The sequence below is a fragment of the Triticum dicoccoides genome, chromosome 5B (genome assembly GCF_002162155.2).
Source record: "Triticum dicoccoides isolate Atlit2015 ecotype Zavitan chromosome 5B, WEW_v2.0, whole genome shotgun sequence".
Lineage (NCBI taxonomy): Eukaryota > Viridiplantae > Streptophyta > Magnoliopsida > Poales > Poaceae > Triticum > Triticum dicoccoides.
Genome location: NC_041389.1, coordinates 701023864 through 701077350, shown reverse-complemented (window position 1 = coordinate 701077350; position 53487 = coordinate 701023864). Strand labels below are relative to the sequence as shown.

Below are 53487 nucleotides of genomic sequence, written 5' to 3'. Positions count from 1 at the left end.
GGTATAAGGGCAAACTCAGCTTAAACTTTGATAATCTTCAAGATTTTAGCTTAACTAATGGTATTTCACATAATTTCTCTAGGGTATGGGGGCCATAGCCCCCCTTGGCTAACAAATTAGTTTGTTCTTTTTTTATCCCGACTAGTATTAGGAGTCTAGGTCACTAGCAGGGGTTAGATTATGAATCGGTGAAGAACGTGACGGTGTGTGTTGATGACACCAGAAACAGGGTTAATTAAGATCAAAATATGGGCTAATTCCAAGCTGGGCACGGTAAAGCAAGTCACATTCATGCATTACAACATGTCAAGCGTGCAGAATCCCTTCCTAATTGACCAACACTACTGCACCCACAACATTGACCGCCCCGGCGAGGTAATGGGAACACAATGTGCATCCAATGGCGATGTATATAAACGTCATGCTGATTGCAGTGTTTCTATAAACGGCATGACTTATTGTGAGAATGTGCAAAGCACAACAACTGGTTTGATCGAGCCGTGGAGCTGATGACTTATTGTGAGAATGTGCAAAGCACAACAACTGGTTTGATCGAGCCGCGGAGCTGACGGCTTATTGTGAGAATGTGTAAAGCACAACAACTGGTTTGATAGAGCCGCGGAGCTGCTTCTGAGACCTCTACAACTGCCTACATCACAAGATATGCCTTTTGGTTAAGCCAAATAGTCAAGTGTTAATGTAGCCACATCATAAAAACTATAGAGCTGATGGCAGGTTGAGACGTGTCGGTCTTACATCTGTGCCATCTTGGAAAGCATGTTCAAACGGAACTGAACATGTTCTACGAAGCATCCTGGAGTACCTTAATACTACAATCGGAGTTGTGTTGTTGTGAACCTGAGAAAACCTCTCAAAACAGGCATTTGCCCTGCTTTATAGATAAAGCACAAACCAAAGTATGCAGCTGAACAGTACAAGATAGTGAGGAATCCCTCTTACAAAGCAGGCATGGGATAACGGGACAATATAAGCTCACACGGCTATCCTTCCGCTCCTCACAATTTGCTCACTCTGCAACCGAGAGGCTTACGAAAGGGAACTATGTTCTATGGCGCGCCACCGTCCCCTCTCCCATCAAGGGGGAGGGGGGGCGCAGATGGCTCGACTTCACGTGTGGTACAGGGAAGATCAACATGTGTTCTCCTACCTGCTGACCACGCAGCCGCGCGAGATGGCTATCCAAGTGGCGTCTTGCCACACAGCTGTGGAACATGGTGCAAGGGATGTTTACCTCCCACACCCGTGCAAGGACTGTCAACGTCAGGGTTGCGCTGGCGAATCCGCAGAAGGGAAACATCAGCATCACTAAATATGTTGGTAAGATCAAGACTTTATGTGATGAACTAATTGCTTCAGGGAAGAAGGTTAATGAAGAGGATGTTGTCTCTCACATCCTTGCCGGGCTCGATGAGGAGTTCAACCCGGTCGTTTCTACCATGTGCTCCCGGGTAGAGCTGGTCACTTTTCCCGGAGTTGTACTCGCAGCTCCTAAGCTTCAAGATCCGCATGAGTCTTCATGGAGGATCCTCTCATCTACCAATGCCCCTGCTCATGAGCGCTTCACCAAGCAGAACGACAACAACTGCTGCGGTGGTGACCGCGAACGCAACTTCTGATGTAGGGCGGAACCCTATGTGGACGTTCTTTCACGTTTGGAGTGGATCCTACGGGGAATCATGAATGACACGCGGAAGCACAAAGGGGGAAACACGGGGAAAACTATAGAGAGAATCACGAAACCGACATAGAATCAATCACACGAGTGCAAGATAACCGAACACAAAGAGATACACGAGATCCAAAGTCAACAAAGGTAAGGATACAAAGGAACCGTTCTTCTCCGTACGGAGGTCTTGATGATCTTCCCTAGAAAGGGGTCTTGAATCCACTTGGGGGATCTTCTCCGAAGAGGCCGTGAACTCCGAGGAGAAGTATCCAAGTGGATGAGCAAGGCTCTCACACAAATATGAGCTAAAACCAATGCTAAACCTAGATAGGAGGTGGGAGAGGACTATTTATAGTCTTAGTGCAAAAGGGGACGAAGTGAAGGGGTACATGGGCTTCGGCCCGAAACTGTGCGCAGACAGGTACCGGACGTCCGCTGGGGACCGGTCGTCCGGTGGCTCATGGGGGTCCGGACGTCCGGTGTCGTCAGACGTCCGCTAGATGCGTTCTATGAAGGAGGCGTCGGCCGTCCGGTATCTTCATACTTCCGTTAATATCCATTCTGTTGGGGGGGTGCCGGACGTCCGGTGACTTCGGTCATCCGCTCGCTGGAGAGTGTGGCCGGTCGTCCGGTCCGGGCCGGACGTCCGCTCGCTGGGGCCTGCGTTGGCAGCTGGGCTTCAGGCGCCAGACGTCCGGTCCCGACCGGTCGTCCGGTGGCTGGAGTTTTCTCTGGTAGATCTTCTTCTTGACCTTCGCGGTTGGTAGCCTTGCCTTCTTGTCCGATGGATGTAGATGTACCATGGCTTTCCTCCAGGTACCTGATCATACACAGAGTGTCCATATGAGGTAGTAGCCAAGTCTTGTGAGTAGAGAGAGGAAGTTCGGAGAGGAGCGAGTTCACCTTATCTTCGATAGCCTTTGCTCTAGCTCTTGTCATGGGTCCAAGTGGTGTTGAGGGAGATGTAGACGCGTCCATGGGGATGAGCGAGGGATGCTCCGCATCATCTCCCCCCCCCTTGGGAAAGGTCCGACCTCGGATCAAAATCTTCATCACCATGGAAAGGCGAGAGGTCTTGGATGTTGAAGATGTCGCTCACGTTGTACTTGTCTCGTGGGAGGTCAATCTTGTAGGCATTGTCGTTGTAGCGTGCTAGCACCTTGAAGGGTCCATCGGCTCGAGGGAGAAGTTTGGACTTGCGTTCGTTGGTGAAGCGGTCCTTGCGAAGGTGTAGCCACACGAGATCACCTATTGAAGATCATGGGTTGCTTGTTGACGTTGAGCTTGGTCGCTAGTCGATGTACTTGGCACTCGATGATGTTCCTTGTATCTTCATGCATCTTCTTGATGTAGCTTGCTCGTGCACTCGCATCCATGTTGGTGCGCTCTTGTAGAGGAAGAGGTAGAATGTCCAATGGGGACAACGGGTTGAAGCCGTAGACGACCTCGAAGGGGGACTTGCCGGTAGTCGAATGTCTTGCACGGTTGTAGGCGTACTCGGTGATGGGTAGACACGCCTCCCACTCCTTGATGTTCTTCTTGATCAACACGCGAAGTAGAGTGGATAGTGTCCGGTTCGTCACCTCCATTTGGCTGTCGGTTTGAGGATGGTATGCGGATGAGAACAAGAGCTTGATTCCAAGCTTGGCGCATAGGGTCTTCCAAAAGTAACTCAAGAACTTGACATCGCGGTCGGAGACGATTGTCTTTGGTACTCCATGGAGATGCAAGATTTCCCTACAAAAGAGATTTGCAACATGTGAAGCATCGTCTATCTTGTTGCAAGGGATGAAATGTGCCATCTTAGAAAATCGGTCCACAACAACAAACACAGAATCCTTTCCATTTTGAGTTCTAGGCAAACCAAGTACAAAGTCCATGCTAATGTCTTCCCAAGGTTGATAAGGAATAGGAAGAGGCATGTAAAGACCATGAGATTGAGCTTTAGACTTAGCTTTGCGACATGTAGAGCATCGAGTGGTGAAACGTGAGACGTCACGGAACATCTTGGGCCAATAATAGTTCTTGGAGAGCGTAGCGAACGTCTTGTCGCGTCCAAAGTGTCCCATGAGTCCGCCTCCATGAGACTCTTGCAAAAGGAGCAAACGAAGAGAAGACTCGGGAATGCATAGTTTGTTAGCTCTCATAAGATATGCATCCTTGATATAATATTGTTCCCAAGAAGTATGCGTCAAACACTTAGCATAAGGAATAGCAAAAGCTGGATCATTAGCATACAAGTCTTTGATGTGCTCAAAACCAATAACATTCAACTCAAGTTTAGTGACAAGCGTGCATATGCGTGAAAGCGCATCCGCAACTACATTTTCCTTACCCTTAATGTACTTGATCACATAGGGGAAAGATTTAATAAATTCACTCCATTTGGCATGACGCTTGTTCAACTTAGTTTGACCTTTTAAGTACTTAAGCATTTCATGATCGATATGTATGATAAACTCATGAGGTCTAAGATAATGTTCCCAAACATGTAGCACACGTACTAAAGCATATAATTCTTTGTCATAGATGGGATAGTTAAGTTGAGCACCGGAGAGTTTTTCACTAAAATAAGCAATGGCTCGTTTTTCTTGCATCAAAACTCCGCCAATTCTGGTACCACTTGCATCACAATGAACCTCAAAAGTTTTCTCAAAGTTGTGCAAAGAAAGAATCGGAGCATGAGTAAGCAAAGACTTGAGCTCATCAAAAGCGGTGGATTTCAAAGATCCCCAAACAAAAGGAGCATTCTTCTTACTTAAAGCATGTAAAGGAGCGGCAATTGTGCTAAAGTTTTTCACAAAGCGGCGATAAAATCCTGCAAGACCAAGAAAATTACGCACTTGTTGCAAATTGGTAGGTTGGGGCCAAGTTTTAATTGCCTTAATCTTAGTTTCATCAACATGGACACCCTTGGAAGAGACAACAAAACCCAAGAAAACCACTTTGTCAACGCCAAAAGTGCATTTTTTCAAGTTCGCATAAAGGCTTTCCTTGCGGAGGGTTTGCAACACAGATTTAACATGATTAATGTGCTCTTTCATGGTTTTGCTAAACACAAGGATATCATCAAAGTAGACCACAACGAAGACTCCAATGTAAGGTCTAAGCACATGATGCATAAGACGCACGAAAGTTCCGGGTGCTTCCGACAAACCCATAGGCATCACTAACCACTCATATAAGTCAAATTTGGTTTTGAAAGCAGTTTTCCATTCATCACCTTCTTGAATGCGGATTTGATAATAGCCACTTTTAAGATCAATTTTTGAGAAAAAGTTGGCTCCACTAAGTTCATCAAGCATGTCATCTAAGCGAGGAATGGGATGCCTATAGCGAACGGTAATAGCATTTATAGGTCTACAATCGGAACATAAGCGGAAACTTCCATCGGGCTTAGGCACAAGTATAACGGGAACGGCACAAGGGCTTAGGCTTTCACGTACATGACCGTTGTCGATTAGTTGTTGTACTTGCCGTTGAATCTCTTTGGTTTCTTCAGGATTGACACGGTATGGAGCTTTGTTTGGAAGTGGTGCTCCGGGGATGAGGTCGATTCGATGCTCAATGCCTCGTAGAGGAGGTAGACCCGGAGGTAGCTCATCGGGGAAAACGTCTTGGAATTCCTGCAAAAGAGATTGAAACACTAAAGGTAGCTCGTGAGAGGTGTTAGTTGTTGGCTCTCCATCCTTGCACACAAGGACAAAGTGCATCACACTCGATGGATTCTCACACACTTCTCTTATCTCACTTTTGGTGGCAAATAGGATGAGATTTTTCTCTCTAGGCGAAGAGGCGCTCAAGTTTGGCTTGTGGCTCTCACTCACTTTTGGGTGGGTCACTTTCTCACTCTTCTCTCCATGGTGGGTGGTTTGCTTGTCGGCTATCACTTGACTAGGGAACATAGGTCGCAGCACATATTCCTTCCCTTTCATTTTGAAGCTATAGTGATTGGTGTGCCCATTGTGGATGACACCACGGTCGAATTGCCATGGTCGACCAAGAAGGAGGTGGCAAACGGTCATTGGGACCACATCACACTCCAAAGTGTCCTCATATGCACCGATTTTGAAGGAGACTTGGACCGTATGCTCGACTCGTATAGTGCCGGAGTCACTTAGCCATTGAACCTTGTAGGGGTGCGGGTGCTTCCTCTTGACCAATTGAAGCTTGGAACATAGTTCTTCACTTGCCAAGTTGTGACAACTACCTCCATCAATGATGACCTTGACGGACCTTCCATTGATGCCGGCCTTTGTGTGGAAGATGTGGCATCGTTGGTCTTCTTCTTGTTGATGTTGAAGAGTCAAGACCTTGGAGACAAAGAGAGCAGGACTCGTATCTTCATCACAAAAGACTTGATCATCTTCATCCTCGTTCACGCGCCGGTGCATGGCCACTTGCTCAAGAGCTTCCATCTCCTCATCACTCATGGAGTCATATGTGCCATCATCGTTGAGGATCATGGTGCGCTTGTTTGTGCATTCATAGGACTTGTGGCCTCGGCCGCCGCAAGTGAAACACTTGAAGGAGCTTGCCTTGATGGTCTCACCGGTTGGAGTAGGTGATGAAGCACACGGCTTGAAGTTGCTTGTATTAGTAGGAAGACGACTTGAACTTGACGAAGGTTTCTTGTAACTTGACTTGTTGTCATTGCTTGTAGAAGGCTTGGTTGATGTAGATGTTGGAGAAGTTGTTGAAGCTTGGATGTTGGAGAAGCCGTAGGTCTTGGATGAGTACTTGGCGTACTTGAAGTCATCTTGCACTTGACGTTCCGCCTTGGTCGCTTGATGCACGAGCTCAATGAGGTTGGAGTAGGGTTGGAAGTCGGCGATCTTCTTGATGGGTGATTGAGTCCATTCAAGAATTGTGCCATTGTTTGCTCATCATCTTCCGTGACATTGGCTCGAATCATGGCTATCTCCATTTCCTTGTAGTATTCTTCAACACTCTTTGTTCCTTGCTTGAGGAGTTGTAGCTTCTTGAAGAGATCGCGGTTGTAGTAGGTTGGCACAAAACGTGCTCGCATGACTTCCTTCATTTGAGCCCAAGTGGTGATAGGTGGTTCACCTCTTGCTTCACGGCGCTCAAGGACTTGTTCCCACCATATGAGCACATAGTCTTGGAACTCAAGTGATGCCATAGCGATCTTCTTCTCTTACTCATAGTTGTGCAAGCGAAAAAATTTGTCGACCTTCAATGCCCATGAGAGGTACTCTTCCGGATCATTGCTTCCATTGAACTTGGGCATTGTGAACTTGAGCTTACCATAGCGTTGCTCTTCATTGTGTTGTTGGCGATGGTGATGATGACGCTCTTGACGTGGAGGGTAGTCATCCTCATGTTGCTCTTGGCGCGGAGGAAGTCCATAGTCAACTTGTTCTTGTTGAGCTTGAAGTTGAGGTAGAGCTTGACGAGCTTGTGGAGGAGCTTGTGGAGCTTGACGTGCTTGTGGAGAAGCTTGTGGAGCTTGACGTTGCACGCGCGGTTGTTAGTTCCTCTCTTGGATTTCTTCTCGAAGAGCTTCCTCTTGATTGTGCCGTTCGCGATTGCGGTTGGCGATGGCTCGACTTGATTCTTGAAGGGCACGTTGCGCCTCAAGAGCTTGCGCTTCTCGTTGTTGTTGTTGAAGACGTTGAGCCTTGGCGTCCTGTTCCTCTTGGTGTAGACGCGCTCGTTCTTCCTCTTGGCGCCGTAGTCATTGCCGTTCTTGAGCTTGAGCAAAAGTGACTTGGTTTGATTGAGGACGAGGGACTTGCTCATCGACTTGCTCTTATGAATGCTTGTCATGTAGCGGGTTCCGAGATGCATGCCGGTCTTGACGCGCGGCTCGGCAAAGAGTGTTTGATGACGGTGTACTTGAGTCGGAGAAGTTGTCATCGGAGTGTCGACTCGAGCGGCTCCGTCTTGAGGATGAAGAAGTGGAAGGATGCCGGTTCCTCATCAAGGCGCGGATCTCGTCCATTCTTGCATCATTCTCTTGCTTGTGAGAGTCAAACTTGTTGTCGAAGTAGTCTCTTGTACGTTGCTCGGAGCGTCGCAAGTCGGTGGCGAGGTTGTCGATGCGGTCGCTCATAGCTTGTTGCTCTTGGTGTAACGCCCTTTGAGCACCAAAGAGGTGGCTCTTTGTGACGAATGATGACATGTCTTCGCCGTTCTCGATGAGAGGTGGATTGGTAGAAGAACTTGTCCTATCCATCATTCCAAACAAAATGTAAGTGGTAGAAGGAAAAGAACGTGTAGGTACCTTGACCGAAGTTGAAGATGAATCAAGTTCACTCAAATGCAGACAATGAAATAGCACTGTTGGTACCAATTCTTGTCGGTTCTCACACCTACACACGTAAAAGCTTATGGTGGAGCTTGGTTAGGATGGTGGCACAAAATTTGATGCAATAGTAAGTGAGCTTCAATAATGTTGGAAAAGATTCACAAATTTGCAAATGCAACAAGTAGACCAAGCAAGTAATGGTACACGGATACACACACGCAAATAGATAGATGGGATTGTGCAATCCAAAAGTGAGCCAAAATGTGGAAACCATGAATGCTCTTGTTGCACAATACTAGAGAGACGCTAGCACGATTGCACAATAGGCGGATACGCAAACTTGTGCACAACCTACTAGGCAAAAATGCAACTATCTCTATCCCACGTATGCTATATGTATGGTATTTCGGTGCAATGATCCAAGATGATCCAATATGACAATCTTAATGTAGTATGATGCTATGGTTCTTGTTCATAAGCTCTTTGCTTATCTTTCCTCTTTGCTTAAAAGCTTGGGTGGCTCTTTCACTTTTGAGCTCTTTTCTCATGCAAAACTTCACGAACCAAGGTAGCAATTGTGTATGCTATGACAACTTTGTGACACACAAGTGGATCCCAAGATATGCACCACTATGGTATGGTATGTATGCTATGGAGTATGATCACTAATGTGCACAAGTCACGTTGCCGGCAATACTCAATGGCTAGTCTCAATGGGTAAGCTACGCAAAAGTAGGGACATGTGGGGTATGAATGCAATTGCAAGGTATGACAAAGATGTCGTCGAAGTTACCATCCTTGGCGATGATGAGACCCTTGCGAAGATGAGCCGTGGTGGTGATGAAGTCAAACCGTACCTAGATAGACGAAACACAAAAGGATACGGGAGCCACAACTCAAAATCTCAAGGATCAAAATGTGTCAAAATCGTCATATGAGGTATCGGGAAGATGGTGGTGTATGTGGGTTTGGAAGATGTGGTGGAATGTTGGGTTGTGGTGGTGGCCGAACTGTCAAACTTTAGTTTCGTCAGAGTTTCACGGACGTCCGGTTTTTATGGTCGTCCGATCGTCGGACGTCCGGTAGGGTCCGGTCATCCGGTGCCTGGGCGAAATTCGGACACGGGATGAACTGCGCGTTTTCGGGGTGGATGGAGATGGTGTGGTCGAAATCGAGCGGATTGGTGGATGGAAAAGGGTGGGGAGGGTAGGGAAAGCTAGATCCACATGTAGCAACTCAAATCCATGAACCAAATCCAACAAAATCTCAACTCACCAACAAATCACAAAAAAAAATTGGGGTCTTTTTGGTGGTGATTTTCGGAATTAGGACGAAAACAACAAAATCAAGCTAGAAAACAAGGGGTAGGGGCTCCAAAAATGTGATCAACGTGGCTCATGATACCAAGATGATGTAGGGCGGAACCCTATCTGGACGATCTTTCACGTTTGGAGTGGATCCTACGGGGAATCATGAATGACACGCGGAAGCACAAAGGGGGAAACACGGGGAAAACGATAGAGAGAATCACGAAACCAACATAGAATCAATCACACGAGTGCTAGATCACCGAACACAAAGAGATACACGAGATCCAAAGTCAACAAAGGTAAGGATACAAAGGAACCGTTCTTCTCCGTACGGAGGTCTTGATGATCTTCCCTAGAAAGGGGTCTTGAATCCGCTTGGGGGATCTTCTCCGAAGAGGCCGTGAACTCCGAGGAGAAGTATCCAAGTGGATGAGCAAGGCTCTCACACAAATATGAGCTAAAACCAATGCTAAACCTAGCTAGGAGGTGGGAGAGGCCTATTTATAGTCTTAGTGCAAAAGAGGGCGAAGTGAAGGGGTACATGGGCTTCAGCCCGAAACTATGCGCAGACAGGTACCGGACGTCCGCTGGGGACCGGTTGTCCGGTGGCTCATGGGGGTCCGGACGTCCGGTGTCGTCGGACGTCCGCTAGATGCGTTCTGTGAAGGAGGCGCCGGTCGTCCGGTATCTTCATACTTCCGTTAATATCCATTCTGTTGGGAGGGTGCCGGACGTCCGGTGACTTCGGTCGTCCGCTCGCTGGAGAGTGTGGCCGGTCGTCCGGTCCGGGCCGGACGTCCGCTCGCTGGGGCCTGCGTTGGCAGCTGGGCTTCAGGCGCCGGACGTCCGGTCCCGACCGGTCGTCCGGTGGCTGGAGTTTTCTCCGGTAGATCTTCTTCTTGACCTTCGCGGTTGGTAGCCTTGCCTTCTTGTCCGATGGATGTAGATGTATCATGGCTTTCCTCCAGGTACCTGATCACACACAGAGTGTCCATATGAGGTAGTAGCCAAGTCTCGTGAGTAGAGAGAGGAAGTTCGGAGAGGAGCGAGTTCATCTTATCGTCTGTAGCCTTTGCTCTAGCTCTTGTCATGGGTCCAAGTGGTGTTGAGGGAGATGTAGACGCGTCCATGGGGATGAGCGAGGGATGCTCTGCATCAACTTCCCCAACAAGAAAGGCGGCGGCGGTGACCTAGGTCACGTCAACTTTTCCAAGCCGCCTAACCGTTGCAACAGGGGAGGCAATGGCGACAATGGGAACTACAACAACAATCCCTCTCCCAAACCAACGTGCCAAATCTTCGGGAAAATAGGACAGCCGACCTGGAGGTGTTGCAAATGGTACGATCCCTCCTACCAGGAAGGGGAGGAGAGATCGGCAAACATGGCCGCGCCCCAGTATGGAGTTGATACCAACTAGTATTTGGACAACGGTGTGATTGGTCACCTCACATGAGATCTAGAGAAGCTCATTGTTCGAGATCAGTACACTGGAAACGGACAGATCCACATGACGAGTGGTTCAGGTATGGCTGTTGAGCATATTGGTCACTCTCATATTCATACCCCTGATCGTGATCTTCTTCTTAAAAATATCATTCATGTGCCTGAGGCTAATAAGAGTTTAATCTCTGCTAGCTGACTACCTATTGATAACAGTTCATTCTTTGAAATTCACCCATATTTTTTTCTTGTAAAGGAGCGTGGAACAAGGAGAGTCCTTCGTCGAGGTAGGGGTAGGAGCGGTCTATACCCTAGAAAGCACAAGGGACAAGATGCCAAGAAGCAAGTGCTCGGTGCCATCAAACCCTCTTCAGAAAGCTGGCACCGACATTTAGGGCATCCATTATCCACTATTGTAAGGAAAATAATTTGCCAAAATAAGCTCCCTTGTATTAGTTTGTTCAACAATGAATTTTTTTTCTGACGCCTGTCAGAAAGGCAAAAGTCACCAATTGCTTTATTCAAAAGCAGTAAATGAATCAAAGTTTCCTTTGGAACTTATTTCTCCGATGTGTGGGGCCTAGCTGTTGAAACAGTAGGTCAAAAAAAAAATACTTGCCTCTTGACGAGATATAGACATACAGAGCGTAGCACAAATGTGTGGCTACACAGACATCGCGATGTACTGAGAAATTTTTGCCCCTTGATTGCAATAAATCTATAATCCTAGAAAAAAGAACACTTTTACACTCACAAAAAAACTTCGTTTCTCCGTGTTAGAGGTCGAACTGAACCCTGTCAGTTGTGCCTCACAGGCTTAAGGGGTACATAATAGTAGTGTAGTTGTGTTGTGTTGTCATTGTGCCGGTGTGCTCCTCACAAGCTTTCGATCTTGTTGTTGTGTGTTTGTGTGCTCATCCTGGGCTTGTAATGTTTCTTCTTCATCAGCAATGAAATACAACGCCGTTGCTTTTCCTCATAATCAAATATACATCGGTTGCATAATAGCTCCATTGTACGACCTTTTTTTATCGAACCATGGAAGCTTCACTAAGAAATTAACATCCAATTACAATCATCCAACAAGCTAGAAACTAGGAAGACCGGCCTTACATCAAGCGAACTATCAGTCCCCTCCAAAGTGCTAGCACGATTTGCACAAAAATAAGCAGGGACATTATCAGATCTCCCAACATGTTGAACTGAAAAGACACAAAAGTGGCAGCTAGCTCCCCAATTTTCTGTAGGATAGATGTAATAACAGAACGTGAATTGCAGCACAATGACCAGAGGATACATCACAGATAACTAACATATCCCGGTGTGGCTATGTTTTCTAAAACGTCGTATCTCTACACTGCCTTATCCATAGCCCCGTGTCCATATCCATCCCCGTACAGTGCAACTGAGCAGATGTCAACACAATGAGGGAGTAGACATGCACTAATGTTGTAGCACTACATAAGTGACCTGATGCCAACAACATTAATCTCTACTCTTTTGCTTCATTCCTTCATCCAAACATCCAAAACTGATGCATATAACCAGCTGGCATTAAGCTCAATAATAAAGCATCACACAACACATAGAGGAAGGGATTAAGAAACCACATCTAGACATCCACGATGCAATATTTGTATATAAGCAAACACGCTTGGTCTACATCAGCTATAAGCCGCCTATTGCTGTTCAGGTCAGCATTTCTATGTAAAGAAAAAACTGTAGACATCTTAGGGAGTACTTTTATTTGAAGTAGGAATAGGATGCTATATCCATGAAGTTACAAACGTGATTAGCCCCACCAAGTGATTGTAAGCCACACTGAACCTGGACAAGGTGATGAGCACCGTCAGGGAAGATGGAATCAATCCACTGACAGATCATTAACCTCCAGTTACGACTTTGTTGTTCCCAGATACGACATGGTTACTCCCAGATACGGTATTGTTGTTCCCGGTTACCATATTGTTCCTCCCGGATACAGTATTGTTGCTCCCATTTACGACATGGCTGGTATCACTTACAACATTATTGCTGCCAGATACAACATGGTTGCTGCCAGTTAGGACGTTGTTGCTCCCAGATACGACTGTGTTGTTGGTCCCAGATAGAGTGTTGTTGTTCCCAGATATGACAGTGTTGTTGTCTCCGGATAGAACATTGCCACCCCCCGATCTGACAGTATTATTGCTCCCAGATAAGACATTTGGTTGTTGTTGGAGTACTCTTCTGTTACGCTTCGCATACAATGGCATGTTAGTGAAAGCCATACCCACTGAACGATCAGCGGTGGCGAGGCATTTGAGGCATGTCAAACCCTTCGGTACCTCGCCAGCAAATGAATTATTTGAGACATCCAAGCAGCGAAGGTTGTCAAGCTCACCAATCCATGACGGGATGGTGCCAACCAATTGGTTGTTGGCAAGGGTGAGCAACTTGAGCGCGCTACAATCCGCGAGGCTAACCGGGAGAGACCCACTCAGGTTATTTGCCGAAAAGTCAACTAAAGCAAGAAGTGGCATGCCGGAGAAGTTGACACGAGCAATCGGACCAGACAGGGAGTTGTTCCGGAGGTTGAGCTCACTGAGAGAAGACAGTGATGACAGAGACGGCGGCAAAGATCCGGACAAGCCATTGGAGTCCATGGCCAAATGGTCGAGCGACATGAGGTCACCAAACACGTCAGGGAGGCGGCCGAAGAAGCGGTTGACCGACAAGTTCAGGAAGGTGAGGTTCTTGAGCTCGCCAAGGCGTGAGCTCAACTTACCAGTGAGCTCGTTGGACTCGAGGGAGAGCTTCCGCAACCCAGCGAGGCTGAAGAGCTCCTCGGGGAGGGAACCAACGAAAGAGTTGGAGCCGAGGAAGAGCTCCTCCAGCTGCGCAAGGCCCGCCAGGGAGGCCCCGGGGATGGGCCCCGCGAGGCCATACCCGGGAAGCCGTAGCACCGTGACACGGCCGCTGCTGCTGTCACAACCCACACCTTCCCAGTCACAGCACGAGGCGCCAAACCACGCGGCACGGAGAAGGACGCCCCCGCCACCGTGGTTCCCGGCAAAGCCCCGCAACGCACGGAGGTCGTTAGGGTGGCATGACTTAGTGTGCGCCGCCGGCAAGAGAAACGCCAAGAGGAGCAGCAGCAGCAGCCAGCATTTCGCCATGGTGGTATGTAACTATGTGTACACAAACGCAAGAACTCAGCAAGTGCTCTTGTCTTGGCACAAACTGCTTGGGTGGTGGTACATCTTATAGACTTGTTAACCATGCATTGCAATTGGTTCAGTGGTATAGTAGTACTAGTCAGTGACCACAACTGCTGCTAGTCAGTGGTTGAAACTTGATTTTCATGCACGGTCCCGTCCGTCGACTGAATTAATGGGTGCCCATGCGTTGCAAGTACTAATCCGTGCCCACGGCTTCGTGGATGGCTGAAGCTGGCAACTCCTGCTCCTAAACTCTACTAGTCCAGTAGGGTTTGTCAAAATTTCATAATATGCTGACCAATGCAAGGACTTTATCGACGTTTATACCAACTACTCCCTCCGTTTCTAAATATAAGCATTTTTAGAGATTTCAATACGGACTATGTATATAAACATATTTTACAGTGTAGATTCACTCATTTTACTCCGTATGTAGTCCGTATTGAAATCTCTAAAAGAGCTTATATTTAGGAACCGAAGGAGTAGAAAAATATCTGGTTATTGCTTCAGACCAAAGAAAATAACATCTCTGACTCTGATGAATACGATGATTTATTTCTTTTCCTCCTTGCTGGACACCTTTGAAAATGAAGGAAACTATGGACACACAAAAATGAAGAGAATCAGCACAAAGCATACACTTGGTTCGTCGTGTAGCCATATAGCGTCCTGGCTAAAACCATCAACAAATATAGAACCAAGATGATAAGAAACTAATGGTTCCTTTTCGAAAAAAAGAAACTAATGGTTACTTCTATCCTCCTCGCGCAGCAATGACTTGACAAGTAAGCACCACATGATAATCATTCGGCATGAAATAAGCGAAGCGTTGCCAAATCAAATTACCTTAGTAGGAGAAGGGCGGCTACATGCTCCAAGATGCCAAGAGCTTGTACTGGCTCGGCATCACCTTTTCATTCACCGCCTCGGAAAAAAATCAAGAGAAATCAATCCACCTCCTTCACATGAACGACCATGCTGTCCTCAGTTCAGTGATTTAGCCATAATCATAAAATGAAAAAACAAATAAGGAAAACCTAGATATAAGAAATAAATGGTCACACAAAATGTACTTGTAATTTTGTATATATAACAAAGAACTAATCCATCTTTTTTCTTGAAATGAAGAGCTAATCCATCTTCAAAGCCACTATATGCTCCATAGAATTTGAGCAATGGAACACTCAGGGCATTGATTTTCTGACGGCCCCAATTGTAGGTCGCTGCTGCTGCAGAGTGCTCTCCTCGCAGGGTCTATTTAGGAGGAAGTGAAGATGAAGGTGGAGACGTGGCAGAAGGCAAGGTGGCCAAGATGAACAATCAGAGGCGGCAGCAGGTGAGACATGTCCATACCCATGGGTTCCAAATCAGACATCCCCGTCCCTATGTAAACTTCGCACTTTAGTTCAATTTGTCTATCATTCATGGAATTATCTCCCGGTTATTTTGGTGCTGTAAAGGCCTCTGATTTGTCTCCACATCCATCTATCGTTCATGAAATTATCTCCCAGCTATTTTGATGCTGTAAAGAAGGCATTTGATTTCAGAAAGAAGATAGTGTGACTCACAAATGACGACGACTCGAGTCAGAAAGAAGACAAGATTGCTGGGTATAGACTATAGAGACAGTAGGTTTGCCTCAGTGAAAAAATAGTGTGCTATAGCAAAATCATGTTGATCTTAAAACACGCTACTAGCGAAACATTGTATACAGATTTATTTAACGAGTTAATCCTCAACATGTGATAGTCTGTTTAGGGCGCTATTTTTTTCCAGTGGTTTGCCCTAATCCATTCTTGTTTGTCAACTTTTCTGGGGTAGACTAATGTAAAGGACTTTCATGTCATAATTTTGCGCACACAAAAAGAGTATTAGCTTCGAGAACGCGCGTTACCTCGTCTAATAGAGCGTGTGGTACTGGTGAGTCGTGTAGTACGTCCATAGCCTACTGCAAGTATTATAGCAGACAAAAAAGCAGCAAAAGGACATGGTGAATCGGAGCCTGGGCTCATTACTCTCGATCTTGAACAGTAAATTCATTAAAAAAATGAATTATTTTGGCATGCAAGATGCTTGGGTGCGCAAAAAAAAATCATTGGGAGGAGATGAGCCTGGACTAGATAGCATTACCGCAATTACCGCGCGAGAGGCCGAACTGAACCCTGTCAGCCTGCATAAGGTGTATAGAATGGTATTCTACACCGGTTGCATAATACTGTGTATAGCTGATGTCAACACAATGAGGGAGCAGACAGTGCATTCACGCTGAGCAAAAGTCTAGCACTGCATAAGCGACTTTTTTTTTCTCAAAAAGGGGGTTTGCCCCGGCCTCTGCATCAGAACCTGCATAAGCAACTTGATGCCAACAACATTAATCTCTGCTCTTTTGCTCCATTCCTTCATCCAAACATTCGGCATCAATGCATGTAACATTGACATTTACACTAGAGAACTGTACAGCCAGCTCCCAGCTGATATTAAGCAGTTATAATTCACCATATGATCCATAGCCCAATCATCATATATATATAAGAAATCATCACACATCACAGAAAATGGAAAGAGATGAAATAATCACCACATCTAGAAATCGACGGTGCAAATTTATACATAAGCAAACACGCTTGGTCTACATCAGCTGCCGTCCGTCCATTGATGTTCAGGTGAGCATTTATGTACAAAGTTTTGTAGTAATCTTACGGGCATTATTATAAGGGAAACTTCATTTCTAGTACGAAACGGATGGTGTATACATGAAGTTACAAACTGCGATTGGCCCCAACAAGTGATTGTGAGCCACACTGAACTTGGACAAGGACATGTGAGCTCTGTGAGGGAAGACGTAATCAACCCACTAAGAGATCATTAACCTCCAGTTACAACTCTGTTGTTCCCATATACGACATGGTCACTCCCAGATACGAACATTGTTGTTCCCAGTTACCATATTGTTCCCCCCAGATACAACATTGTTACTCCCTTTTACAACATGGTCGTAGTCAGATACAACATTGTTGGTCCCTGAAACGACATGGTTGCTAGCAGTTAGGACATTTTTGTTACCAGATGTGACAGTGTTATCGCTCCCAGACACAGTGTTGTCGTTCCCAGATACAGTGTTGCCACCCCCAAATCTGACGGAGTTGTTGGTCCCAGTTATGACATTTGGTTGTTGTTGTTGGGGTGTTCTTCTATTAGGCTTCACATACAACGACATGATAGTGGGAGCCATACCCAATGAACCATCAGCGGTGGCGGGGCCTTTGAGACGTGTCAAAACCTTTGGTGCGTCGCCAGCCAATGAGTTATTTGAGAGATCCAAGTAGCATAGGTGGTCAAGCTCACCAATCCACGACGGGATGGTGCCAACTAATTGGTTGTTGGAAAGGCTGAGCGACTTGAGCTTGGTACAATCCGCGAGGCTAATCGGAAGAGACCCACTCAAGTAGTTGGCGGAAAAGTCAACCGAAGTAAGGAGTGGCATGCCGGAGAAGTTGACATGAGCAATCGGGCCAGATAGGGAGTTGTTCCGGAGGTTGATCTCACGGAGAGATGACAGTGATGACAGAGACGATGGAATCGATCCAGAGAATCCATTGGAATGCACAAAAAAAATGGTCCAGTGACGCGAGGTCACCAAAGACGTCAGGGAGGCGTCCGGAGAAGCAGTTGACGGACAAGTCCAGCAAGGTGAGGTTCTTGAGCTCGTGGACGTGTGAGCTCAGCTGTCCAGTGAGCTCATTGGATTCGAAGGAGAGCTTCCGCAGCCCAACGGGGCTAAAGAGCGAGGTAGGGAGGGAGCCCGTGAAAGAGTTGGAGCCGAGGAAGAGCTCCTCCAGCTGCGCAAGGCCCGCCAGGGATACTCCTGGAATGGGTCCCGCGAGGCCATACCCTGGAAGTCATAGCACTGTGACACGACCTCTGCCGCCATTGCAGCCCACACCTTCCCAGTCGCAGCACGAGGCACCGGTCCATGCGGCACGGAGAAGGGCGCCCCCACCACCGAGGTCCCCGGCAAAGCCCTGCAACGCAAGGAGGTCGTCAGGATGGCATGACTTAGCGTGCGCCGCTAGCGAGAGAAACACCAAGAAGAAGAGCAGGAGCCGGCATTTAGCCCATGGTGGTATGTAAATATGTGTGCACAAACGCAAGCACGCAGCAAGAGCTCTTGTCTCAACACAAACTGCTTGGGTGGTGGTGCATCTTATAGACTTGTTAGGCTACCCGTAATGCGAGTATCATAGGTAGTATTATGCATGTCAACTAGGCAATTTTGATGAGGTGACATATAATTAAATGATGAAATAGAGTGTTGAGTATCATATAATGATACCGTATCATACTAAATGATGTGGTACTATGTTTCACGCATGACAATAAATAAAGTTCTTATGATACCAATATATGATACTATGCACTACGAATGTAGTATCATACACTAGTATCATATGCATGGTACTAGTATAAGATACTCCCCACTACAACCAACCTTAGGCTGACTATAGTGGTGGTATATTAGGTAGTATCATGCACTTGGGAATAGCAAATACGATGATGTGACAGAGAATTAAAGAAGAGAGAGGGGGTTAGAGTAACATACGTAGATACTGTATCATATTAAATGCTATGTTATTTTGTGTCATGCATATTAATAAATAAGATAATCTAAGATACTACTTCATAATGGTACGCATTATAAAGGTGGTATCATACGCTAGTATCATAATACTAGTACTCCCTCCGGTCCTTTTTACTCCGTGTATTACATTTTTGCCAAGTCAAACATTGCAAAGTTTGACCAAATTTACATTAAAAAATATTAATATCTACAATAACAAATATATACACTATGAAACTACATTACATAACAAATCTAACAATGTTTATTTGGCATTGTGAAAGTTGATACTTTTTTCTATATGTTTGGTCAAAATAGAGATACGTACTTTGACTTTGGACAAAACTTATATGCAAACTAAAAAGGACCGGAGGGAGTATATGATACTCCCCACCATGAGTAACCTTAACCATGTGTTGCAATTTGTTCAGTGGTAATAGTCGGGGCCCACAAGCCTACAATTGTTTTTTTATGAAATACACAATTGATTGAAACTCAATTTTCATGCACGGTGCTGTCCGTCGACTGAATTGGTGGGTGGCCATGCGTTGCAAGTACTAGTCCGTGCCCACAACCGCCATCTACCAAACTTGATTTTCAGGTATGTCGACTAAAATTCGTGGGTGACTCAAGCTGGGAACTCCTGCTCCTCAACTCTACTGGTTCCCTCCTATTGTCGTCGACAGCTGCACTAGATAGTCCAGTAGGGTTTTGTCGATTTTTTGAAAGCTGGTTTTATCGACGTTTATACGAAATAGAAGAATATCCGGGCATTGCTACGGACCATAGAAAAATAATGTCTCTAACGATATGATAATGTATTTCTTTTTCTCCACACTGGACACCACTAAAAATTAAGGAAATCATGAAAGCCAAAAAAAATGAAGGAAATTGGCACAAAGCACACACTTGGGGCGTGTTTGGTCGCTTGGGTGCATCTAGCATGCATTGCATGAAGGAGCTTGGTTGGGGCTGCCTGGTTGAGCTCATGCAAAAATGAGTTGAAATGTGTGTTTGGTGTCAGATGAGAAGGATCCGAGAGGGATGGGAACTGATGGAAGAGGGGTGGGAGGAGGAGAGTTCAACCTCTGCGCGGAGAGGATGCGTGCCGGCGACGTGCCCGCGAGGCGACGAGGCAGCGAGATCCGTTCGCACGAAAGAGGAGAGGGGTGGGGAGAGCGACGCGGATGCGGGTGTGAATCCACATGGAGAGAAACCCTAGCCCTCTTCGCTCGCGTGGGTGCAAGCTCACGGAAACGGCCAAAACTTGCGTGCGAGCTCAACCTGGCTGGAGGGGCGTATTTTGCATCAGTCGGGCCTAGCCCAGAACGACGTGCGGCCTACCAAACGTTGCGAAAATTGCATGGTGGGTACGATGCAGGTGCGAGGCAAGAAACCAAACACGCCCTTGATGCACCATGTAGCCATATAGCGTCCTGGCTAAGACCATTAACAAATATAGAACACAGATGATAAGAAACTGGAGTAATGGTTACTCCTTGCACAATAGTAATTGGTTGATTTGTGCATCCATAACTTGGATGATGACTAGACACCACAGCGTCCTGAAATAAGCGAAGCATTGCCGAATCAAATTGTCCCAGGGGAAGAAAGCCCGCACCATGTACATGCTCCAAGATACCAAGAGCTCGAACTGGTTCCGCACCATCTTCTCATTCATCACCTCGACAAATATCAAGAGAAACCAATCCACCTCGTTCTCATGAACAACCCAGCCATGCTCAGTTTAGTGATTTAGCCATATATAATTATAAAATTGTAAAGAAACAAGGAAATCCTAGTTATGAGAAAATAAAGGGCCACACAAAATCTGTTTGTAAAATTGTCTTTAACAGCACCAACTGATACTATCTGAGTTTTCTCCACATCTGTCTATCGTTCATTTAATTATCTCCCAGATATTTTTCTGCTGTAAAGAAGGCCTTTGATTTCACAAAGAAGACGGCGCGACTCAAAAAGATGACGACTTGAGTCAGAAAGAAGACAAGTTTGCAGGGTACAGAGACAGCAATACTGACTCCCTGAATGCATGGTCAGGATGAAATCCATTGATGAGCTGCATAAATTAACCACTGCGCCACGGGTAACCAAAAGATATCATCTTCTCGCTTCGTTAGTTATCTCCAGTGAAGAGTGTGTTGCTTGCAGATTGTCATAGTGCTGGTTGTAAGACAGGTCATGTGCCTAGATCAAACATCCCAATCCCTGGTAATTATAAGTATAAAAAATTGTTTGGATTGAGATATGTCATCTCTCTTCTTACTCGTAAAAGATTATCTCTGGCGAGAAAATGCCATCTCTAATCCGCTTAACCACCATTTCTTGCTCATCTTCCTTCCTTGGAAATCTCGAAGGACGAGATACCTTAAGGACATCGCAGTCACCGCACTGCTCCTCATCTCTCAGAACTATCTTCTGCAAGTTGGGAGATCGCTCCAACATGGATCTTATAAATGTAAATTGTTGTTCTTGCGATTTAAATCCAGCGAATTCTAGCTCTTTCAGAAGCTTGTTCTCGGAGCTGCTATCCAAGTGCATTTCCCACTTTGGACTCCTTCTGTCAAGGTAGGAAGCGGGTCTGGCCTCACCCACATCACATGTATGCTCCCATACCTGTATTTGTGTGAGCAATTCATTAGAACTGTCATAGGAATCAAGTTTTAAATAACTTTGCGCTAAAATTGTGAAAAACTGAAGCTCCAAGTGTGAGCAAGAAAAGAAACACAGACAAAGACATCACCTCAATATGTAACATTTCGACAGATGGTGCTGCTACAAGAAAGGCCGTTGTCCATGAAATGTCAAATTCAACAAATATACCACGTACGTACAGCTTCCTTAGCTTGCTGAATGCGGTGCGGAGTTCCTCCATTTCAGGTTCCAACCAAAGCTGACCACAACATTAATTAATTATAAATAAACAAACAAAACAAGAATTGATAGTTTGCAAGCACATAGATGAGATCATCAAAGAATTTACAGCTACGTATTTTCTCTATCATACATAACACATCCATGATATAACAGACGACATGACAAAACCAAATAAAGTAGGAGTAGTACTTACGGTTTCACCTTGGAAATCCAATGTGAGAGTATGTATGCTTGTTACTCCATGTAGAAGCTCACTTAATTTAAATATGTGTTCCTCACAAACTGAACCGCATGAGAGTATTAATTGCCCAAGTGATGGGACAAAACCAAACGTCAACGGGGCAGACCGAGATATCCAAGACTCGCAAAAGAACTTCTCCAATTTAGGGAGGCAGACAAGGTCGATTCTCAGAAAGCGACACTTCTCAATTTCAAGAACAGAGAGTTTTGAGTTTGGTGCATCAATCTTAAAGATAGAGTAGGAACCAGTATCACAATAATAAAGGGTTAGATGCTTAAGTTGCTTGCAGCAGTCAAAAAGGACATGGTGCATGTCCAATTTGTCAAAGCCTACATTTTTTAGAAAGAGCTTTGTGAGGCAGTGGAGCACACTAGGGTGGGCAGTGAAAAAATCATCTATGTCTTGAGCTCGCTGTTGCATCTCTTCGTCACTACGGTCGAGACTCCGTGTCTCATCAAGAATGCCGAGATCCAAATCTTTCAACAAGCCACTGTCGATTGCATCACCTAACAGTGGCCCAACTTCACAAAGGAAAGTGTTGATCAAATAGAGGTTAAGGCACAAACTTGAGACAGTGGATCCTCTCTGTTGTTTATCCAACAAACTCCTGGTTGCCTTGGTCAAAGACGCCATGGCTTGTTCCATATCATTTGCCTCAACAGGGTCAGCGCACGGAGCGGATAGGAAATCCTGGACATCGATGCTGAGCTCAGGCAGCAACCAAGGCAGATGCCTCCACCGTGTAGAGAGCACACTTGTCCTTGTAGCCACAAGTGAGCTGAGCCTCCCCAAGATGGACAGTAAGATATCATCAGTGAGAGCGCTGATCCTATCTTCGTCGTCCAGTTGCTGCAACATAAATCAAGCATCCATTATTTAGCTGCCACATACGTAGTAGCTTTATTCAGAAATAGCAAAACAGAGCATAGTTACATAGGGTGACAGGAACTACAATCTCTATAGCCCGTAAATTGTTTGATTATCTCTACTGCTGCTGCTACTGCTTCTACTAGTACAGTATATCAACTCTGAAATTAGAATTCCAAGATGGAAACGCAACTACGGCTGTTGATCTCTATGTCAGAGGCGGCCGAAACCCTCGGCGACGCGCAAGCGCAACAGGTCGGGTGTGACTCGACGGAGCTAGCGGCGGAAAGAAGTAACGCAGGAGCAGGGTTTCACCTTGGGGCTGCACGTGCGGAAGTCGTCGGCGCTGAAGAGCCCGCTCCTGAGGTCCGGCGGGTACTCCTCCCTCGGCTCCTGCGCGGCGACCATCGGCAGCGGCGAGGCGGGTTTCCTGGGAGACGATGAGGGTGACACCGCGGTGGGGTGGGGGCGGAGATGCTTCTCCGCAACGCTGGCGGCGCGCGGGAGGAGGTACCCGGCGGCGAGAGCGCTTCTTCCGTGGAAGAGCCGGCGGTGAGCAGCCACCGGAGGAGTAGGGATTGGGAATTTTTGGGTTGGGCTGGATGGGACTGCGACGCAAGGCCTAAGCAGTTGGGCGAAAAGGAAACTTGGGACTGGGCCTACATGGTTTCCTTCTGTAGACAAATGGACCGGCCCAAAATGTGGTGTCTCCCAGCATTTCCCAACGAAGGAAATGATGATTCTAAGAAATTTTGGGCAAGCCCTAAAAAAATACTCGTCCGTTCCTAAATGTAAGTCTTTGTATAGATTCCACTATGAATCATATACAAATGTATATAAATGCATATTAAGAATAGATTCATTTATTTTTCTTCGTATGTAGTCCACCTAGTGGAATCTCTACAAAGACTTATATTTAGGAACGGAGGGAGTATATATTTTGGGCACAGTAAGAGAATGAGAATAAGATATGCTCAAAAAAAAGAATGAGAATAAGAAGCACTGAATAAGCTAGGAAAGAACTAACACAGCCTAATGTGGATGGGGGCCTCGGTTATAAGGATATGCATTCTTTTAATATGGCCATGCTAGCGAAACAATGATGGAGGTTGATGTCGTGTCGGATCCTGCTACGTCCCCGACTGCACGGGTGCTCAGAGTCAAATACTACCCCAATGGGGGTTTGTTGAGTGCAGAGCCGAATGATGGTATATCATATACTTGGGGCAGCATTTCCCATGGCATAGAATTGTTAAAACATGGTGTTACCAAACAAGTTGGTGATGGCTCCAGCATTGACATTTTGGCTGACCCTTGGCTGCCCAAAAAGTGGTCCCGGTGACGAATTACGCCTCTTGTGGCGATTTATTTCTGACGAGAGTTGAGGACCTTATTGGCCCTCATCAATACTGGAATTACACTATACGCCGAGTGCCAGAAATACTCGGCAAAGGGTCTAATACACTTGGCAAAGCCTTTGTTGTGCATTGTTCTCACGGGAGTGGCAACTTGCTTGTCACTCTTCTTAAAGTTCCCGTTCTTTTCCTTTGCCCTTTTTTTTCTTGAAACTAGTGTTCTTGTTAACCATCAACACTTGATGCTCTTTCTTGATTTCTACCTTTGCCGATTTCAGCATCGCGAAGAGCTCGGGAATATTTTCCGTTATCCCTTGCACATTATAGTTCATCACGAAGTTATAGTAGCTTGGTGATAGTGAATAGAGAATTCTGTCAATCACTATCTTATCTGGAAGATTTACTCCCACTTGATTCAAGTGATTGTAGTACTTAGACATTTTGAGCACATGCTCACTTGCTGAGCTATTCTCATCCATCTTGTAGGCAAAGTATTTGTTAGAGGTCTCATACCTCTCGACATGGGCATGAGTCTAAAATACCAATTTCAGCTCTTGGAACATCTCATATGCTCAGTGGCGTTCAAAACGTCTTTGAAGCCCCGATTCTAAGCTGTAAAGCATGGTGCACTAAACTATCAAGTAGTCATAATATTGAGCTTGTCAAACATTCATAATGTCTTCATTAGCTCCTGCAATAGATCTGTCACCTAGCGGTGAATCAAGAACATAATTCTTCTGTGCAGCAATGAGGATAATCCTTAGATCATGGGCCCAGTCCATATCATTGCTACTATCATCTTTCAACTTATTTTTCTCTAGGAACATATCAAAAAATAAGGAAGCTATATCGCGAGCTATTGATCTACAATATAGATTTGCAAATACTATCAGGACTATGTTCATGATAAATTAAGTTTAATTAATCAAATTACTTAAAAACTTCTACTTAGATAAACATCCCTCGAGTCATTTGAATGATACATGATCCAAATCAACTAAACCATGTCTGATCATCACGTGAGATGGAGTAGTCATCAATGGTGAAAATCTCTATGTTGATCATATCTACTATATGATTCACGTTCGACCTTTCGGTCTCAAGTGTTCTGAGGCCATGTCTGTACATGCCAGACTCGTCAAGTTTAACCCGAGTATTCCGCATGTGCAAAACTGTCTTGCACCCGTTGTACGTAAACGTAGAGTCTATCACACCCGATCATCATGTGGTGCCTCGAAATGAAGAACTGTAGCAACGGTGCATACTCAGGGAGAACACTTATACCTTGAAATTTAGTTAAGGGATCATCTTATAATGCTACTGCCGTACTAAGCAAAATAAGATGCATAAAGATAAACATCACATGCAATCAAAATATGTGACATGATATGGCCATCATCATCTTGTGCTTTTGATCTCCATCTTCAAAGCATCGCCATGATCCCCATCGTCACTGGTTTGACACCTTGATCTCCATCGTAGCGTCATGGTTGTCTCGCCAACTATTGATTCTACAACTATCGCTAATGTATAGTGATAAAGTAAAGCAATTACATGGCGTTTGCATTTCATATAATAAAGAGACAACCATAAGGCTCATGTCGGTTGCTAGTAACTTTTACAAAACATGAGCATCTCATACAATAACGTATATCACATCATGTCTTGACCATATCACATCACATCATGCCCTGCAAAAACAAGTTAGACGTCATCTACTTTGTTGTTGTAAGTTTTACGTGGCTGCTATGGGCTTCTAGCAAGAACCATTCTTACCTACGCATCAAAACCACAATGGTGTTTTGTCAAGTTTGTTGCTTTAACCTTCAACAAGGACGGGCCGCAGTCAAATTCGATTCAACTAAAGTAGGAGAAACAGACACCCGCCAGCCACCTTTATGCAAAACTAGTTGCATGTCTGTCGGTGGAACCGGTCTCATGAATGTGGCCATGTAAAAGGTTGGTCTGGGCCGCTTCATCCAACAATATCGTCCAATCAAAATAAGACGTTGGTGGTAAGCAGTATGACTATCACCGCTCACAATTCTTTGTGTTCTACTCGCGCATATTATCTACGCATAGACCTAGCTCGGATGCCACTGTTGGGAAACATAGCATGCAATTTCAAAAAAATTCTACGCTCACGCAAGATCTATCTAGGAGATGCATAGCAATGAGAGGGGGAGAGCATCTTCATACCCTTGAAGATCGCAAAGCGGAAGCGTTTATCAACGCGGTTGATGTAGTCGTACACCTTCATGATCTGTCCCGATCAAGTACCGAACGTACGGCACTGATACGTCTCCAACGCATCTATAATTTTTTATTGTTCCATGCTATTATATTATCTGTTTTGGATGTTTAGTAGGCATTTATATGCTATTTTATATTATTTTTGGGACTAACCTATTAACCGAGAGCCCAGTGCCAGTTTCTATTTTTTTTTTTGCCTATTTTAGAGTTTCTCAGAAAAGGAATACCAAATGGAATGAAACTTCCGCGATGATCTTTCTTGGACCGGAAGGAAACCAGAAGACTTGGAGATGAAGTCGGAGACGCAACGAGGCGGTCACGAGGCAAGAGGGCGCGCCCAGGGGGTAGGGCGCGCCCCCTACCTCTTGGGCCCATCATAGCTCCCCTGACCTAGCTCCTTCGCCTATATATACTCTTATACCCTAAAACATCCAAGGGAGCCATGAAACCACTTTTTCACCATCGCAACCTTCTGTACCCGTGAGATCCCATCTAGGGGCCTTTTCCGGCGTCCTGCCGGACGAGGATTCGATCATGGAGGGCTTCTACATCAACACCATTGCCTCTCTGATGAAACATGAGTAGTTTACCACAGGCCTGCGGGTCCATAGCTAGTAGCTAGATGGCTTCTTCTCTCTCTTTGATTCTCAATACCATGTTCTCCTCGATGTTCTTGGAGATCTATTCGATGTAATATTCTTTTGTGGTGTGTTTGCCTAGATCCGATGAATTGTGGATTTATGATCAGATTATCTATGAATATTATTTGGTTCTTGTCCAAATTCTTATATGCATGATTTGATATCTTTGCAAGTCTCTTCGAATTATCGGTTTAGTTTGTCCTACTAGATTGATCTTTTTTGCAATAGGAGAAGTGCTTAGCTTTGGGTTCAATCTTGAAGTGTCCTTTCCCAGTGACAGTAGGGGCAGCAAGGCACGTATTGTATTGTTGCCATCGATGGTAAAAAGATGGGGTTTTCATCATATTGCTTGAGTTAATTCCTCTACATCATGTCATCTTACTTAATGTGTTACTCTGTTCTTTAGGAACTTAATACTCTAGATGCAGGTAGGAGTCGGTCGATGTGTGAAGTAATAGTAGTAGATGCAGAATCGTTTCGTTCTACTTGACACAGATGTGATGCCTTTGTTCATGATCATTGCCTTAGATATCATTATAAGTATGCGCTTTTCTATCAATTGCTCAACAGTAATTTGTTCACCCACCGTAATATTTGCTATCTTGAGAGAAGCCACTAGTGAAACCTATGGCTCCCTGGGTCTCTTTTCTATTATATTGAATCTCTTTTACATCTTACTAGTTTCCGATCTACTATTTTGCAATCTTTTACTTTCCCATCTATAAACCAAAAATACCAAAAACATTTACTTTACCGTTTATCTATCTCTATTAGATCTCACTTTTGCAAGTGAACGTGAAGGGATTGACAACCCCTTTATCGCGTTGGGCGCAAGTTGTTGATTGTTTGTGCAGGTATCCGGTGACTTGTGCGTTGTCTCCTACTGGATTGATACCTTGGTTCTCAAACTAATGGAAATACTTACGCTATGTTTCTGCATCACCCTTTCCTCTTCAAGGGAAAACCAACGCAAGCTCAAGAGGTAGTAGGCACCTCCGCGTTCAGCACACGTTCAGCTTGATGACGTCCTCGCCTTCTTGATCCAGCAAGAGGGGCGAAGTAGTAGACGAGTTCCGGCAACACGATGGCATGGTGACGGTGTTGGTGAAGAACAATCTCCGCAGGGCTTCGCCAAGCACAACGGAAACTATGACGAAGAATAAACTAGAGGGACTGGGTTGCCGGCACACGGCTTGGTGTTTCTTGATGAGTTCCAGGTGCTAGCCCTGCCCCTCTATTTATATGTCGAGCCCTAGGGTCGAAACTTGGAGTAAAAGCCTCCTTAAAGTCGGTTTTACCCGCAAGGAAGAGTCATTCTTGGACTTCCAGGACCAGACGCCACGGTCCTTGGCGTCCGGCCCAAACACTACGGGTCTCGGCGTCTGGCCCAGGGCCAGACGCCAGGGTCTCCGGCATTTGGCCCCCTGGCCTCCGCAAAACTCCTTTATTTGCACTGAACTAAAGCCCCGTGGGCTTCACCCCTTGGCCGAACCATATCATCATATATATCAATATTTACCTCCGGAGCTTCTCGTCATGTCTGCGATCTCATCCGAGACTCCTAACAACATTTGGTCACCAACATACATAACTCATATAGTACTATATCGTCAACGAACGTTAAGCGTGCGGACCGTACAGGTTCGAGAATTATGTAGACATGAGCGAGACACCTCTCCGGTCAATAACCAATAGTGAAATCTAGATGCCCATATTGGCTCCTACATATTCTACAAAGATCTTTATCGGTCGAACCTTATGACAACATACGTAATTCCCTTTGTCTATCGGTATATTACTTGCCCGAGATTCGATCTTCGGTATCTTCATACCTAGTTCAATCTCGTTACGGTAAAGTCTCTTTACTCGTTCCATAATACATCACCTCGTGACTAACTCCTTAGTCGTTTGCTTGCAAGCTTATGATGTGTATTACCGAGAGGGCCCAGAGATACCTCTCTGATACTCGGAGTGACAAATCCTAATCTCGATCTATGCCAACCCAACAAACTCCTTCGGAGATACCTGTAGAGCATCTTTATAATCACCCAGTTACGTTGTGATGTTTGATAGCACACAAGGCATTCCTCCGGTATCCGGGAGTTGCATAATCTCATAGTCGAAGGAATATATATTTGACATGAAGAAAGCAATAGCAACAAAACTGAACAATCATTATGCTAAGCTAACTGATGGGTCTTGTCCATCACATCATTCTCCTAATGATGTGATCCCGTTATCAAATGACAACTCATGTCCATGGTTAGAAAACCTTAACCATCTTTGATCAACGAGCTAGTCAAGTAGAGGCTTACTAGAGACACGGTGTTTGTTTATGTACTCACACATGTATTTAGGTTTCCGATCAATACAATTCTTGCATGAATAATAAACCTTTATCATGAATAAGGAAATATATAATAACAACTTTATTATTGCCTCTAGGGCATATTTCCTTCACCTAACAATTGTAGGACATGAGCACGAAAGACTTTAGTCAGGACATTGTTTTGTCCATTCAGTTCATGTTGTCATATGTTGAGGACTCCTAGCCCGAGGAGATGGCTCAAGATTCTGAAGTGTTCAAGGGGCCAGTTCAGTTGCCAACATTTGTGATTGTCATGCCTAGTGGTGCAATGGTTCCCGCACATAAGGCAAAACCATCAAGGTTGGGAAGACAAAGGTCTCTAGTAGGGGGAAGACAATGAAATGACAAGCTTTCATGTCCACCTTCATGCTTAACAAGATGCATGAGATCATATCCAGTTAGGTGAGAACAACAAGGGCTTTAAGGAGGTGCACCTGAACCGTTGTCAAGCATGTCCTCTAGTTTTGTAGCCAAGAGGTCACCTCAATCCGGTCTACAACCACCTTAGGACCTAGATAGCCAGATGGCTCCAAGTGGCTCAGGGACCTTACCGGTGCACAGTGAGATCAAGACACCTTCACGATCCTGTTCAAGGTCGAGCACTACCAAGGCCACACCACAGTTATATCACAATCACTTGGTACACTACTTTAGCATCTTGATCATGCCTATCACAACTAACACCATTCTGTTTCTATGTTAGGACCACCTCAAGGACGCCGAGTTCCTCAACACTCCCATCCAGAACTATGTAACAAGCCAATCCATTGGTGGAACGAGGATGGTAGGTGGCCCTAAGAGGCTGTGGTTGGCAATCACTAATGGAGTGCTCATTGAATGAAGCAAACGAAGGCAGAAGCAATGGCATGCAGGTTCTTCACTGCCATCTAACCTATCCTTTTGTGTGATAACGTGTTGATATGTAAAGTGAATGAATGTTCAACCGAGACTTTCATTTGGTTGAGATTGTCTAGGAGTCTGTTTTGTGTGCGTTTTGCAACTCTGATCCAGTGTGGTATTTGTTAGATGTGTATAGTCCCCTTTTTGGTATATCCCCATTGTATAAGGGGTTTCCTGCACTTTGACACACATGTATATGTAATGGCCTTTGGCCCTCAAGAAATACTAGTTGCTCACTTATCCAACATGGTATCAGTTGCTAGGTTCCTCTTCCTCTCCCGCATGCTGCAGCTCCATGCCTAGCTTTCTTGTCGCCCGCCACCTCCTCCCCCGTCGCCGGCCACCTCCTCCCCCTTCACCGGCCACCTTCTCCGCGCCCGGCAACTCCCGCCGTGCCCGCGTGCTCAGTCTAGGCCAGGCCGCGCCCTTCCTAGCTGGTTGCGCCCAGGCCGCCCCCCGGCCGCGCTCTTCCCGCCCGGTTGCGGCCTGGCTGTGCCCCGGCCGCGCTCTACCCGCCCAGGCCGCGCCCCGGCCACGCTCTCCCTGCCCGGCTGCGACCAGCCCGCGCCCCGGGCGTGCCCCTGGCTACCGCTGCTTCTTCCATCTGCCCCGGCCGCGCCTCTGGCAGCGAGTCCCCAGGCCGCCCTCGTCCCACATCTGGCTGGCTGCTGCTGGCCCATCTGCTACCGCAGGAGCAGTCCAGGGCCGGCCCTCCTCGTGGCTTCCCACTTCCTCCCGATTCCCCACTCGGGGCTGCATCGGGCTAGCGTGAGGCTCTCAGCCCCGATCCAGATCGGGGAGAGTTGACCAAAAAAACAGAGGAGAAAACAGAGTTCCCTCATGTCTTCTTCGGGCTATGTTGTTGTTCCTCGGTGCTCAGTGATCTTCGATGGCACCAACTATGCTGAGTTTGTGGGATTCATGCGCATCCATATGCGTGGTCTTCTTCTCTGGGGTGTTCTTTCTGGCGAGGTTCCCTGCCCGCCATGCCCTGTTGCACCTGTGGCCCCAATCCCACCGGTGCCGCCGGCACTTGCTCCTGAGGCTTCCCAGGCTAACCGGGATGCCGCCAAGGACCTTGATGATGTTGCAGTTGATGCCTATGATCAGCAGGTATCTGCTTACTCTGATGCTCTTTCGGCGTACCAGGATGATCTATCTGCTTACACTCTATGGTGCAATGACGATGCTCGTGCTGCTGCTGTTCTTACTGCCAGTGTCCTCCCTCAGTTTGCTTCGGACTTCATGGGACTTGGCATAGTTGCAGCGATGTGGTCTTATCTTTGTCAGCGCTATCAGCCCTCTGGTGATGCTCTCTATCTCTCTGTGGTACGTCAGGAGCACGCCCTCCAGCAAGGTGATTCCACTGTTGATGAGTTCTATTCACAGTGCTCTGCCATCTAGCGTCAGGTTGACTCCCTTCGGATAGTTGTTTGTGGCACCTGTCGTTGCTGTCAGACTACTCGATCTGATCTAGAGTTTCAGTGGGTCCATGAGTTCTTATCTCGTCTTCGCTCTGAGTTTGAGCCCAGACGTGCTCACTTGCTTGCTCGTGGTCGTGTTCCAATCTCGGAGGTGCTTGCTGAGCTTCGTGCTGAGGAGACCCGCCTTTGCTCTGCTGGTTTGCTGGTGGTCCCGTCTATGTCGGCTGCTCGGGCTCCTGTGTCGTCTGCTCGACTCATCGCTCCACCGCTCCTCCCCAGACCTTCAGGGGGGTGAGTCGCCCTGCTTATACTGAGAGGGGCCGATCGTGCCGTGACACCTTCTGTGGCTACTGCTCTCGGCCCGGTCACCCAGAGTCTGATTGCCGTGAGAAGAAGCGAGACCAGCGGCGCTCCTCTTCCAGTGGGACTCCTGGATCTTCCTCGACTCCGTCACTCACTGACCAGGACATTGTGAGGCTCAAACGCCTCCTGGCTTCCTCAGGCTCTTCGTCGACTGGTTCAGCTGCTGCTGTGACTGCAGCCACTTCTCCACCACCGCAGGCATCTACACAGTCAGGTACATCTTCGTGGGTTTTGGATTCTGGAGCCTCCTTCCACATGTCTTCTGATTCTTCTATGTTGTCTTCTCTCCGACCTCTTGATTCGCTTGTTAATGTTTTTACCGCCGATGGCACACCTCTTCCTGTTGCTAGTCGTGGCATTCTTTCCACTCCCTCTTTTTCCGTTCCTAGTGTCTCGCATGTTCCTCGTCTTACCATGAATCTGTTTTCCGCTGCTCAACTTACTGATTCTGGTTGTCGTGTCATCCTTGATACCAACTCTTGCTCCATTCAGGATCGACGCACCAAGGCTTTGGTTGGTGCTGGCCCCGGCGCCGTGAGTCAGAGGGCCTTTGGGAGGTTGACTGGCTTCGTGTTCCTTCCGCTGCCACCACTCTTGCCAGCTCCCATGCTCTTGCTGCCTCTTCGTCTGCGTCCTTCCAGCAGTGGCATCATCGCCTTGGTCACATCTGTGGCTCTCGCTTGTCTTCCTTAGTTCGTCAGTGCCTCTTGGGGTCTGTATCTGGAGATGTTTCTTTACATTGTAATGGTTGCAGACTTGGCAAACAGACTCAGTTGCCTTAACCTACCAGTGAGTCGGTATCTCAGCATCCTTTTGACTTAGTTCATTCTGATGTTTGGGGTCCTGCCCCCTTTGATTCAAAAGGTGGTCAACGCTATTATATCCTGTTTATTGATGATTTCTCTCGCTACACCTGGCTCTACTTCATGAAATCTCGTAGCGAGGTTCTCTCTATATACAAACGCTTTGCTGCCATGGTTCACATCCAGTTTTCCATGCCCATTCGTACTTTTCGTGTTGACTCCGCTGGTGAGTTTATCTCTCAGCTGTTGCGTGGTTTTCTTGCGGAACAGGGTACTCTTGCCCAGTTCTCATGTCCTGGTGCTCATGCTCAGAACGGCGTTGCCGAACGTAAGCATCGTCATCTACTTGAAACGGTTCGTGCGCTGATGATTGCCGCTTCCCTTCCGCCTCACTTTTGGGCTGAGGTTGTTTCTGCATCCACTTATCTCATCAACATTCAGCCATCAACTGCTTTGCAGGGTGGTATTCCTATGGAGTGTCTCACTGGACGTTCCCCTGACTACTCCGCTCTTCGGATGTTTGGATGTGTGTGTTATGTCCTTCTTGCCCCACGAGAACGCACCAAACTGACTGCTCAGTCGGCTGAGTGTGTCTTTCTTGGCTATAGTGATGAGCACAAGGGCTATCGATGTTGGGATACTGTGGGTCGTCGCTTGCGCATCTCGCGTGATGTGACTTTTGACGAGTCTCGTTCTTACTACCCACGTTCTTCTTCCTCGAGTTTCTCTGTGGATGACATTTCTTTCCTGCTCCTTCCTGACACACCCGGCTATGTGCCTCATGTGTCATCTCTTCCTCCGGCACCTCTCATTCCTTCTCATTCCGCACCGACACCGTCTTCTTCATCCTTCTCTTCCACCTCTCCACCATCATCTCCAGTCCATCGCCCTCTCTCACCGTTTCCTCTCCACTATACTCGCCGATCTCGTACTGAGGATGTCTCCTCTGATGAGCCTTCCACCTCTGGTGCACCTCCTCCCACGCCTCCCCTGGTTCACAACCTTCGTGCTCGGCCTCGCCCCCCGCCTGATCGCTACTCCCCTGATCGGTATGATCTCTCTGCTATTGCTGAGCCCGCTTCCTACCGAACTGCCATGACTCAGCCTGAATGGCAACTTGCGATGGCCGCAGAGCTTGCTGCTCTTGAGCGCTCGGGCACATGGGATCTGGTTCCCCTTCCTTCCGGTGTCCGTCCCATCACCTGCAAGTGGGTCTACAAGGTTAAGACTCGCTCTGATGGTTCTCTTGAGCACTACAAAGCTCGTCTTGTGGCCCGTGGTTTTCAGCAGGAGCAGGGGCGCGATTATGATGAGACATTCGCTCTTGTGGCCCACGTGACCACTGTCCGCACTCTTCTTGCTGTGGCTTCTGTTCGCTAGTGGTCTATCTCTCAACTTGATGTTCAGAACGCCTTTCTCAATGGCGAGTTGCGTGAAGTGGTTTATATGCAGCCACCACCGGGGTACTACGCTCATGATGATATGGTCTGTCGACTTCGCCGCTCCCTCTATGGTCTTAAACAGGCCCCTCGCACCTGGTTTGAGCGCTTAGCCTCTGTGGTGACTGCAGCTGGTTTCTTGCCCAGTGATCATGATCCCGCGTTGTTTGTTCACACGTCTCCTCGTGGTCGGACTCTTCTCCTCCTCTATGTTGATGACATGATCATCACTGGTGACGACCTTGACTATATTGCCTTTGTTAAGGCTCGCCTTCACGCTCAGTTCCTCATGACTGATCTTGGTCCACTTCGCTACTTTCTTGGGATTGAGATCTCCTCGACCTCTGATGGCTTCTACATCTCCCAAGAAAAATATATTCATGATCTTCTTGCTCGCGCTGCTCTAGGTGATGAGCGCACGGTTGTGACTCCTATGGAGCTCAACGTTCAGCTTCGTGCCACCGATGGTGACCCTCTTCCTAATCCCACTCGCTATCGTCATCTTGTTGGCAGTCTTGTCTATCTTGCTGTTACGCGTCCTGACATCTCCTATCCTGTCCATATCCTGAGTCAGTTTGTTTCGGCCCCCACCTCTGTCCACTATAGTCATCTCCTTCGTGTTCTACGATATCTTCGTGGCACGATCTCTCAGCGCCTTTTCTTTCCCCGCTCCAGCTCTCTTGAGCTCCAGGCCTATTCTGATGCTACCTGGGCTAGTGATCCCTCTGATCGACGCTCGCTGTCTGCTTATTGTGTCTTTCTTGGTGGCTCTCTTATTGCCTGGAAGACAAAGAAACAGACTGCAGTTTCTCGCTCGAGCACAGAGGCTGAGTTGCGAGCCATGGCTATGTTGACAGCTGAGGTGATCTGGTTACGGTGGTTACTTGAGGATTTTGGTGTATCTGCTACTATCTCGACTCTCTTACTGTCAGACAGTACTGGCGCTATCAGTATTGTGCGTGACCCGATGAAGTATGAGCTCACCAAGCACATCGGTGTGGATGTCCACTTTGTGCGTGCTGCTGTGCAGGATCATACTCTCGCTCTTCACTATGTGCCCTCTGAGCTACAGTTGGCGGACTTCTTCACCAAGGCACAGACTCGAGCGCAGCACGCCTTTTTCCTCTCCAAACTCAGTGTTGTTGATCCACCGTGAGTTTGAGGGGGGGTGTTAGATGTGTATAGTCCCCTTTTCGGTATATCCCCATTGTATAAGGGGTTTCCTGCACTTTGACACACATGTATATGTAATGGCCTTTGGCCCTCAGGAAATACTAGTTGCTCACTTATCCAACAGTATTTACTGTTAGCCAAAGAGTCATTAGCAACCGTCGTTAGGTCACAAACCTCCTGGAATCACACCATAAGATTTAAGTGTTCATCTTCTATGAATATTAACTCTGAGGTCATTTTACACAAGATGAACAGATGTGCAGAGTCAAAACTAATCTGAAATGCCATGCAAAAAAAAAACTAATCTGAAACGCTCAAGCGTCCAGGAATAATCTATTAAGTGACAGGACATGGAGCATACTGACTGTTTCTTACTCCGTTTCAAAATAAGTGTCGCTGATTTAGTACAACTTTGGAACGGAGGAAGTACAACTTATAAGTATAAAAAATTATTTAGCCTGAGATATGCCATCTCTCCTTATTCGTGAAAAATTATCTCTGGCGAGAAAATGCCATCTATAATCTGCTTAACGACCACTTCTTGCTCATCTTTCTTCCTCGGAAATCTAGAAGGGCGAGGTACCTCAAGGGCATCGCAGTCGTCGCACTGCACCTCATCTTTCAGAACTATCTTCTGCAAGTTGGGAGATCGCTCCAGCATGGATCTTATAAATGTAAACTGTTGTTCTAGCGATTTAAATCCAGCAAATTCTAGCTCTTTCAGAAGCTTGTTCTCCGAGCTGCTATCTAAGTGCATTTCCCACTGAGGACTCCTTCTGTCATGGAAGGAAGCAGGTCTGGCCTCGCCCACATCGCATGTGTGTTCCCATACCTGTATTTGCGTGAGCAATTCATTAGAGCTGTAGGAATACAATTTTAAACAACTTTCTGCTAAAATTTGTGAAAAACTAAATTTCCTAGTGTGGACAAGAAAAGAAACAGGGACAAAGACATCACCTCAATATGTAACATTTCAATAGATGGTGCTGCTACAAGAAAGGCCGTAGTCCATAAAATGTCAAATTCAACAAAGATACCAAGTACAGACAACTTCCTTAGCTTGCTGAATGCGGTGCGGAGATCCTCCATTTCAGGATGCAACCAAAGCTAGTCACAACACTAATAATAAATAAACAAACAAAATAAGAATTGATAGTTTGCAATCACAGAAATGAGATCATCAAAGAATTTACAGCTATGTATGTTCTCTATCATACATAAACACATCTATGATATAAATTTCACATATGTGACAGACATGACGAATACCAAAAAACTACCATTTAGCAAAAATAAAGTAGGTACTTACCGTTTCTCCTTGGAAATCCAATGTGAGAGTATGTATACTTGTTACTCCATGTAGAAGCTCACTTAATTTAAACCCGCGTTGCTCACAATCTGAACCACATGAGAGTTCTAATTCCCCAAGAGAAGGGACAAAACCAAAGGTCAACGGGGCACACTGAGATACCCAAGTATCGCAAACCAACTTCTTCAGATTAGGGAGGCAGACAAGGTCGATTCTTAGAAAGCGACACTTTCCGATTTCTAGAACACAGAGTTTTGAGTGTGGTGCATCAATCTTAAAGAGAGAGTAGGAACCAGTATCACAATGATGAAGGGTTAGATGCTTCAGTTGCTTGCAGCAGTCAAACAGAACATGGTGCATGTCCAATTTGTCAAAGCCTACATTTTTTAGAGAGAGCTTTGTGAGTCAGTGGAGCACACTAGGGTAGGCAGTGAAAAAAGCATCTATGTCTTGAGCTCGCTGTTGCATCTCTACCTCACTATGGTCAAGAGGCTCTGTCTCATCAAGAATGGTGAGATCCAAATCTTTCAACAAACCACTGTCGATTGCATCACCTATCAGTGGGCCAACCTCACAAAGCAAAGCGTTGAACAGATAGAGCTTAAGGTGCAAACTTGAGATAGTGGATTCTCTCTGTTGTTTATCCAACAAACTCCTGGTTGCTTTGGTCAAAGACTTCATAGCTTGTTCCATATCATTTTCCTCAATAGGTTCGGCGCACGGAGCAGATAGGAAATCCTTCACATCGATGCTGAGCTCAGGCAGCAACCAAGGCAGATGCTTCCACCGTGTAGAGAGCACACTTGTCCTTGCAGCCATACATGAGCTGACTCTCCCCAAGATGGACAGTAAAATATCATCAGTCAGCATGCTGAGCCTATCTTCGTCCTTCAGTTGCTGCAACATAAATCAAGGATCCATTATTTAGCTGCCACATAACTTTATACAGAAATACCAAACAGGGAATAATTATACATGGCAACAGGAACTACAATCTCTCTAACATGTAACTTGCTTGATTATCTCTACCATTACTACGGTCTGTTGATTAGTAACGATCTGACGGCTAAATTTGCTGCTACAGTACCATCTACTCCCTCCGTTCCAAAATAACTGTCTCAAGCTTAGTAGAAATTTGTACTAAAGCTAGTACAAAGTTGAGACACTTATTTTGGAATGGTGGGAGTAATAAAGCAAGGAATGTGCAGTCTTCTGTGTATAGTTCTAGCCTTCTAGATACAACCTTAGTGGCCATATAAAAAAATCATGCTAATTGACGCCCGCCGACACTTGCAAACTTTATTATGAAAAAAGTATGCATCAATCCAGGCAAAACTTAATAATCGTCGAAAAGCTTTAAAGAGAATGGATGCAGGAGTTGCGCAAAAGAAGAAAATAAAAAGCATTCCCATCACTGCCTTTGGCTACAACACGAAGATGTGACTGGAGATTTATATCGTCAAGAACAAACAGAGACATCATTGTTTTCTGTTCTCCTTCCGGTACGATCATGTAAATGTTCCAAAAGAAAAATTATGGCCAGGTTCATAGTTTTATTTACATGTTGAAGGTGGGCAAAAACAAAACGAAGACACCGCGGCATGGCGAAACTTTGAACCAAAATCTGGCCACAGTTTTTGACTCTGTTTATTGACAACTTCACTCTGTCAAAACCACACAAATTATAGGTAATTTGGCTGATAACACGCTGGACAAACAACTCAAAAATATAACGATTTAACATTTACATGGAGTGCTACAATAACTGTTAAGAGTTTTATACGTAGAAGGTATGAGTTGTAGGTACAGCTCTGGCATTGTATATACAGTGGAATGGTAATCTTTACCTCTTTATCTTTATCTTTACCTAATAATAAAAGGGCTATTGCTTCTTCCTTCCTAATTTTGGTCTGTCATTACGAGATTTGGTCCGTCCGTCGTTACTGGATTTTCGTACGTCGGAAAAAAACAGTTCAGCCTTTTATATTCTCTCTGTCTCGCGTACATGGGCCCGTTTGGGCCTCTGGCCGTCCGACAGCGGCATGCGTTGTGGCCCACCAATTAATCCGGCAAAAAATAGTTGCTGCTTTCAGGGATCGAACTCACCATCTGCCAACAATTTTTCTCACATAGATCCAACTGACCTAAATAAGGCCTGTGTAAACAAAAGAGATTTCGTATGTATTGTATAGTACCACCTCGCGTCTTTGCATATAATTTCACCAATTTATATATGAGTATAAGTTGAAATCAATAAGCGCCTTGAGATTAATACGGAGAGGGTAATCAGTGGGCCGAAATTAATGGAAAGACATAGAGAGATCCGGGCATTCACGAGGAAATAGTGGGAAAAAACTTGGCTGAAGCCATGCCGGTCAAATCATGGAGGGATTAGTGGGAGAAAATTGTGGGATTAAATTGGCTGAAGCCATGCCAATATTAAATCATGGAGGGATTAGTGGGAGAAAACTATGGGATGAAATTGGCTGAAGCCATGCTGATTAAATCATGGAGGGATTAGTGGGAGAAAATTGTGGGATTAAATTGGCTGAAGCCATGCCAATATTAAATCATGGAGGGATTAGTGGGAGAAAACTATGGGATTAAATTGGCTGAAGCCATGCTGATTAAATCATGGAGGGATTACTGGGAGAAAATTATGAGATTAAATTGGCTGAAGCCACGCCATTCGTGGAGGAATTAGTGGGAAAGAATCATGTGATTAATAAATCAGAAAGAATCATGCGATTAAATCGGCCATTCATAGAGGGATTAGTGTGAGAAATTCATGCGATTAAATCGGCTAATAGACAACGGCCACAGCCACGCCGCTCTTGTGGCCAATTAGATCAGAATTAATTGAGTCCAATTAATCTGATTCCTGGAACATGATGATGATTTTTCACTCGACGGTACTTGATTTTCTCATATCGCACTGACTAAAGAATATTCTCGACGGTACTTAATTCTCGGAACACTTCTCGAGCAAATACATATAATTTCCCAAAAGAATTTGTTGGTTTATTTGCATATTATTGATAAATACATATAATTTCCCCAAAAAATGACACATATAATACATATGGACTCAACTCTTTTGACAAAAAATTGCGGGTGTCTACTATCCGACTCTATCACGTTGGACGTCAAAGAGACCATGGTGCAGGACCCCTGTTTCAACTATGGTCAGGCTCCGCCCATTCGGGCTGACACCATCGAGATAGAGGTCAAAATAATGGACGGCTACGAATAACTTATCCGATACCAGGCACCCCATCTCGCTCGTTGTGTCAATCACATACCTAGCATGGAGATAACATTCGCGCTCGCAAAGTTTCCGGGTTTTGTGTGCAAACTATAATTTCATCAACTGGTCACATTGTTGTATAACTTTCGTAACATTCAAAGAAGAATTCAAAAATTCACAACCAATAGGCCATGGGTTGTCTACCTACTACAGCCTTAACGTGGCTAGCAATTTTTTTTACTATGACGAATCTTAACAAGGTTCATCATCCATTCACCAGGAGGGCCTTGACTTCCTTCACTATTTATAAGTTGAGCCGTTTAACTACTTCACGGTAATTGGTGATTTAGTTAGGACAATGCATGGATCAGGTATAACAGAGACCGGTGTTGAATAGATGGATAAGTTGGCCACCATTTGTGATGGTACCAAAGATTAGAATTGATAACATGGATGAGTCGGACATACAAGCTTTTGTTTCTCCCATTACAAGGCACGGGCACATTTTTTACTATAGTGCGTTGCAATAGGGGACGACATAGCTTTTGTTTCAATGAGACGGATTGATGGCACATAATTAAATGAGGACGCATCAATTCAAGGATAATTAAGGAAACGACATTTCAAGAGTCTCGCGAGCGCATAAATTTGAATATATGCCAGTTTATCTTGCGTTACAACACACGGTATGCTATAGTATAATAACTATTAAGAAGAAGAAATTTGTGAGGAGTGAAGGAATTAACGCCCAACGAAGCATGCAAGATGGAGCGAGTACGACCCTTAAATAATCTAATGGTTCTGCTGTATTTTGATTATTATGGATAATATGATTGAACTTGTCATACAAAAATCATAACACAAAGTATCGTATATATGATTCTTAATGTGAGGCTGGTATATATTTATGCTAAACCTTGGCCTCCGCCTCTTTGCTGGCGCCGGGTTGCATCGCCTGAATGTTGTCATAGCGTGATATTAAACTTTTTGATGAACACGTTAAGTACATCTTCCGTTGCAACGCACGGACATATGTGCTAGTAAGAACAAAATATGAACATAGGCATGGCGAACAAAATGAGAGGGAACTTACTTGGCTGCGGGAACTGTCGCTGAAATCGGTATTTATCGCCTCCATGGAGTGTGAGGTAGCTGAAAACCGACGGGGCTTGGAACGAAATCTTCCAGGCGAGCGTGGCTCGTTCTTAACCGAGTTGGCTTGCACTCCGTAGGTGGAATCCTCTGCTGCTGCTGCTGCTATTGATCCGGCCATATAGTCTATACTACTATTAAACAAGCAAATATTTTCTTTTTTAGAAACACCCCACAAAACGTACACAGCAGAGATAACACCCTCAGATCAACCCACTTGATTAGATCTGACCGTCTAGATTATACTAATCCCGAGTTAAATGTGCGCACAGCAATTACCTGGAGCGGACGACGCTCTGCCGCGAGAGGAAAAACTGCCCCATCAGGCTGGCCATAGTGGGAGTAACATAGGTAGTAACATAGATGCCACATAAGCAAAAATAATGATGTGGCAAGTAGTTAATGAGGAGAGAGGCAAATAGAGTAACATAATATGTTACCATCACATAGCGATTTCCAATGCATAATGAGTCTACAAAGTAATAAATGAAGGCAACTATGTTACCACATCTATGACACTATCCACTATGAAGGTAGTAACATATGTTATTAGTCTAAGTTACTCCCCACTATGACCAGCCTCACGCGTCCGCGACTTCTCAGCACAAGACGCCCACCGGCTCCACTGGATATTCCTGATTTGTACGTCCGTGGACATTTAATCTCTTGAAAACCGGAGCCTTCTCCTCGTGCAATTAATTTGTTGCATGAAATACGGAGCGTCTGCATGCAGCTAGCTCTTGTCATCCGTTGCATTGGCTAATATAGTTCTTGGGCTGAGGATCCGGTGACATGGTACGTGCGCGGTGCATGCAGGCTAACGATTTTGCATTAAACATGGCATTAAACGAGATCTTTTTGCTACGGCTTGGAGGGAGCCGATTGGCTGGTTTTAGGGACGTAATTTTAGCGCTGGACAGTTAGGCTGGTCATGGTGGGGAGGAACTTAGTAACATCACACATCCCAATACAACTTTGCTTATGTGGCACGTATTTAATGAAGAGAGAGGTGTTTATGGTAACTAGCTAAGTTACCGGAACATCACACACTTCAAGAAACAATGAGTCTATAACCTAACAAATACATCGTTGCATGACACTACATAGATGTTCCTACCCACTATGATGGTAGTAACATAGTCTAGGAAAGTGTGTAAATTACTATCTTATGTTCTCGCCCATTGTGACCAGCCTTAATGGCCACCTAGGTCGGGAACTAGCGATGCACTTGCCCTCCAGTCGCCGTCCTCGCTCCTCGCCTCGCCCGTACCTCACCGAATTTTCTGTTTTACAGCCGTTGACTTGCACGGCCGGAGGAAGTAATCATCTTCCCCAGGCATCTCCTTTGCTCAATGCTCCAGGGGCTCGGTTCGCGCCCTGACCACGGGATCGTCGACTCCTCTTGCGTCCTCATGGCAACCGTCGCCGACCCTACGCCCTGCTCGCTCCTCGCCTCGCCCGACACATAGTGATCGCACGTGCAGCCAGCCCGACCAGATGTTGATCTCGCTGCCGGCCCGCATCATCTCGACGGATCAGGTCATGGCCTGGCGAGGACTACCGGAGCTGCCGTAGGGACGTGGACGTACGCAGGGCAACGCACGATGAACGAGTTTGGTGCCGTGAAGCCGTCTGCCACCCGCTTACTGCAGGTCAGTGCTTCTCCTACCCAAGTCTTCCCACTTAATTTCAAAACGTTGCACAATTTTTCTTACCTATCATCTCTTCCCGAGTACAATAAACACACCCATTTTCCTTCTCCTTTTTGCTCCTGCGGCATATGTTGTTTATATTCTGCGACGATCTAATATAAGGTACGCCTATGCATCACTCTAGGTAATTTAGCACTTCAGATTTTATTGGTTCTGGTACTTAACTTTTTATAAGATTAAATTGGAGCGACACATGCACATTGTTGGAATTCCATTTCTATGGCATGAACCTGTCAATTTGTCCACAATTTGTTATGCTCATATTGCACAATAGTTCTTCATGGGTATAAAATACATGTAGCTTTCTGGGTATGAACTATTTGTAGTTCGCATCGCCTTTTCTTAATTGTGTTTCACAAAGATTTATTTATCCATGTTGTAAACATATTGTTGGCATAAATTGATGCTCAGCCTTATGGATGAATTCGTCCAATAGAAAGCACTGGCCCTAAGACCAAAATAATCTTACGCTTGCACGTGCATGAATATATTATTGTCTTTATGTGGCAACGGATTTCAAGCTATTTTTTTGATATATTATTGTCTTTATGTTGGCATTTTGAGTATTCGTTTTTAGACGTGCATTGCACGTGCAAACTTACTAGTATTAATAAACAGTTGTTCTCCCATGAAGAGAAGATGAAGGAAGGTCTGGCGCCAGCCAGAGCAAGGCGGTTCAAATTTACCCCCGCCTTAGATAGAATATAAACGGGGTCGAGTCGAATTCGGCATGGAAATTTGAAGATCTGGCGCACTACTAACCCGGGCGCCAGAGGACCCTGCCTGAAATTCACCCCCGCGTTAGAGAGGTAGAGATAGATGCGAACAAACGGAGTCGAATCCGGGATGGATTGGAACGTGTCTTACCTTACCGGAGGAGGAGGAGGGGGGTTACGGCCGGCTGGCTTTGTGGAGAAGAAGAGGGGGGCGGCCGAGGTCTTGGCTCTCACCTCTGCTCTGAGAACGAACGGACGGACGAACCCTAGCGAGATTTCTCTCGGTCCAGCGCCACTTGCTATATACGGATTGCCCGCCTCCCCGGCGTATATTGGGCCAACGTTGGGCCGATAGTACTTGCTATAGTTCTTTTTATATAAGAACGAAACTGAATTCTACCGACCGACCGACCGACGGTGACCACTGGAACAGAGCAGCGGCAGAGTGAGGCGCGGCGACGACACGGCTGCCAGGCTAGAACAGAGTGGAGGCAGAGTGATTTATCCGTTTTTTATGGGGAGAACAGAGTAATTGATAAATTACGACAAGAATCACGAGGTGTTGTTTTCAAAAAATAAAAATAATCACGAGGTGTTGTTTCCGGCCGATCGAGCGACGTTCGTTGATCTTGCGCGTCCTGTGCTGCCGTCTCTGCTCCCGCCGGAAAAGAGGGGGGAAAAATGGTGCGCCTGATCTCGATCGCCGGAGGTGGAGGCGACCAAGACATAGGAGTAGACAGGGAGGAAGCTAGCGGCATCCACCCCGGTGGCCGAGTGTGGAGACGACACGATCTCGATTCCATAGCTTGCGTGAAGAAACAAGAAGGCGCATCCTTTTTTTTTCTTTTTTTTATCAGTTTAAAACAAGGAAGGCGCGTCCTCTTTGCTTCCGATTCGCCGAGATTTTCTTTATTTTACGAGGAGTAAAGTCTGTTTTAAACCCTGAGAGGGTAGTGTGCATCGAAAACGAACCCCGACCTCCAAATCCTAGAAGTCTGTGTCCTGTCGTCACTAATCCCGGATGTTTTTGACCTTTAGTGCGTTTTAGGGTGAGATTAGCTGACGTGGCACGGTTTCAAGGTGGGATTGCTTAATAAATGTGCCACGTCGGCTTGGGCCACCTAACTCTATTAATTCAAACGCTGGAGGGGATCGAATCTAGGGGTTCAGGCGAGCGCTGGCGGCGATTTGCGGCAGTGGCGAGGATGTCGTCTTCTTCCTTTGGGTCTTCTGCTTCTCGCGGTGGAGGGGTTCGACGGAGAGGCGTACCAGCAAGGTCACCGGTGCCCTATCGGGAGCAGCCCATGGACTACGAGCCCGCAGTTGTCTGCGCCCCTTGTGGGAGGAAGGCACCGCGCTGGATCTCCTGGAGTCCGGCGAATCCTGGAAGAAGACTATGCTTGCGTAGAAGCTCAGGTATGGTTGATTCCATCTTCTCTGTTGTGTTTCTCTGATCTGGATTGTTCATCTCTCTGCTTTGTTCATTCTTCTTTGTCTGACAAAATTCTAAATAATTGAACATCATGGATTTGTTCAGTGGCATGACGAGCCTACATCTTCATTTCTGCGTGGATTACTTGGAGATCTTCGAGATAGAGTATGGAAGCTTTTGGCAGATGTTGCTGCATTGTGTAATGAAGGAGATTCTCAAGTTGTTGGTGTTGATTTCATGGATGCAGGGAGAAAGAAAACAGAGGAAGATGTATCGGTTAGTCAGAAATCTGTCAGTAAACAGATGCTATTGGTGTATGGCATTGTGATATTTGTATCTGGTATATTTGTAGGGATGCTTTTAGGCTAGTTCATGTACAACATTTGAGCAAATGTACTGATTTGTAGGCTATGTAATGAATTTCAAATATGTTGGAATGCAAATGCAGTTTGATATGTTTGACCTGAGTACCGCAGTTCCATTTGAAGATGCTGGCATTTCCTCTTATTTTACTTATGCATGAGTACCGCAGTACCATTTGAAAATGCTGGCATTTAGTGCCAGTTTAGAGCTTGGTTGCTGTAAAAAATCAGTGCTATGTAATTGATAGCACTCATGCAAATCATTTTCACAGCTGCATAAATAAAATAAGAGGAAATGCATATAGACCAACATGATCATCATCACACATTGTTTTCTTTATCTGTTGGATCCAAGCAAACAGCCACTGTACTGCCAGGGTTGCTCCTAAGCAACTCTAATTGGTAGTCAAATACTTTGGTGTACTCACTCTTCATGCCACACAACAACTTGTCCATTACAATTTTTTTTGCAGCCTTGCACTTTGATGTTGACACATCAGCAAACATGTCTTTCAGCACAGTTGCTTTAATGCTATCAATCTTCCACATTGGATTGGCCAATATGAAGTGCCCATATCTCTGTGCTATGACCTTTGTAGTAACTAGTCTATTATATCTGTTTTGTGCACACTGGTGGTCATCATCAAAGGTGATAATTTGAAACCTCGAGCATCTGGTGGTCTTTGCTGCATAGACAAGCCATGGACAACCAGGCCATCCACATTCAACCCTGACCCTGGTCCCCTCTGACTTCTTGAATCTCATGCTTCTTTTGGTAGCAAGACCATATCTTTTCACAGCCTTCACAAACTGGTTTTTGCTCCTGAAAACCATCCCCAAACTAAAATGTGGTATATCAAAATCTGGGTTAAACCTTGGGTATTTGCTCTTGCTTCTCACCATGTTCCCATCACTATCTTCATCATAACTGTAGTCTTCATCAGATGACTCAAATTCCATGTCCTTACCACCTCCTCAACATTTGCAATGAAATCAATTGGTACTACCCCTATTGCATCTGATTGAACCCACTTCCTAGAGTCTTTCATTTTCTTTCTGAATTTCCTTGCATGCTTTCTCATCTCAACCACTTCTGACTCCTCTACACTGTCATCAGTGTGAGGCACATATTCAATGTCCTCCGAATCATCTGAATCTGAGTCTATTTTTGAATTTTCTGCTGCTCCTTGCTCATTTCCAGGTTCTGCTCCTTGAACTATTATTTCCACAATTTCTGTTGCTCCTCTCTTTGACACAGGCTTTGCTGCTCCATGCACATTTTCTGCTACTTTAGTAGGCTGAGAATCATTTGGATTCAGCACTTGAGAACTCTGAGATGCTTGAGATGGACCTCTTGTTGCATTTCTTGCCTTTAAGGGGCTACTAATTACTGAAGTGGTAACACCACTGTCATTAGGGACAAGAACCTGCTCAAGTAAAAGTTCTTCTGCACCTACATTGCCAATGCCATCATGTTCTGTACCTGCATTGTCAATATCTTCATGTTCTGCAGTCATGACAAGAGGAACATCCTCTTCACTTGCATAATCCTGAATTTCATCTGCAAAATCAGAGCCACTTTCCTCTCCTCCTTTTGAATCTTCTTCCCCATTGTATTCCACATATATATTAGCTACTCCACCAACAGTAATATACTTTGACAATTTCAGGCAAGCCTCATCATCATACAAAAACAGTAGACCATTAACCAATTCTCTGCCAGGCAAAAGGAAGTAAAACTTCATGCTTTCCTTCACTGCCATATGATCCCTAAGAAACCCCTTCACCTCCTGCAAGGACAACTTGTCCCTCTCAATCTCTGAGTAAGCCGTATCCCCCCCAACATAGTCCAGAGAGGGGCCAATTCCAACAAATTCCCCCCTATGTGAAATCTGACATTCAAAATCTCCGTTGGGTCCATGGATTCAGCAAAAAACACCTACATTGCATCGATTTCAAATGATCAAAACACTAGACTGCAAGATTAGACAGCAAATCAACTGATTCGGAAACGTAAATTTGCCCTACTCCAGCCTCCAAAAACCCTAAACCTAGCCGATATATAAAAGAGGAGAGATACAGCGACTAGACAGAGGAGAAGGACAGGGCATATCTGGCTCTTTGCCGCCAGAGTTGGAGTTGTCCTCAACCGCCGCCGCGATCATCAGGTACGCCACCATCTCCGCTGTACAGGGAGGAGCGCAGGCGTCGCGGGAGAGAAGGAAGAAGAAGGGGCAAACTAAAGAGGAAGGGGCACTGTGCGACTTGGTCCGGCTCCACCAACACCAATTTTTGACTCGTCAGGCCCACCTGCAGGATGTGACTCACCGTGATCCCGGCCTTTCCCGAGCCACATATGCATCCCCTCGTTTGGATACGCACTAAAGGTCAAAAACATCCGGGATTAGTGACGACAGGACACAGACTTCCGGGATTTGGAGGTCGGGGTTCGTTTTCGACGCACGCTACCCTCTCAGGGTTTAAAACAGACTTTACTCTTTTACGAGAAATCACGATTAGCCTCTTAGTGCGGGAATTGTGCAATAGGCCGGGCCCAATAGCGCTCACGCAGCTACGCTCTTTAGTGAGGAAAAATGTGAGCCCGTTTCCTAGAAACCCGGTTTGAAAACCTTTTGTTTTTCGGATTCGCTATTTTACATCTAGATGTGAAATAGTTATCTCATATCTAACTTTTCAACCACATGATTTAGACATCAAGATTAGTATTTTTTGCCTTTTTATTTTTTGTAATCAATATGGATGCACATAGATTAGCTAAATTTCCTCCTTCTTTAGCTCCGGGGCGTCATGTATGGCTTGGCCAGCCTCATATCCCGACTCGTATCCCACATTCTATGATGTTTGATTAATAAAGTTGGCTTTACTCGTATCCCACATTTAGACATCAAGATTAGTATTTTTTGATTTTTTTAATACCGTTTGATGTTGTTCCCGTAGGCGTCACTTTTCACAGCCCTCAACCCCTCGTGTGTTGCCTCTTTTTTTCTTTTATTTATTTCAAATTCGTAAATTTTTAAATTCATGATTTGTTTAATTTTTGTTGTTCTTTTCTCCTTTCCATTTTCTCAATTTTTAAACATTCATGATTTTTTTTGCATCTATGATAGTTGACTGTCCACCACCAAACTGGGGCTGTTTTTTGTCCCAGTTATAAATCTACCCTCAATTTGTAACTGGGTCCCATCTTATTTTGTTACAGTTGCAGTCCCACCCTCGATTCGCAACTGGGTTTCAACATTTTTTTGTCTCGGTTGCAAGTCCACCATCAACTTGCAATTGAGACATGAAACTTTTTTCCTAGTTGTAAACCCATCCTCAACTCGCAATTGAGGTCCAATTTTTTTTATGTCCAATTGCAAGTTCACCCTCAACTCGCAATTGAAGCCCAACCTATTTTAGTCTTAATTGCAAGTCCACTCTCGACTCTCAACTCTGCCCTACTTTTTTTGTCCTAGTTGTAAGTCCACCATCAACTCACAACTGGGACCCAACCTTTTTTTCTCCCAATGATAGCCCAACCTTGACTCATAAGTGGAGTCTAACCTTTTTTGACCCATTTACAAGTCTATTGTCGACTCGTAACTGGGCCCATCCTTTTTGGCCCAGTTGCAAGTCCATCCTTGACTCGCAACTGGGGTTCGATCTTTTTTGTCTCGGTTGCAAGTTGACTCTCGATTCGCAACTGGGTTCAACACTTTTTTATCCTAGTTGCAAGTCCACCCTCGACTCGCAAATGGGGCGCGACCTTTTTTTGTCCTGGTTGCAAGTCCCCCATTGACTCATAGCCGGGTCCAGAACTTTTTTCTTGTCTCGGTTGCAAGTCGACTCTCGACTCGCAACTGGGTCCAACATTTTCTTATCCTAGTTGCAAGTCCATGTTCGACTCGCAACTGGGGCGCGACCTTTTTTTTCCTGGTTACAAGTCCACCATTGACTCGCAACCGGTTCCAGACCTTTTTTGTGCGAGTTGCAAGTCCACTCACGACTCGCAACTGGGATTCAACCTTTTTTTCAGTTGCAAGTCCACACTCGACTCACAACCGAGGCCCGGTCTTATTTTGTCTCAGTTATAATCCCATCCTCAATTCGCAACTGGACCCGAACTTCTTTTTGCCCCAGTTGAAAGTCCATCCTTAACTCGGAACTTGGGTGTGATCTTTTTTGTCCCAATTGCAAGTACACCATCGAGTCGCAACTGGGACTGACCTTTTTGTTCGAGTTGAAACATAGTGGGTGCGTGACTTTTTCTTGGGTGATAAACAAAGAATAGCAAAATAATAAACTAAACAAACAAACAATAAATGGTTGGGGCTTTATTTATCTGCTGATGTGGAGCTGGCTCTTTCCCTCCCTCCCGAGCCGCTCGCACGGGCGGCGCCGGAGGGCCAAACCCTAGCCGAGAGAGACTCTCCTCCCCGTGCTCCCCTGGCCGCCGTTGCCGTCGACAGCGTCGGTGGTGGCGGCGCCCGACTATCAAAGGCGATGGGCATGGCTTGGGGCGCCTCGATGGGCCTCCCTCGCGGGGGCACGACGTCAAGAGAGGCAGCACGAGAAGACATACAGTGTGGCAGAGCACGACAGGGAGAGGACGGAGAGGCGGAGCAGAGTGGGGATCTAACAGAGGAGGTTGGTGCGTGGTGGTCCTCCGGTGTGGTGGGGCTGGCTTGGGTGGCGGCGCGATTGGGTCATGCAGGGGCAGCGACGTTTGGCCAGGGAAGCTACGCGAGCGGCGGTCGGGCGGTGGCTGTTGTGTGGTCCTCGGTGATGCGTTCTCCACTGGTGTGGCACAGGGAGGCTGCCGCGCGGGACTGGTGGGCGACGGTGTTGTCCAGATCTAGATCCATCCGGGGTCGATTTGGATCTCAGAGGCGCAGCCGCTGCGTAGTTGTCCGCCTGGAGTGGTGTGGCCAGCTTATTCTTGCGATGCCTGCGGCCATGGATGTGTTGCTGTTGAAGGTTGGGTTGGAGATGTGATGTCTACTATGCAACCTTCTTCTTGTGGACGTTGTTGGGCCTCCAAGTGCAGAGGTTTGTAGGACAGTAGCAAATTTCCCTCAAGTAGATGACCTAAGGTTTATCAATCCATGGGAGGCGTAGGATGAAGATGGTGTCTCTCAAACAACCCTGCAACCAAATAACAAAGAGTCTCTTGTGTCCCCAGCACACCCAATACAATGGTAAATTGTATAGGTGCACTAGTTCGGCGAAGAGATGATGATACAAGTGCAATATGGATGGTAGATATAGGTTTTTGTAATCTGAAAATATAAAAACAGCAAGGTAGCAAGCGATAAAAGTGAGTGAAAACGGTATTGCAATGCTTCGAAACAAGGCCTAGGGTTCATACTTTCACTAGTGCCAGTTCTCTCAACAATGATAACATAATTATATCATACAACAATCCCTCAACATGCAAAAAAGAGTCACTCCAAAGTCACTAATAGCGAAGAACAAACGAAGAGATTATTGTAGGGTACAAAACCACCTCAAAGTTGTTCTTTTCGATCAATCCATTGTACTATTCCTATAAGTGTCGCAAATAGCCCAAGAGTTCGTAGTAAAATAACACACCTTAAGACACACATCAACCAAAACCCTAATGTCACCTAGATACTCCAATGTCACCTTAAATATCCACGGGCTTGATTATATGATATGCATCACACAATCTCAGATTCATCTATTCAAACCAACACAAAGAACTTCATAGAGTGCCCCAAAAATTCTACCGCAGAGTCAAGAAGAAAACGTGTGCCAACCTCTATGCATAAGTTCACAAGGCCACTAAACCCACAAGTTGATCACCAAAAGATACATCAAGTGGATCACGTGAATATCCCATTATCACCACAGATAAGCACATGCAAGACATACAACAAGTGTTCTCAAATCCTTAAGGACTCAATCCAACAAGATAACTTCAAAGGGAAAACTCAATCCATTACAAGAAGGTAGAGGGGGAGAAACATCATAAGATCCAACTATAATAGCAAAGCTCGTGGTACATCAAGATCGTGCCAAATCAAGAACACGGGAGAGAGAGAGAGAGAGAGAGATTAAACACATAGCTACTGGTACATACCCTCAGCCCCGAGGGTGAACTACTCCCTCCTCGTCATGGAGAGCTCCGGGATGATGAAGATGGCCACCGGTGATGGATCCCCCCTCCGGCAGGGTGCCGAAACAGGGTCCCAATTGGTTTTTGGTGGCTACAGAGGCTTGCGGCAGCGGAACTCCTGATCTTAGTTCTGTTCTGGAGGTTTGGGGATATATAAGAGGTGTTGGCACCGGGAACAAGTCAGGGGGGTCCACGAGGCAGCCACGAGGTAGGAAGGCGCACCCAGGGGGGTAGGGCGCGCTCTCCACCCTCGTGATGGCCGCGGGACTCTTCTGGTCCATCTCTGATGCTCCATGGGCTTCTTCTGGTCCAAAAATAATCTCCGTAAATTTTCAGGTCAATTGGACTCCGTTTGATATTCGTTTTCTGCGAGACTCAAAAACAAGGGGAAAAACAGAAACTGGCACTAGACTCTAGGTTAATAGTTTAGTCCCAAAAATCATATAAAATAGCATATAAATGCATATAAAACATCCAAGATGGATAATATAATAGCATGGAACAATCAAAATTATAGATACGTACGTTGGAGACGTATCAAGATGCTATTCTTGGTCATGAAGGTGTTGGAGGTGGAGATGACATGTGTTTCCTCCGCCGTGCAGGGGGTTGGTGCTCCATGGCGTTATGATCATGATGACGAGGTGCTGCAGCAGCGGCGATGTGACACTCCATGGATAGTATGGCCGCATTCCGATGGGATGGGTGGGAGGTGTGTGATGTTACGGATGAAAATTCTGCCCTTTTGGTGCTAGCTGCGACGACGCCCGTGGGTGTCGTTTCCCTCCTTGGAGGCGTCGCTGAGGTGTGTTGGCATCACCCCCCTCTCTTCGGTTGTTGTCTCTCGGCGAATGCCTTGGTTTGTTGCCAGACCGGCAGTGGCGGTGTCTCGATGACGTTACTCTGCTGGGAGCATCAGGTGTGTAGACAAGGCTTGGAGGTTCTATGCAGTGGTTCTTCGGTGCTTGTCATTGTCCGAGCTGACCTTCATGGGTGCTATGTACGCAGCTGCTGGTGAGTCCAAATGGCTTTCTCATGTCTGACTGAGTCCCGCTACTCACTTGCCGTCTCCTCTTAGGCATTATAGGGTGGTTAGCGCGTTGACGAGGAAAGCTTGATCGAAGTTGTTGCTCTTCGAGTTGTTCGGCGTTGTTTGTGGCGCGACATGTTGATCTGTTTAGGGCAGGCTCCTTTGTATTGTGTTTGTATTTGTGGCGCTGGCTAATCATTTGATTAGCTCGTGTGTGGAGTTTCAACTGCACTTCTTGTAGTCTCTTGTACTTATCTCCTGTCTTCTATGAAAATATGACAAGCCTAGGCGTATTCTCGAAAAAAAAATCTACTGATATGGGATGATGTCTTTGTTAGATGTGAGGTATTATATCACATCTAGATATGACATAGTTGGACCTTCTGTTTTTTAGTTAGGTTTTCAAACTGTTCTCTGCAAAAAACAGAAGGTTTTGAAATAAATGAGTCATGTCATTTAAAAAAAATCGTGAATTTAAAATATGTTGGTGCATTTAAACAACGTTCACAAAAATAAAGCAGTGAAGTCTCGTTATTATCCATGTCTCCATGATGAACAACCATGACCTTGACCTCAAAGATGTTATCGCTTGAGCATCAGCACAATCAACATGAGAGGTGTCTCCAAGAGTGGCTTCAGTTTAACTTATCCTAAGAGAGATCATCGGTAAAGAAAAAATGTGGAAAGAAAACTGAAAGAATAGGCAAAGAAAAATCAAAAGCAGAAAACCCAGGGAAAAATAAGGGAGCCATGCCCCCGGTATCCGTTTGTTCGACAATCATTGTTCTGTTCTGCTGGGCCCACAAAGATCGTCTATATATGATTTGGGGAGCAACTAATTAACGAGGGCTCCTTCGGGAGCCTCACAACGATCAGCGTCATTTGGCGTGCTCTCAGCCATTCGCCACGTGTCGCGCTCTGGACGCTTCCTCCGAATTTTTTTTATTTTTCCGCACGTGTTTTCGGCTTTTTAAACGGGTTTTTTTCTGGTTTTTTCAATGTTTTGGTTTCCCCCCTGTCTTTCTTAGCTTTTCGATAAAAATAATTCGAAAAAAAAATTGCCCGGAAAAACGCGTTTTCTATTTTTTTTTTTTCCGATAGTCACGGTTGTGCTTTCGCGAGAGTCACGGCCGTGCCTC

General features: G+C 45.8%; 3 protein-coding genes and 2 pseudogenes across 3 annotated transcripts; 1 reads left to right on the top strand and 4 right to left on the bottom strand.

The window, feature by feature from the left end:
- The first annotated feature begins 1382 nt into the window (after positions 1–1382).
- Positions 1383–1522, top strand: LOC119313355 (annotated as a pseudogene).
- Positions 1523–12334: 10812 nt separating this feature from the next.
- Positions 12335–13874, bottom strand: LOC119312771 (phytosulfokine receptor 1-like). The gene has a single exon (XM_037588530.1). It carries the CDS (start codon positions 13865–13867, stop codon positions 12593–12595), a length of 1275 nt encoding a protein of 424 aa, XP_037444427.1. The 5' UTR covers positions 13868–13874; the 3' UTR covers positions 12335–12592.
- Positions 13875–16774: 2900 nt separating this feature from the next.
- On the bottom strand, positions 16775–20208 carry LOC119310600 (annotated as a pseudogene).
- A 65-nt stretch (positions 20209–20273) lies between these two features.
- On the bottom strand, positions 20274–23113 carry LOC119312770 (F-box/LRR-repeat protein At3g03360-like). Its single transcript, XM_037588528.1, has 4 exons — positions 22846–23113; positions 21616–22512; positions 21289–21438; positions 20274–21161 (listed from the first exon to the last, which is right to left on the bottom strand). Exons 1-4 carry the CDS (start codon positions 22936–22938, stop codon positions 20808–20810), a joined length of 1494 nt encoding a protein of 497 aa, XP_037444425.1. The 5' UTR covers positions 22939–23113; the 3' UTR covers positions 20274–20807.
- A 13452-nt stretch (positions 23114–36565) lies between these two features.
- Positions 36566–40997, bottom strand: LOC119306731 (putative F-box/FBD/LRR-repeat protein At3g49030). Its single transcript, XM_037582874.1, has 2 exons — positions 40899–40997; positions 36566–37455 (listed from the first exon to the last, which is right to left on the bottom strand). The coding sequence occupies exons 1-2, from the start codon at positions 40941–40943 to the stop codon at positions 36964–36966; spliced, it is 537 nt and encodes a 178-aa protein (XP_037438771.1). The 5' UTR covers positions 40944–40997; the 3' UTR covers positions 36566–36963.
- Positions 40998–53487: the final 12490 nt, after the last annotated feature.

Excerpts from the sequence above, each read along its gene's own strand:
- LOC119312771 (XM_037588530.1), bottom strand. The coding sequence starts at position 13,867 with ATGGCGAAATGCTGGCTGCTGCTGCTGCTCCTCTTGGCGTTTCTCTTG.
- LOC119312770 (XM_037588528.1), bottom strand. The coding sequence starts at position 22,938 with ATGGTCGCCGCGCAGGAGCCGAGGGAGGAGTACCCGCCGGACCTCAGG. Across the intron at positions 21,439-21,615 it reads TGGATTTCCAAGGTGAAACC|CTTTGGTTGGAACCTGAAAT; the intron begins GTAAGTACTACT and ends TGTTGTGGTCAG. Across the intron at positions 21,162-21,288 it reads TCGAAATGTTACATATTGAG|GTATGGGAGCATACATGTGA; the intron begins GTGATGTCTTTG and ends ACACAAATACAG.
- LOC119306731 (XM_037582874.1), bottom strand. The coding sequence starts at position 40,943 with ATGGAGGCGATAAATACCGATTTCAGCGACAGTTCCCGCAGCCAA. Across the intron at positions 37,456-40,898 it reads GCGACAGTTCCCGCAGCCAA|CAACTGAAGGACGAAGATAG; the intron begins GTAAGTTCCCTC and ends TTTATGTTGCAG.